This window comes from Phalacrocorax carbo, chromosome 7 (genome assembly GCF_963921805.1).
Source record: "Phalacrocorax carbo chromosome 7, bPhaCar2.1, whole genome shotgun sequence".
Classification (NCBI taxonomy): domain Eukaryota; kingdom Metazoa; phylum Chordata; class Aves; order Suliformes; family Phalacrocoracidae; genus Phalacrocorax; species Phalacrocorax carbo.
The window spans coordinates 24,124,469-24,195,304 of record NC_087519.1 but is presented as its reverse complement, the minus strand read 5'-3'; the positions used below and the strand labels follow the sequence as shown (position 1 = coordinate 24,195,304).

At 50.2% G+C, this 70,836-nt stretch overlaps 2 protein-coding genes across 3 annotated transcripts in view; both read right to left on the bottom strand.

Moving 5' to 3' along the window:
- Positions 1-18,306, bottom strand: part of SORD (sorbitol dehydrogenase) — a 21,293-nt gene extending 2,987 nt beyond the window's left edge. Inside the window, exons 1-7 of the mRNA XM_064456954.1 lie at positions 18,186-18,306; positions 14,577-14,610; positions 13,695-13,859; positions 11,863-12,022; positions 9,389-9,507; positions 8,862-8,927; positions 820-995 (exon numbers count right to left, since the gene is read on the bottom strand). Of these exons, the coding sequence (XP_064313024.1) occupies positions 820-995; positions 8,862-8,927; positions 9,389-9,507; positions 11,863-12,022; positions 13,695-13,859; positions 14,577-14,610; positions 18,186-18,245 (780 nt within the window). The 5' untranslated portion in view covers positions 18,246-18,306. The remainder of the gene's footprint in view (positions 1-819; positions 996-8,861; positions 8,928-9,388; positions 9,508-11,862; positions 12,023-13,694; positions 13,860-14,576; positions 14,611-18,185) is intronic.
- A 23,180-nt stretch (positions 18,307-41,486) lies between these two features.
- On the bottom strand, positions 41,487-70,552 carry RBPMS2 (RNA binding protein, mRNA processing factor 2). 2 transcript variants are annotated; one of them, XM_064456951.1, is made up of 8 exons: positions 70,163-70,552; positions 56,870-56,947; positions 56,150-56,188; positions 55,507-55,569; positions 53,730-53,880; positions 52,909-53,057; positions 42,966-43,031; positions 41,487-42,703 (listed from the first exon to the last, which is right to left on the bottom strand). In XM_064456951.1, the coding sequence occupies exons 1-7, from the start codon at positions 70,220-70,222 to the stop codon at positions 42,969-42,971; spliced, it is 603 nt and encodes a 200-aa protein (XP_064313021.1). In that variant the 5' UTR covers positions 70,223-70,552; the 3' UTR covers positions 41,487-42,703; positions 42,966-42,968. The 2 variants fall into 2 exon arrangements, with proteins under 2 accessions (XP_064313021.1, XP_064313023.1); XM_064456953.1 differs by having other exon boundaries at positions 41,487-42,612.
- Between the last annotated feature and the right edge of the window lie 284 nt (positions 70,553-70,836).

Genomic DNA, 70,836 nt, shown 5'->3' with positions numbered 1-70,836 from the left:
ACAAACACACAAATATGTTATATTTTGCAAAAAAACAGTCACCAGAGCCTACACAGAGGTTTGTAAAAAAATAAAGCCACACTTTGTGGCTGTAATGGACTGTCCAGGGCACAGCAGAGAAGCCAGAGGAGAGGCAGGATGCTGTAAGGAACCCTTAAGCACGAAACATGCAATAAACAAAGCTTAAAAAGCAGTCTTTCAAAAATTCTTGAAGGATTTTGGTAGCTAAATGTCATTCTGAAAAATGACAGGCACTTAGGAGTACAGAAAGTACTTTTTGGATTTCAATGGGAAAGATTTAAAACTAAGAGCCTGAGGCTCCACTGGAATTTCTCTTTTTGCAGCTTGTCTCCTGTTGTTTCATTGTGAAACTCTGCACTCTTTCTCCATATCCTCCCATTAGGCAGTTCGTGACAGCAAAACATCCCTTCCTTAACTGCTTTCTTCACCTGCTAGAATTAACTTTCTTAATTATTCCCCTTATTTGGACTAACTTCAACTTAATGGAAGAGCAGCCCTACTTGTACCAGCTGCCTGACACTCCTGCATAGCCAAGCTTGGGTTTCAGGGTCTTCTTACTGTAGACTCTTTGAGAGCACATGAGCATCTAATCACACAATTATCTCCACGCTGTCTGCAAAGACATTAACTCTTTAATTGTCTCTTAGTTTGTTGTCTAATGAGCACCTTCTCTCCCCCACACCAAGCCCATTGAAATTAAACACTATGGGAGCAAAACAACTGTCATTCACTGCTGCATCCCAGAAAGAGGAAAGCCAGTGCCATCACTGCACTACCATGGGGACAAGTGGTACTCACATAAATGCCAGCCTGGATGCAGGCTTGCACTCCTGTACACTCCACAGTTATCTCGGGCATGCAGCCAAGAAGATTTTCCACTTTGGAGGCCACCTCCTGTGGGGTCTCGTTCTTTACCTGAATGGTGAAATCTGCCCCCACCTCCTTGGCTTTTTGCAGGCGAGAGGCAGATAAATCTGGGGAAAGACAAAACAAGTCAAGAACAGGAGCATTATATAAAGCAGAAGGGGAGCAAGAACCTGAGCCTGCAATGTGCTTCCTACCTCCATCTGATGTCTCAACAGAGCCACCTTCTTTGGTGACCAGCTGTCAACTATCTCAGAAGAGAAGAGAGTATTTGTTACATAGTAGGAGAAGATGGAAAACTCCAGTCCACTAGCACCTTCTCAAGAATTTACGTAGACCACCCAGACCAAAGGGCTTCCCACCCTTTATGTAAGTAGGCCACCATCAAGGAGCCCTGATGGAAGCACACTCATCTGGGGTGCTTTGAAGAGGTTGAAGTATAAACTCACAGATGAAAACCACACCATGCAAAGCAATGTCCAAGCGAAAGAACAGCTGTCACTGCTAGACACGAGGGGTATCTTCTAGGAGAACATCAGTTCATAGATCTCCCAGTTTCTCTTTGGTACTGCAGAAACATCAAGAGTGTGCCAAGACAAACAAGAAGGCCAAAGAGCATGCACATCAATGCAGGAACTGCAGCACGAACAGCCATGGCCGAGCACTGGTGTGGTGCTGTGCCTGCCCTGGGCTACTGCATGTTGCTGTTCCAACACTCACCACAGAGCCGAGGAACCTCAGCACAGGCAAAGGCAAAAGACAGCAGGAGGGCAGGACAGACAGGGCAGTGCTGACCTACGCCTGCCCTGTCTGAACACTGCTGTGTGTCTTAACAAAGCTGCCACTGTCTAGCCCTGCACTGCCCAGTGCCTCTCAGGCCATGACTCTTTCATGAAGCAGCTTCACTAATTCACATGGGAACTTAATCCACTAAGTGAAAAAGGGCTGTAAAAACCCGTTTTACATACACTCAGCAAGTTAACCTAGGAAGGAGCCTACAATGAGGCAAAAAACTACTACTCACTTTTGCATTTTCCTTCTCTGGCTCTCAAGATGATTTGCTAGTGCTCACATCCTCAAGGACATCTCTCAAAGAGCACTAGGGAGAGGCAAGGTTGCTCTGACCTTGCACCCTGATGGCTCAGAAATCACGTAGCTATGGACAGCACAGCACCAAGAAACCTTTCTGACAGAGACATTGGGCTCAGAGGATCATTTATGCGGCCATTTCACTTCTAACAGTACCGGATGAGCGCAGATCACGAGCTCTCTCAGAACTTCCTCAATGAACCACCAGCAGATGCTTTCAAACAAATGAACTGCAGAAAGCATTAGTTGGCAACATCACATGCATCCCTGCTGTTACAGGCCTCTCCCATCCTTTTACCCTCCTTGTAACAGCACTAGAGGCTACTGATCACCTCTCAAGGCAGTTTCCGCCACAGATGAATTAGCAGGCAAACCCATAAGAAAAAGGGAGTGGATCTGGTAATATGGTGGACCTTGGATATCTGATTAACAAAGAGCAACAAAGCTGGTGATGCTAAATGTCTGTGAGGGCATGGCTGTACTCTTGACAGTGCTAAAATATCTTCTGAAGATCCATAAAACACTTTGCACCATGGAGCGAGCTGCCCTGGCTGGTAGCCATGCTGTTTGCCTCTTCTCTTCCATGTCCCCTGGAAGGATGCCACCCATCCCTCTCCAGGCACCACTGGTGACCAGGACATCTACGGAGATGAGGAGGTGGACAGCAGAAAAGTGGCATTTCCCAAGCAGAAACAGCCTCTTTGCCTTGCACTGAAGCAGAGGTCTACAGGAGCCTGTATGTTGGCACTGGAAAAGACATCCAGATGAAAGGAGAATAAAACTGAAGATTTCCTAGACCCAAGATTGAGGGGTGGGAACTGTCTTCTGCCACAGGTCCTAGGCTTGAAGACTCGGAAAATCATGCCTTTGCCAGGGGCACATTTGTCTCCAGGACACACAGCATACGCACCACAAAGAAGAAAATACTGCTCTCGCCAGGACACAGTCTTCAGAAAATTCAAAGATGGGGGTAGGGGGAAATATTAAAGGAAAAATAGAAGGAGGGCAAGGCCACTTCTCCTGCCATGAGCCACTCTAACTCAGCCCCAGCGCTGGAAGAAAGCCACGCCAGAGGACCCACCCAGCCCGTCATGCAGCAAACATGATGTTACTTACAGCTGGGGCAAGCCATGGACATGCTCCCACAAGAAGCTGGAGGGCTTGGGAAGCTGGGTGCAGCCACACCCACCAATATGAGCACCCAAGTGATCTGCAGAAGGATCTTCAAGAACAGAGAACAAAGAGTAATAAAATGCAGACGAAGGAGGAAAAGCCAAGGCTGAAAGTAAGGGCAGCATCGCCCCGGAAGCCTTGATGTGCATTCTCATTCCTATGGCTGCAGGAGGCATCAGTCATATCTGTCCCTCCCAAGCTCTGAGTATTGGGCCTCGGGCCCTGTGTACAGTAAAGCTTGACCCTCTGCTAGTGGAGGAACACTCAGAGACCTCCCAAGCAGCAAGAGCTGTTATTTTTGATGCACCTGAAGAGCTAAGAAGCACTTTGGCCTGGCATGGCTGGTGTCTCCCAAACCTCAGTGTACAGCAAGGAGACTACAGGGGCTCAACAGTGCTCCAAGCAATGGACCAAACGCTCCATAAAGTGCCCTACTCAAAACACCAGTGTGCAGCAGATACAGCTGGATTTAGCTGCTTGTAGTATCTGCCCACTCATTAATATATTTTATATTGTCTCTTTGGCAGAAATATATCCAGAGGCAGTGTCCTGGAGCAAGAGGAGAGACAGGCTGTCCTGCCAGCCAATGCATTTCAAAGTGGCCACAAAAGTTGCTCTCAGGCAGCAAAACCCTACACTTCTCCTACAGTTGGCCTATGGTTTGTTGATCTGCTCAGGAAGAAAGTCCTCACAGCAGCAATACCGTCAGACCCGTCAGGACTGTGATAACATCTTGGTACACCTGGCCTAAGTGAATCACTGCTAAGCACTTACTGAAGTTGACAGATCTGCAGGTTCTCAAATGAGAAGGTTACCATACTGTTTAGAGCTCCAGACACTTGTGAGTCTTGAGAAGAACCAAGTCGTTTGGATTTTAAACCTTACTGTGGCTGAACCCCACAGAACTCTTGGGAAGCTGGTCAATTATACAATTAAAGGGTTGCATCTTACCTCTAGTCAGAAATTTGTTTTTACTTCCCAGCCTGGAAGCGAAATGAAATTATCTGGAGCTAATTAAAGTTTTGGCTGCCAGAGTAAGAGTAGCCCATTCTTGCATCTCTGCTCCCACGGAAGTTATCAAATTACATTTAAGCTTCTCATGATGGTTTATGAGCCAATTTAACAGGCAAATATTCTTGAAGCTCTCGCACTTCCTATGTTGATCTTCTTTCACAAAGGAGTGATTTATATCTCTGTCCAGTTATTCACCTTCCCTGACCTTGACTTCCAGGCTTTCTGGAAGCACCAGCACCCAGGACTTCAGATTTAGATAGCGCAAGGGGAATAGCTTCCCTTAAGTAGGAATTACTAAGTGTACTTTTAGTGACAGACAAGAGTGAGGCAAAACAGCCCAACACTGCCATATGAATACCCAAACTGTCACTTCACTTGCTGGGGAATAAGGCTGCTCTTTTAGATGCCTCTAAGGAGAAAAACAGCTTTTCAGAGGAACACCAATGTCCACAGCAAGGCAGAAGGACAGAAGGTTGCCCATAAATACCAATCACACCCACTCAGGAGCAGAGTGGAAAAAGCCATAGACCTTAGGGAAGAGTAGATGAGGACCCATGAAACAAACTGATCTTCTGCACCCAACTGCAGTCCATTAAATAAATCAACCCCCTCCCACACAGCAAAAGAGAGAACTCTAGTCTGTCAGCAATAAAGCACTTCCGGAAGAAAAGCAAAGGTTATAAGAAGCACTAACACCTTTTATCAGGCAAGCTGCCATATCTGGGAGGAAGGGCAAGCTTTGGCACACACAAGCCTTTAGAAGGGTAGAGCTGACCATTAGTCACCAGCTACAGTGCCAGCTGCTCTTGGGAGTCCCAGAGAAGGGAGCTGAGCCCTCGGCAGAGACGTAACTTTCAAGAATTCATTGACTCCATGTGTGCCAAAGACACTCACCACAGAAGCTGTAGGAGGTGAGTTCTCCCCAGGTCAGGAAAAAGCTCTTCTAGATATTTCTATATTGGTGCGTGGCTTGTCAAAATAAACACAAACATTTAAAGCCTTAAATGCTGTGCAGACAAAGCTCTTCACTGACAAACACATCACAAAAACTCCAGGCAATGAATTTAAAGGATCTGGTAGAAAAGTACAAGAGGGCCTTTGTGGGCAGACAGTCACCTCACAGGTATTGGCTCCTAAAGCCGACACAACAAGCACTTCCTTGAGAAGGGCAGCAAAATCCCCAGTGGCAATGAGCCAACCTAAACCCATTCCTCAGCTCATGTCACATGCAAATATTTGACTAGGGACAGCACCTCCATGGGTGTCTCTGAGCATCTCAGCCAAACAGCTCTCACATGGGAGATGTCTACAAGTCAGGATCATTACCTAGGCCAACACATAAAGAAAAGCTGGGGTCAATTCCATGTAGCCAAGTTTGCTGATGCTACAAACCAGGTACCAAGAACTTCCTATGGCTGCTTGGAGCCTATGGCACATGCCATACAGACCTGCTTGCCAAAGGTCCCTAGGAGCAGTCTACAGGCAGAAGCAACAGCAGCTCCCAGTGTTATAGGGAAGAATACACCCAGGCAGGACCAGGAATGGGGCAGCAGGCTGAATCAGCTGCCTCAGCTTCACCAAACCCCTGCCAGCTCAGATAGCCTTTCCCACCCAAGGACCGGGTTACCCACCAGCCCCTGCGCCAGCTCAGCTCAGCTCAGCAGCAAGGTTTCTCATACGTGATTCAAGCGGCAGAGTTGCTTTTCCTGCTATAGCAACCATCATCCTCAAGTGACAAGTCTTCACAAAATGTGACTGATCACATCCACCAAACACACGCCTGCAGGGTGGGCAGAGCAAAAAGCACCCTGGACTTGGCAGCAAGAGGATTTAGGGAGGAGAAGGCAATAATCTGTCTTGGTTTTGACATGAGCTCTACTGAATAATGCTTCCGCAAAGGTAAGAGGGTGGGACTTGAATTTTGCCTCTCAACCCAAAATGGAAACACAGTAATAGTGAGGTCAGAAATACACCTGGCCCAAAACGTGGGAGGTTTGCAGCAACCTGTGCTCATTGTCTAGTTATACCTGTAACCACTCCTTCCAGTCCACCACTGCTCAGAAGGATCAAAGAGTAGTAGAAACACCACTTCCAGGCCTTGTCAAAACCCCAGGTGGAAATTTCAACCAGGGAACCCCTGAGGTTACTCCAGCTCTCAATTCTTCTGGGCAAGCTACACAGAGAAGAGCCTGACCCTTGAGGAGAGGTGGAGGTAGCTGGGCTGGGTACCCAGTGCAATGAGAAGTGGGGATTGAACGGCTGTCTGGAACAACCAGAAGGGCAGTGGCAAAGATGATGGAGACTAATTTCAGTTGTTGTATTCAGAGAATACAAGGGGAAATATCCACAAATGGCAGTTTGTAAGTGGACCCCAGAAAAAGCTTCTTCACTAGGAGGTGGTGCAGTCCTGGAGTAGATACCCAGAAAGGCGCGATCTCCATGCTCAGCGGTTTTCCAGCCACAGCTAGGCAAAAACATGGCTGCAAGCGGCAGTGGACTAGAAACCTACAGGACACAATTATGCAAGGAAGGCCCATTTCTGAAATGCAGGGACCCTGAAAAGGTCATTTCAGTCATTGCAGATAATAGGTGGAAAATGAACACCCCAGCAGGACAGCAAAAAGACAGGGAGCAAAAGAGAACTAGAGAGGGACAATGTGGCTGGACACAGAAAGGACTGTGAAAACACGTCTGGGTCACCACCTAGCACTACAAGCAGAAGGAAAAAAACCTGCTCAGAGCACATTTCTAAGAATAGCTCCAAAGAGTATAAAATATGCTATGTTGCCTGGTCTGCATGCCTAGGTGACAATTAGAAGCAAATATAATCAGGGTCTGTAAGTACTACCAGGAAGATGAAACCTGTGGTAGGTTGCAGCAAGTGCCCAGACCGTTCTCCTGGTGAAAAGGTAAGTACCTGCACAAGGTGTACGCGGGTTGATGATCTGTTGCATCAGGTGGCTGAGTTGCAGGAAACAGTTAAAAGGCTGTGCATTATTAGTGGAGCCAAGGCAGAGATAGACAGGCAGTTTCAGACCCATGTTCCTGTAGCAGACACCACTGACAACGAGCCACCTTGGATCCTGGTGACCCACAAAAGCAGGGCCCCACTTCAGTCTCCACTCTCCCGCATCAACACCAACAACAGATATGAAACTTTAACAGCTGCAGACACTTACGAGCAAGGTCTGCAACTGTACCAGCAACACTGAGTGAATACTGTAAAAAGAGGTGAGTGCTCATAGTGGCTGACTCTCTGTTAAAAGGCACTGAGGTGCCCATCTGCCAACCTGACAGGGAGTCACGAGAGGTTTGCTCCCTTCCAGGACCTAAGGTCTGAGACAATGCTGAGAGTGTGCCACAACTTGTCAAGAGCACAGATTATTATCCTCTGTTACTCTTGCATGTGGGCACAAATGATGCTATAAGCCAGAGCCTGGGCAGAACCAAGGAAGACTATAAAGCCCTGGGGGAGCAAGTGAGAAATATTGGTGCCTTAGGCTAACAAACAAAGAAGGTCTAGTTGAAGATGGGAGGGTTGGGGGTAGCCTTGGCTGCAGTGACTACAAGATGGTGGAGTTCAGGGTCCTGCATGGTAGAAGCAGGGCAATAAGTAGGATTACAGCTCTGCCAAGAAGGACCTAGGAGTGCTGGTGGACAGCAAGTTGACCCTGAGCCAGCAATGTGGCCAAGAAGGCCAACAGCATCCTGGGGTGCATTAAAAGGAGTGTGGCCAGCAGGTCAAGGGAGGTTATCCTCCCCCTCTACTATGCCCTAGTGAGGCCACATCTGGAGTACTGCATTCAGATCTGGGCACCACAGTTCAAGAAAGACAGGGAACTACTGGAGAGAGTCCAGTGGAGAGCTATGAAGATGATCAGGGGAGAGAAGACTGAGGGGGGATCATATCAATGCTTATAAATATCAAAGGGTGGGTGTCAAGAGGATGCAGCCAGACTCTTTTCAGTGGTGCCCAAAAACAGGACAAGGGGCAATGGGCACAAGTCAGAATGCTGGAAGTTCCACCTAAACATGAGAAAAAACTTCTTCACTGGTCTACTTGCTCAAGCAGGTGGGTTGGATGAGATGATCTCCAAAAGGACTCTTCCAACCCCTATCATTCTGTGATTATGTGATCCTCAAGGCTTGATCTATGAGCCAAAGGCAAAACACAAAGCTGAGGTCAGAAGAGCTCAAAATGGAAAAAAAAAAAACAACAGTCAGTGATCAGAGGTACCAGGAGCAAGCAGAGCTTCTATAACTCAGAGCTTTGTCATACATATTGCTTCTTCCTAAAAGACCAGCTCAAAGTCTGAAAAAGGTCTCTAGGCTTGATCCAAGGACCACTCATTAGACTCTGGCTTATTCTCCTTGGAGCACTGTAGCTACTCCACCCACACAGTTTGTGGTAGGAAGCAGAAGTTGTTATCCTGGTCCGCTACCCTAGCAGAGAAGTACCAGTTGCAACCTGCACCTTCTTACAGATCCCAATTAGTGCAAAGATCAAAGTCTTGTCCTGGGGAATGAGGTGTTCATTACAATTCCCTCCGGACAGGCATGCTACTACTCCATTCATGAACAGACCTTCCACTGTGCTTGGTCTGCCTTCCCCAGCAGTTACCCTGAAGGAATAATGTGGAAATAGTCGAAGTGGTGTATTGTGGGAAAGAGGCACACTCTTAAGGGTTAGAAGGACTTACCTGTAATTACCACAGCTGCTGCACCCATCATCTTAGCAACAAGCACATTAACAAGGCCAATTGGTCCTGGGTACAAAAGGGAGAAAGAGAACATAGACAACTGCCAGACAGCACCAGCCACAGGCTCCAAACATGCCCAGAGCTCAGCATGTTCCTAGGCTTAAGGAGGCTCCAACTGTGATTCCAGGTGGACAGGTCTGGGATCACAGCATCACCACAATCCCAGGGCAGTGAGACCAGCTGCTGAGAGAGCAGCTATTTCTACACAAGGGACCACCTGCTCCTCTGCTCTGTCGAGCTGGTAGGCTCAGCACACCCAGACACTGCACTTTGCATTCGGGCTGTTCAAAATGCAGCACTGTAAGTGCAGCATGGGCAAGGACAGACTCAAGGTCCTACCTGGCATTCCTGTAACTCTGCCATGACCCACGCTTACAGCAGAGCCTAGAAGCACAGCCTGCACACTGTCCATCCCCCTCCACACTGTGCCAGGCAGAGAACCCAAGGACTGAATACGTTCACCATACCAGAGCCGGACACGAAGACTTTGCTTCCCAGAGTGACTCCTGCCCTTTTGCAGGCATGGATCCCCACTGAAAGGGGCTCGATAAGGGCGCCTTCTTCAAAGGTGACATTATCTGGAAGCCTGCAAGGACCAGACACATGCAACAGTCACCAAAGAGGTTTATGAGGGTGATGAGGAAAGCCATGACACTCGAAAACCAAACACGGGTCTGAATCACAGCAGCAAAACACACTCTCACCCTTGGTTTGAGAAATGCAGGGCTGGAAGGCATTTCAAGAGGTTATATTGCCTCCTTCCCTCCTCTGAAGCAACATCAAGTACACCTAAACCACTTACCAGTGAGGTTTGCCTAAGCGACAAACGGAGATCCACAAACTTCCCCACACCATCTTGCCAGTACTTGGCGAGTCAACCCTAAAAATTTTTTGCTGCTCACTCCCCTTGGAAAAAAACCCACAGTTGTGTATGCATCACTTCGAAGGCCACCCTATGGCTGGGACTCATCAGTGAGCTCCCAGACCCCTCACCTGGGTTGAATTCAGCTCCATGCTTTCAGAAAACATCTTGCTGCCAACAGCAATGCCACATCAAGCCAGATCCAGGTCTCCCCATCACGCCCTGGATGTCCTCCCCTGATGCACCAAGTGCTTCAATCGATGGACTGGTCCCACCATACACCCTCCCAGCAGTAAGGGAAAATGTGTACAGTGGGTACAAAACACCTTTTGGACAGAAACAGCACTGTAATGCAGCTAGCATAAGTGATGGGAAACAGCAGAGGGAGGCGAAGCCCTTCTGAACTGCTGACAGAAATAAATCCCATTTCCTCCAGAAAGCCATCAGCATGGGCTCTCATACAGCGAGTGCCAGGAGCTGTGTCTGCAAGGAAAGCCTTTCTGACAGCCCTGGGAAGCTTGAGGTCAGATGTCAGCCAGGCCAACGCAAAGACAAAGTAACAGAAATGACAGTTGTGGGAAGGCAGCTGTAAAATGTCTATATGTCCCTTATCTCCTGGAGGCACTGAAGGGCTGACTCTAAAAGTTCGGTTGCCTGAGAGTTTGGCATCACATTTGCTCCTACTGGGTCTGGGTACTGCCCCATCAATGGGGAAGGCAGCTTTGCAGCATGATCCCACCTCCATCAAATTACTCTGTCCGCCTGCAGAGGGATAGACAACACCTGCCCAAATATGTGAGAACCCAGTGAGCTCAGCCATTATATTTTCCTAGCAAATCTGGGCTGGCAGAATAACTTCATGTCAGGGAATCTGCTCTGCATCAGACGGCCACAGCATTGCTGATTTGGACCCAGGAGCACCAGATCCAGGCTTTGCATTTCTTAAAAAAAAAAATGTAGCCGAAGTAATATTTACTCAAATTGGAGTAAAAAGCAGATCTCTCCCTGGAAGAAGACAGCTACAAATGAGTCGCTTCCTCCCAGGCAAAAACTCGTGATGTTGTCAGAAAATGTTATCTTAACAACACACAGGAAATCAGTGACAGGGGGTCTGGACATTGTGAAGTTAGTCCCATCCAGACCGGCACCTCATCTTGACAGCAGCTGCTTGGGATCCACTTTGAAAGGAGCTTCCTTCCTTAGGATTCCCATGAGATGAGTATTTGAGTGCCTCCTCCTTATTGATTTGATCCTGAATGCTTCCTCTGCAGACACCAAAGATTAATCCTGAGGATGTTCCTGCTCATGGAACTACTGGCTCCACACAGTCTGATAAACAACAAGCTCCACAGGTAGACAAGTTTCACATGGTCACTACCTTAGACTGTTTTTAATTCCTTGTGTAAATGAACTTATGTGGGTATGATGTTGCAGAGGTTTATTTGGGTTTCTAGTGTATATTCCAGAGTACTTAAGGCCAGACTTGCTTATAAGCAAATACGTCAGTCCTGCCATAATTAAGAACATACTCAAGCTTGCTGAACTGGATACGAAAACAGATGTGTAATGTTGGAAGCTTAGCAGGGTCACTGCTTCCTGTTCCTCTAAGGAGGATGACTTTGTTTCAAATGACAGAGCAAGGTGTCAGCAGTCAATGTGGTGCTTCCTGAAAACCAGCAGTAAAGCTAGCTCAGCTCAGAGAATCAGACAAAGACCTTCAGGCACCATCCTAAGAAGGTAAGGATATAAAATGACAACAGAAAAGAAATGAAGAGCAGGAAGAAAATGGGAAAAAGAAAATAATTAAAGGGTAAAGCAGTGGTGACATTCCAGGAAATGTGCAAGAAATGTTTATGTCTGGCACCAGAGGGAATAAACTACACCTTCCTGACAAACCCTTTGCAAAATGGCTGCCATCCAAGCCTTATACATGTTATTTATGGATCAGAAAACAATTAAACCTGTTGCCTTCAAGAAAAGAGTGCTCACTGCAATACTCAAAAGGGCCAAGAGGCAACCGCTTCAGCTAATCCTCCCCCCAGGAGTGTATATTTCTCTGCAGAGGGAGCACCAACTAACTTGTAGCAGTAGCTGGCACTGTGCTTGTAGTAGCGGCACAAGTTCCCATCATCAGGAGGCGTCGCGCAGAAGAAGATGGTTGGAGACAGGTTATAGCGGCCAGTTTTGCAGAACTCATCCATTTCTCTTGGGACACCGGGCTCGATTGCTACTCGATCACCTGCCAGGGTGAAAGCGGACTGTGTTACTCGGGAAAAAAAAGTGGGCGCATAGGTATGAGTGACACCAAACAACCACGGAAAACAGCATGAAACCCTGGCACAAGAGAAGCATGAGGGACATCTCTGAGAAAGATCATGCTGCATGCATCAGTCAAGTTCCTAACAATTCCTTCACCGTGGCCTCACCACCAAGGTCTTCACAGTTTCTTGAAAAGAGACGGTGTTCCAGAGGCACAGACACAGAGCAGATGGAAGCTCAGTCACACACAAACCTCTCTCCAGCTGCCTTGCACTCAACCTTAGCAGATGAAAAGGCAGCCCTCACCCCAGGCAATCGTACCATGATCAGATTTCTTTCTGAACTGGTAGTAACTGGAAGAGGAAATAATTAGGAGGTGAGCAGGTGAGCTCTGCTGGCCACCACACTGCCAGCTAGAAAGGGCTGTTCCTTGGGAAGGGACCTCATGGTGCAGAAGCACACTCAGGAGTGAGACAGGACTTATCAGGGAACAGAGACACCTTGATGCTACAGTGGAGTAGCCCAGACTCCTGGAAGGACACATGCTGCAGGACAAATTTGCAAGTACACAAGGGACACAAGACACCCCTTTTATTTGGCAGTGGAAGGCAATCAAAGCCAAATCTCTCAGTGAAGCTCTCCACCTACAGGCTTTCAGTCAGACACAGTGACAAGCAGGAGGATGGAACGAAGTGAAGAGCTGTCTAGCCCATTACATGACCTGTGATACAGCCAACAGGGGATGTCTCGGGGTGAAAGTAGCAGGACAAGCACATACTGAATGTTCTCCCAGCCTCCCATTATATTCAGCTATAGGGCCTCCCAAGCAATTCTCCTCCACCTTCCACCATGTAAACTTTTAGCATCCATGTCATCCTTTGCCAAGGAGGCCTGCGGGTATACTACATCTTAGGTGAATGCTGCACCTGTCTCCCGCTGTCCCATGCTCTCATATTGGAGGAACCAGAGAACAACCTTTATGTGCCTTGTCCCTGCCCTCCATGAGCCTTCAGACCTACGTCACACATCCCTGAGTTGTCTCTCCAGCTCCTAGCTCAAGGAATGAATTTCACCTTCATCTTATTGCCAAGGCACCTCTCTGTAATTCTTGCTAGCTCTCCTGTGTCCTCTCCACCCTGCCCAAGTTGCTATCATCAGCAAACTTTCCAAAATTCCCTGCTCAACCCATTTTCTAGGATATTCATGAGCACAGCAAACTGCACAGGTCACACCATGACACCTGGTACAGTTGCTCCAGTGACCTCTCTCCATTGCAGGAGGCCATTCGCTCCTTCAAGAACACACACAGCAAAGAAATATTAACAGCAGGTTGTTGGCAAAAGCAATGCACATGGTTTCTGAAGCTTTTTCTAGCTTCTTCAAAAGGCACCTTGTACCAGCACACACTCTGCTCTGCATTAAAATAAAGTCAGGCCAGCTCAAGATATCCCAGAATAAAGCACACCTAAGGAATATCATAAACTACAGTGGCCAAGCAGCACAGTGACACTCTTTGAAGGAGAAGGTCACACTGTGCAATTCACAGCTCAGATAAATTTACCTAACAAAAAAAAGCACAGCCTGTGATCAACACATTTTCAGGATCTGATTCGCAGGGAAACAAATAAAAAGACAGTTTTGATTCCAATTACCTTGTTTCAGATGAGTCACTCTTGATCCCACTTTGACGACAGTCCCTGAAGCTTCATGCCCCAACACCATGGGGTTCTTCACAACAAAATCCCCAATTCGACCATGCTGCCAGTAGTGAACGTCAGACCCGCAGATCCCAACAGAATGCATCCGCAGGAGGACCTCTGCCAGAAAAGGAAGAAAGGTTCCTTGCAGAAAAACTTACCTTCTTGGGCACTGGGAGAGCAACACAAGTGCTGTCCCTGTGCCCCAGAGCAAAGGCCAAGCCAGCACTGAAACATCCAAATTTACTAGCATGAAATAAATGTACCAGAATTGCATGTGCATGCATTAGGATGGATGGCATATTCACGAGACACCTGCTGAAATACAAAACTATAGAAGGATTCACAAATCACAAAAGCTTAAAATATGGTAAGACCCCTGTCTTACCATACATACAATCTAAGAGGAGTGTCACTGTTACTGGAACAAGAAAAAAGCAAGTCCATTTCATTTTTCCTTCCCCCTAAGCTGTGATTTCAGCCCTGGAGAGTTAGTGAACCAAATTTCTATCAGCCCATATGCCTAGCCTACTAATATTTAGTCCTGCAATAAGATCACCTGACATGTCCCAAGAGCTATTCAATATGAAATACATGAACTGATGAAACAGGAAGCAAAAAAAAAGGCAGATAGAGGGGTGTATCTGTGACTGCTCCAGCTCCTCCTTTCAAGTAGAAATGCAGCATTATCTGTTTCAGCCACACATACTTTTTTGGGTTATTTTACACTTCCTCAGAAATATTTTACCTCTTTATAATATCAATGAGTGACAAGAGAGTGAGAAAAGAAATAGATCAGTAAAGAAAGCAGAGAGAAGCGGTCATCTCCAGACCTACCATTGGGACCCGGGTCCGGGATTGGGCGGTTTTCCTATGGACAAAAAGAAAAAAAACCAGACATTCAGCTGCTTGTGCATAGCCATGGGAATACCTCATGGAAAGTCAGTCCAGGTGAGCTCCGGTAAATCCGTAGGCAGATGAGGTTTTTGGTTCTGTCTGCTCAATAAGACATTGCTGTGCAACTAGGAGGGATATAAAAGTGCAGTCTACACTTCCTCCCTAAGCTCACCTCATTTTGCTTGCACAGTGGAGTAATGCAGGCATCCATTATAGTGAGCACACAGCCAGCTTGTAAATCCACTCTCCAAATTATTTTGCAGTAATTTCTACTTCCCTGCCCAGCGAAGAGCCACATACTGAACTTTCCCGCCCTGGGACAGCCTCAAGTTTCAGCTGAATTCTTCATCCCGCTAGCTCGCAAAGAAATTCACCTTCTGTAACAAGGAAGATTCTGAACCACCTATTTCTAGGTAGTTCACCTATGAAGCATTAATATTGCAGTGTTTATATTATTATTATAAAACCAGGAAATATTTTTACTACATAACTCAATGTATAAATCAATTGTAAACAAATAATTTGTAAAGTCACTCCTCTTGTAATTGGCATGAAACCTCTTTATGGGATGAATGATAAAACCAGAGTTATAAAAGTAGTTACTTGGCCCAACATCACCTTTCCACCCAAAAGGTCTGCAGGCCTTTTGCCTTCACTGAACTCCTTCAGCTGCCTCAAAACACAAAGGAATAATTTTATTGGGTTTTACAACATCAAGACAGTACGATACCCACCTAGCACCCACCTCTAGGATCACGACTCTAAGAAAAGCCTCACCCAAGTAGTCAGTGCTAACAATGCACTTCACAATCCATCTCCTGCTCAAATTTTCATGCATCTAGACCCCCTTACCCATAGCCCAAAATTGGGCACAGGACTTTTGAGCAGACCTCCTGTTCACACACTTCCTCTTCAAAAATTCGATTAATATACATTAGTGTGCCCACAGTCGGCTATTTCTCCTTGCAAGAGCATCTTCAGTTAGCAAGAAAATTGATGTCTGGATTTAAGAGATGAACAATCACTTTACAGCAGCCCTCCCCATATTAGCTTCACCAGTTAGAAGCTGCTACATAACAACAAACATGAGATTTTCTGCTGCCCTACTGCAGAGAAAGCAGGGTATCCCTTCCTGCTTTTGGGGAGCACTGTTTTGCTTGTTAGCTAATTAAATACATTCTCAATCCCAGGATATTCCTCAGCTCGTACTTTGTACTTCAGCAACCTAAACATCACGAAAAGAGGAATTCTGGAAACACATTCTCGAAGCGCTGCTCTGCCAAAATACTTGCTGAATAATCCGTGCTGTAAGTGGGCAAGATGGCCCCAATTCCATTGACTTAAGTGCAAATCAAAGTACAACTCAGACTACTGAAATTGTCAATGTTCAGAACCATATCTGCATTCTTCTATGCAGGGTGTTTGTTTTGTCCCACTAAGAACACAGCCCAGAACATTATGTTTAAAAGAAGTTGGTCTACATGTAACCTTTTATATAGAAAATGTCCAATAAGCATGCAATCTGGTAACACATCAGAGGTACAGACCACCTCAGCTATCTCAAAGGGACTGAACAGAACAGCCTATGGTGAGAGATAAACCAAGCCAACTTGTAGCTGAAAATGTGGATGTGGCATTCCTCAGCCCAGAAAAAAGGTTTCTTTCAACAACAGCTGTGCCAGAAAACAGACATCTTGACAGGAAGTGAATCCTCCTGCCTGATTTGTAGAAAACAGGGAGTGACCAAGCTGGAAGACCCTGAAGTATTTCAGTACTCGTGTTCTGCTCACTGTTCATTGTTCACTGAGAAGTTCACAGAGACAGCAACTGGTGTAACTGAGGATGTGAAGGAAATGCTGTAAATGTTTTCTGTGAAAGGAGACATATAAAGAGTGGATATGCATAAAAAACCAATAAATCCTCAAGTGGCAGCAAATGTGAGCCTGTGGCAACCACCTAAGGCCAAGAGGAGAATCAACGAAAATGAAGCAACACATTTTCACATGATGCAGGTCAGCTGTTGAAGTCACGGTGACTCTCCCTGAGAGAAACACATCCACAAGAATCAGGAATTACAGGGAAAATTAAGTCACCTAACTTTAGGTATCAATAATGCAGATAACAAGTTCAAAGTTCACTGCCTAGACTCCTTACATGATCAGTGGGGCAATGCAATGAGTGCCATTCACATTGTGGCAAAGAAACTTTAAAGAAGCCCAGGAGGAAAGCACCTTGAGGGGCTGCCAGTAAGGCCAGGGAAGCACTGATGATCACCTCTGATGTCTCCAGCAGTATGAATATCCCCAGGAAAACTCATGCATCTGGGTGTAAGCCAGTTTAGAGACCAGCAACATAGGTAGATGGAGCCAGCATCCACCCTCACAAGTCTCATACACCTTTCTAAACCACTGGGTTTTGGAAACATGTTCTTGAACTAGAGGGACCATCTCTATTCTCCCTCGCTGTGGCGATGCCTTTTATTTCTAGTACAAGTCAGGCTGCACGTGCTTCTCGTGAAATTGCAGCTACATCAAATGTGGCTGGGAGCCACACATGAATTTCCCACATGAACACCACTTAGCCTTTGGCATGTGTCACTTGAGCTGTGCAGGACCGGTTAAAAATCAACTGCTTCCCTGATAATCATCCCCCCAGACAAACTGATGCAGGTCTCCAAAGTCTTTGTGTTCATAAGGGCTCTCTGCCAGAACTGTTTGTATAGAAAACTGCCTGTCAATGTTTGCCCACGTAAATCTTCCTTCCCTGATTTGGCACTTGCGAAACTGGTAAACTAAAATCTCCAGCATCACCACAGCAATTCAGCACCTGGGAACAACCAAGCATTCACAGTTAGAGAAGCAGAACCAGTCTGCAGCACCAACCAAAACTATAGTACTCCACAAGGGTACTCCAGCACACGCACAGGTGTGAACCAGGCAGCTGCTCCCACTGAACCCTCCTTCCTGCTCTTCACCTGGCTCTCACCAGCCCAAAGAAGCAACATGTCATACTCCATTTCTGCTTTCTGGGAATGCCTTGTTCATGGGACTGCCTACTGAACAGCTCCCCGTCCCCTCCTTCCCCCCGCACGACCCTTAGCCATGGGCTAAGGGGCACCCCCGGGCTTTGGGCTCACCGCTTGCCCCACGGGTCAGCCACCCACACCCCCCCCGAGCATTGGGGCAGCCACTGCCCTTCCCCGCTCCCAGCCCGGGGCCAGTTCAGCTCACTGACCCGGCACCAGTCGGGGGAACCGGGGGTGGTGGTGGCGACAGACGGATGCCCCTCGCCTCGGTGGCGGGGACTTAGCCCCAGCGGGCCCCGGCCCCGCTGGGAGCTGCCTGCCCGCGCGGCGGGACGACCCGCCCCGGCCCCGCTCCCCGCCACGCCCGCCCGGGACGCGCCGCGGGGCCGCCCCCGCCGCCATCCGGCTCGGGTCCCCGGCCCGCAAGGCCGCCGAACGCGGCCGCGGACCCCAGCCCCCTCCGCCCGGGCCCCGCCGAGCCGAGCCGCGGCGGCACCGGGGCGGCCTGCTCCCCCGGCCCGTACCAGGCGCAGGTCCCCGGCTCGGTGCACCACCACGGCCAGGTTCTGCCCCGGCGCCGCCATGGCTCAGCTCCGCTCCGCGCGGCTGGGCTCAGTGCGGCGCCCGGGTCCAAAGGCCGGCAGAGGCCTCCCGCGGTGGGGCCGGCCCTCTGCCCCCGGTCGCCCTCCGCGCTAGGCCCGGCGCCGCCCCCGCGGCACGGAGCGGGCAGGCCTGGCCCCAGGCTCTGGCACCAGACCCAGGGCCCGGCTTGGCCCCAGGCCCTGGACCCGGACCCAGGCCCAGCCTGGCTAGACCTCCCCCAGAGGGCGCCCGGAGCCCGGCAGGCAGCAGCATTGGGTCCCTTCAGCTTCCCCCCGGCACTCACAGTGTCTGGGGAGCAGCTTCAGCTGGGGGCCACTGTCTGCCCTCCCTGCACCTCTGCCCTGGCCAGATGTGGCTTGGGCACAGACGCAGCGGTACCAGTGTTTCAGAGTGTGACTGGATGCCACAGGCTGCATCCCCTCTCACATCGTGTCTGCTCAGGTGAATGCTGCTTCTGTGCTAAATGGAGCGGCTTGGTTCATCCCGCTGCTGGTGTGAAGGCGGCATCAATGTGGCACTGTGCACTTGGGCTAAAAGTCAACAAAATGCAGACCCATGGGCTTGCCTGGACCCAACCAGATGCAGCATCATGGGAATGTGGATATCTCAGCTGGGAGAATGGCTTATTCGGGAAAAAACTTGGGATTATGGGGTTTCAGGGGTAAGAGGTTTTCTGCCCAAGATCCTTGGCTAATGGAGTTGGCAAAGGTCTCAAGAAGTTTATCCTCTCCAGTGCTCCCTAAGAGCAATCTGAGGCTGAAAGCTTTCCAAGGTTGACTTCCTCGGAAAAACAGAAAATGTACAGGATACGTCATGCAAAGTTGCTGGAACCGACTAAAAATAGCCCGAATTTCTAATATTATTGCTTCCTCCTGCTTGCATGAATGGGACCATCTATGAATTTGCTTTCCTTCTTGCAAAACTGTTTCAACTTCCAGGCAGATGAGGGCTGATGGATTTCTTTTTTCCCTGTCAGCACCATTCCCTGTAATGCTTCCCTGACTCAGAGTTAGCATCAAATTAATAGCCATGAGCCACCCCTGTGGTTACTCCAAGGGCAGGGGAAGGAGTATGTGTGTGAGGGAAGCTGGGACGAAATGTCTTAGTATTTACACAGCAATGCAATTCCTGCTCCATCCACCGCCTCAGTGGATATGTACATTTCTGCCAATTACAGAAAGATGGGGAATGGCCATCCTTTCCTGGGCATGCTCATTTTCTCAAGGCACCCGTTCGCCCCTCTCCTTTTTTTGGCATATTTGCAGCTAGCCTTCAAACTTGACTTGCTGTGCAAATTGTCTGTATTGTTCTGTCTGCATCCTAGCTTGGAAGTCGCTGTGAAATCCCACAGCTCTACCGGCAACGTGCAGTCTGGCCCTTTGACTCTATAAATCTGAAGAAATGCTACAGGCACATCCTTTGGGCTCAGCTAACTTGGGGCCCTTGCTACAACACTAGTCCTTTGGGTCACGGGAGTTGTCTTCAGCTCCTACAACACTAAATCTCGCTCTCCTGATGGACTCTTTTCCACAATACTGCTGATTTTCAGATAAAACCCTGAAAAAGTAGAGTTGTCCAGAATCAAGCGTGTCTGGGGATGCCCAGGAAGCTGTTCATTCCCATGCGGCCTTATCCTTCCTTTTCTCAAGGGAAATTTCTCACAGGCTCAATGTTTGCCCCGGATAATTTATCTCAATTTGAAACTACCTCCGTTTCTTGGGGCACCAGTTTGGTCAAGCCAAAAAAATGTGTGTTTCAATTGCCACAGGCTTTGTCTTGTGGTGAACGTGGCTTCTGTGCTGCTTTGATCTGCTTTTGTGCACCAGGGGATGCTCTGAAGAACCCTGCCTGTGGCTGCTGCTGTGCCCAGGGTGTCACTGCCTCAACAGGGCAAGGTGGGAGATTTAAAGTGCTTCAGTTCTGTTGTCTTCTCTCCCAGGAAGAACTGATCGTGCTGACTCTTCTTCTCAAGGCCCAGTGAAGCCCTCAGCCAACACAGCCCTGTGGCCAGACAGCCTCTGCTCCTGTCCTGCAGCAAGATGGGAGGAAGGTGGTTCCTTGCCAGCATTTGGGCAAAGTGGCTTTCTGCTAGGGCAGAACTGCTCCGTTCATCTCTTCTTCTCCTCCCTGCCATGACTGTCAACACTGTCTTCAGTTTCCTCCCCTTCTCTTTCCTGCTTTCCTTCTGGATCAGATCCACTTCATATCCATCTGTTTTCTCTGCCAGTATGTGCTGCCTGGCAGCTAGCTCCAGCATGCAGACTGCATCTGCTCTTCCTTCAAGATCACAAGGACTTCACCAACTGCTACAAGGCAAGTTTTGAAGCTCTTGCCATGGTCCGTTTCTCTTTGTTTGCCTTCAACACTGCCTGGCAAGCTCCTTTGACTGCTAACCAAAGAATCACAGAATCACAGAATCATGGAATCACAGGTTGGAAGGGACCTCAGGGATCATCTAGTCCAACCTTTCTAGGAAAAGAGCAGTCTAGACAAGATGGCCCAGCACCCTGTCCAGATGACTCTTGAAGGTGTCCAACATGGACGAGTCAACCACTTCCCTGGGGAGATTATTCCAATGGTGACTGTCCTCAATGTGAAAAATGTTCCTCTTATGTCCAATTGGAATTTCCCTGAGAGCAACTTGTGTCTATTCCCCCTTGTCCTCTCCATGTGACTCCATGTAAAAAGGGAGTCTCCATCTTCTTTGTAGCTGCCCCTTAAGTACTGGTACATGCTGATGAGATCCCCTCTGAGCCTCCTTTTCTCAAGGCTGAACAAACCCACTTCTCCCAGCCTATCCTCGTATGGCAGCTTCACAGTCCTTTGATCATCTTGGTGGCCCTTCTCTGGACCCCTTCCAGCCTGTCCACATCCTTTCTGTATAGCGGGGACCAGAACTGTACACAGTACTCCAGGTGTGGCCTGACAAGCGCTGAGTAGAGCGGGATAATGATTTCTTTATCTCTGCTGGCGATGCCCTTTTTGATGCAACCCAGCATCCTGTTGGCCTTCTTGGCCGCAGCAGCACACTGTTCGCTCATGTTGAGCTTTCTGGCCACCAGAACCCCCAGGTCCCTTTCCACAGAGCTGCTCTCCAGCCAGGTGGATCCCAGTCTGTGCTGCACTCCCGAATTATGTTTTCCCAGGTGCATGACCGTACACCACTTCTTGTTAACCTTCATAAGGTTCTTGCTGGCCCAATCTTCCAGCCTATCCAGATCTTCGTGCAGAGCAGCTCTCCCTTCTGGAGTGTCTGCTTCCCCACTCAATTTGGTGTCATCCACAAACTTCATCAGGATACACTGGATCCCATTATCCAGATCATTTATAAAGATATTGAATAACATTGGGCCCAATATTGATCCCTGGGGGACTCCACTTGTGACAGGTCTAAGAAAGAAAGCTCTAAGCAAAACATACTTGGGGCTCAGTTGTGTATTCATTTCTTTTTCACTTATGCTCATGGGCTTCTGACATTTACTGACCACAGAGGGAATTCACATTCCTTCAGCATACTACAGCAGTGCTATAAATATTATGTCATAACCAGAAGTTGACCTTGCAAAACAATCCTTCTTGCCATAACAGTTTCATTTTACATTAGCTCAACAAAAATATGTTTGCCTTTTTAGTCAATGATCAGGATCATTGTTGTCTCACTAGGCAAGAAATAGGTGTTTTGTTGACATGACTATAATTCATTTCACTTCAGGCAGTCTAACTCAGCATGTATTTTCCTTGTTTGCAAGTTATGAAACACACCTCTGGACCATCTCAGGTGAGGAGAGAGGTGACATGACCTCAGAGGGACTCACCTCTGCATCCCGGAGGAGGGGAGCCTCATGGGTCACACACCCGCTGGTTCCCCATGGCAGGTGAGAACAGTGTTTTGGACCCCAAGTTCCTTGCAGTGATCCTCCAGCAGTCCCACATGGTGGGGCAGCCTTGGGTGTAGTGTTCGCTTGGGGGTCCTATGTGGAGCAGCCAAATATCTGCTGTAAGTACCAGATGTCAGTGCAAGCCTCTGCCTAGTCCAAAATGTAATCAAAGGGCTGAATTCCCTGTAGCCTGAGCCTGATCGCTCCACCATCGTAAGTTCTCCATCTCCATGTGCAGCTCAAGCAGGACTTACACTGGAGGCAGCTACTTCTATTTCACCCTTTAATTACCCTAGAAAGGATTTCCATGAAATCCCTCTGAAGCTTCTTGCACATCCCAGCATAGCAATTCTATTTCTGACCAACTAGAGCAAATGTTTTATCCAGAAAATACTAAGATGCCTGTCCGGATCTACAGCATCTTTGACAACAGTTAGAGAAAGAAATCAGTTTAAAAATACAGTAATAACTTATTTCTCCCAAAGAGAGGAAATGCCATGACAACACCTCAGCCATAAAGCCACCATTCTGTGACAGCCTTATCTCACCTCCAAATCAAAGTGAGCACTGGTGTTAGGGTGGCATATAGTATGCCACGGCCACCAGACCTAGATTCAGGTTAAGTCTGTATATAAAGGTCAATAATCCTATAAAATAGCTCCAAGTACGGGCAGTTATATTCTGAAATGATAGCACCAGGTTGTATTTTCAGATATTTTCAGATATATTTTCAGATATTAACTTGCTGCAGAGGCTCAGATAATTTTACCGTGAGAGTATTTGTTCCCAAAAAAAAAGAGCCTTTGTTGCTGAACGTGCCAACAGGGCTGCAGCTTGAAATACCTAGCAGCAGTCCTTATTTTAAAATATTTACACACACACATACTCCCCCAAAACAGCTCCTTTGCGGCTTTGGGTTTTCGAGTGCACCACCACAGAGCTTGCCCCTGCTCCTTGTCCTCTGAGCACTTCGCAAGATGCTTCACTGGGAAGATAGAGGCATATATTGGGATCCAACATTTCCAACCACCCAGCTGGCTGGGTGAGGGCAGGAGAAGACCCTGGGAGCCTTTGTGGCTGCTGGCTGGTTACAAATTTTCACAGCATCGTTCTGTTCTGGGTCAAGACCTTCAGCCATCCCTGCTGTCCCACCAACATGCCACCACTCACTCCGCCTTTTCTGTCGATGCCATTATTCGCTCAGTCAATTATTTCCTAAACATGTAGTTATTTGCATAGCTGTTTTGTAATTTCCTCAGAAGCCATCCTCAGCTGCTGACTTCCTTGTCCACACCTGCTTGCATGCTGATAAGACTTCCCATTTTAGATCATCCCATCAATTAACAGGTAATATAATTTTCCCCAGAAGAGTACAGTTCAGGAAATAATTTGAAGTGTCCTTGTGAGACAATCAATTAGAGACTGTGTGTCAGCTTTTTAAGAATGTGAAGGCATGCACTTTCCCCCATCCTGTGAGAGATGCCTTTGTCAACCATCCAGGTCTGTCCTGACCCCAAGCCTGAGGCAGGACCAGAAGTTGGGTCGCTGAACAGCCCTTCTGCACGGTCAGTTTATTTTAATCTCAGAATTATGGAGCTTGCAAACAATGTCTTTTGCAAACAAGGTTTGTCTGAACAGCAGCAGCGGCTCTGGGACATGTGTTGTGTGGCTGGCACTGGGGCACGTGTCCACCTTGGTTTTTTTTTTGGTGTGTCCTTCCCTGGAATATCCCAAGCCCACAAACGCAGTAGCGTGAACCAGCCAAGAGGCTTGCAAGGGCAAGGTGCAAACTGCCACGTAGTCACCCAAGACAGTTTGGTGGAGTTTAGGGTTTTGAGGTCAGGGCCACATCCCAGAGAAACTTTGCTTTACTATGTGACTAACTCTCACTTCACATGCCCAGAAACACCCCTCTTCAGCCAGATTTGCTAAGCCATCAGAGAGTGGCAGAGCTCCATACATTTACATAAGTGCCTCAAGTGCAAGTAGGGAGGGGACTGAAGCTAAGACTGATGGGAGCAGAGAGCCCTGCTCCCGAGAACTTATAAGGACAAACCATTCTCCCAGACATCTGCGGTTATAAAATAGCCTTACAAGCAGCAAGACCTTCTTGCTAATGTATTTTGAAGTCTCCCATACAGCTTCCTTCCTTGATCTGACATTGCCACCCCAAGGGCAGGTAAATCACACTGTACCATATCCATGCAACAGCATTGTTCTGCTAACAGTGTTGCTGTGCCCCCATCCTCCTGCTCTGTTTTCCTTCTGTTTGAAGTACAATTTTACTGACTTTACGGCCACTTTTCACTCAAGAGACTGACAAATGTCTGGGCAACTACCTCCCCAGCCTTACTACCATTTGTGGGAACCAAGCACTAGTATCAGTTCCCTAGGCTAGTAGTCTGCCTGCATGTGCTCGTGCTGCATGTTGGTGAGCTATAACCAGATCTGCTTTAGTCCAAACCAGCAGAACATGGCACTTGGACAACAGGGGTTTAATTCAGGAGACTTGCCTGGATTAGGCATTAACATTTAATCCACAACCCCCATATGCCACAGACATGCAATACCCAACCAAAATTCCCGCCTGAATTAAAATTGGATATTAACCCTGCACAGGTGAGCAAAAGACACCAGCAGTCATGTTTTAAATGCCCCTAAGAGCCCAATGTCCTTTGCCCATATCCTCTCTCTAGCTATGGCTATAGCTGTGCAACGCGCCACAGCAGCAAAATAGAACTCAACTCTGACCCTTTCTGGCCCCACAGGAGCCTTACTCATTTAACTAACACAAGGTAAGTGGGGCAAAGAAACTCAGTCATCAGAACCTATACCATATAATCACAGAGATGCTTAGCCTACAAGGACTGGCTGGGGATCTCTCATCCATTTCCTAGCCAAAGCGGGGTTAACTTCAAAGCCACATGAGGTTGCTCAGGGCCTTTTCCAGTCTGGTGGTGATGTTCTTGTGGTTGGCGATCCCTTTCCAAAACATTGGGCCTGTCCCACAGCTACACCATGCTTATGGTGAGCAATTTTTTCCTTTCCTGGATTGTCCCTACTGCAATTTGAGCTGTTGCCTCTTGTCCTTTCTCTGGCCATCCCTGAGAAAAGTCAAGGTCTGTCTTCTCTATATCCTCCCTCTAGGTAACTGAAGGCAGCAATTATATTCCCTAGAAACCTTCTCTTCTCCTGTAAGACAAGTCCAGCTTCTTCAGGATCTCCTCATATGCCATGTACTCCATTCTCAACCATCTCAGTGACACTCCACTGGACTTGGCAGTCAACCAAGCTTTCCAACACCCCTCTAAAAGGATATACTCAAAGTCCTGCCTCCATGAACACAGGCGAAATCAAGTGGTCAGTGATGTTACTTCCCCTCCATTGCAGCATCCCTTTCTTTGTATGCCACCCTAAAGCTATCTGTCTGCATACACATGATTATCTTTTTCATGCCTTAGGTTTTTTTCTGGGCTTTTTTGCTACTTGTCACACACCATTGACTCCATAATGGTTTAAGACCCAGCCACATGGTACTCACATTCAACTCCAAATGGCTTGGTCCAGACTCACAGGTGCGGTCAACAGCCTATGTTTTGGACTTCTAGTATTCCTGTTTTTCATAAGAAAGGACCATGACTTTTGATGAAGGAAGGACAGAGAAGCTGCCTGGATGCTTTTCAGAGCTTTTCCCAAGTTCATCATAATAGCCCTCTCTGAAATCATCATTAAGTCCTCATGGGCAGCTGGGCCCTGGTAGATCCATGTGGGAGAGATGAGGCCAGTTTTGGGGGAGCTGTTTCATACCTGAGGGACTGGCTGAAAGAGCAGAAAGCTCTCTGTGATTGAAGCAGAGAAATGGGACAGCAAAGGACAAAACAAGTGGGGCTTGGTGAGAGATGCAGATTGGTAACTGGAGAATAACTAGCTACAAGGAGGCTTGAAGGCTGAGGTGGTTTTCTGGACCATGGTGTGATGGAGACAGGGAGGGTAGTGAGGAGCAACAACAGAGCTTGGATAATGCATAAGGAAGCTACTACGTTCCCCACAGAGGAATCAGGCTATGTGGAAGATCCAGCTATCTCTCAGCAGGGTTCAACACTCCAAGATAGGCTCTGGGTGATATGAGATTTTTGCACTTTGTCTCTCTTGTGCTGTGTCATTCCCCAGGGTGTGTTTCCTGGAAAAGCCTGGCCTTTTTTAGCACTAGTTGCACTGGGCTGGAGGCAGTTGTTTGCTTTGCTTTGTAGCCATATCTAATCCATGCATGCGCCATCCACCACTAAGTCAATACCAGAAGTACAAAGGAATACTGTAAAAAGCCCACACAACTTCAAACACATCAAATAACTAAAAGTGCTGTGGGATTAATCATAAACCACACTCCCTCAACAGATGAGGAAACCCAGGGAAACAAAAACATCAAGTGCGGCAAGGAAGCTAGGTACTAGTTTGTTGCCGTACCCCTCAAGGTTTGTTTAGGAAGTTAATAAAAATCTATTGACATTCTTTCCTGTTAAACATGGTGGCCTATTTACGATAAATTCAACCACCCAGTGCTAGAAATGGATGCTAGATCTCAAAGGGGATTGAGTATCTTCCTCTTCTCAGGGGGTGAAGCTCTTGTTTTTGATGTGGTGTGGACCCCCTCTCTGAGGCAGGTGTGAGCAGGAGGACAAGTATTGGCTCCAGTGGTATCTTGGCCCTTGGATAGCTTTAATAGCCCATATGAGCAAAAGAGGTTGAGACTTTAAAAAAAAGATTTAGGGTATTTGGGTAAATGTCCAGGGGAAAGATGCTGAGAGAAGAAACAAGCTCTGCCCCATGAGCAGATGAGATGGATGCAAGTGATCCATGTTGTGAACATCCCTAGGATCAGGGACTTGGATACAGCAGGAGCAGGGACAGGGTCCTGAATGCCTTCTGGGTCCACAGAAGCTTGGATGTCAGCAGGGTGGGATGCCACTGACATAAAAATCTACCCAGACAGGAGGAGCCCTTCTTGGAGAATAAAACCCAAAGATGGACAGAAGGCATGTTGTGAGTCCAATGATAACGTTGGGAGCTGCAGCATCCAGGTTTTTCCTTCCTCTGGCAGCACCAGACAGCTGGAGAATTTGCGCAATGCCTTGAACAAGCACAGCAGTTCCCTGTTCAGTGGTTCTTCCAGAAACATGGAGAGTGTAACAGTAAAGTCTCCCAGGAGGGTTTTCCTCCCTGTTTAATCTCATCTTGAGTATATAGAGGTGTGACATTCTTGTCCTTCTCAGCTCTCCTCCCAAAAAGGGAAAAGATTAACAACCATCATCTACAGGGTGGATTGTGGCAATGCTAGTCTGTGCTCCAAGCCAGATGGACATATGTTTCTACAGAAAGTAACCAAAGATTGCTCTAAAATTAAACAAATCCCAGTGCCACCTTATATCTGGCTGATTGCTGCACAGAACTCCAGTTCCTAAAGCATCAGAAGGACTCAGAGAAACCTCTTTTACTGATAAGAATAGCACGATTTGGAGCCAAAGGCTGCAGATCTTCTAACAGCATACGTTTATGTGATTCTTGCTGGCCAAACTGCCAATGACTTGAGGAGCACCTCTGCCAAGGGAAGAGAGCAACCCAAAGAGATCACAAAATCATTGCCCAACCTGAAATCTTCAGCCACAGAGGCAACACAGTTCCCATTTAGTCCCTCTCTTGTCCACTGCTAAATGGCCATTCCCTTTTATAAATCTGGGGTGATATCCTAGGGACAGGAATGGCCTGTCCTAAACAACTTCTATAAAAGTAATGCATAGTTTCCACTACCTTCTAATGCAAACACCTTAGAAAAAAAGTTGGTATTAGATGTAACCAATGCGTAACAAAGCCAATATGTGAGAGTTCAGCAGCTTCTCACCTCCGGAGGTGTCCAGAGAAGAATGTGGAAACCCTAGAAACATCCCACCCTTCCAGATCTCACCCTTGGAGAAGTTCTTCCCCTTTCCAGTCAAGCCCAAATGTCCTTTTTGGCAACCTTCTTTTCTCCTGCAAGGCCTCATCCTCTCTTTCCCACTCTGAGGTCTTGTACAGAGTCACAGGCAGCCCTGTTCCTTGCCCTCAAGACTAACACCCACACAGTAAACCTCTCCTTGCAATCACCCACTCCCTCATTCCCCACTCCTGCCAGACTTCTCCCTTGGCTTGTCCTTTTGGTTCCTCCCAGTCTTCTTGTCACCTACAGGCATTGGGCAGGCTTTTTGTCTCCTCTGCAAGAGGTGGAGAGTCCCCAGATCTCAGTGGCTCTTTTGTGCTACTCAATGTGGCTGAGGGCTATAAAAAAAAAACCTCTGTTGTTTTAGTCTTAGGTGGTTCTTTAACAGTCTGAAGGGCCAATTGATTAAATTTTCTCCATCCAAGTGTGGTTCAACATTGTCATTGCAGACAGTCTTGGAGAATCTCCAGTTTCTGGAAACCATGATGACAAGACGTTCTGACATTCCTAGTGTTCCCACATTCTTCTCTGTACACTTCTGGAGGTGAGAAGCTGCCGAATTCTCACATATTGCATTTGTTATGCATTTGTTCCATCTAATGCTGACTTTTTTTCTAAGGTGTTTGTGTTAGGAGGTAGAGGAAACTATGCATTACTTTTATGAAAGGTATGTAGGATTTGCATACTCATCCTCACACTGTGAGCAGCAGGAATGATCTGGAGCATCCTTTTGGGGCCAAATAACTACAGAGCTGTGTGTTGTTGGAAAGGCATGCTGGGCTTGGCATGACCAGCCCACTGTCCATGTACAAATGGCATTCCTTCAGAAATGCAATGGAAAAGCAACCACTGAAGGAAGAGGCTGAACATGGAAAGCTGACTTGAGTTGAGCTTAGGAGAAAGCCTAGCATGCCAGTGCTGGGACTGGGCTGGAGCTCACTGAGCCTCAAGCCAGAGATGTTGGGCTGCCAGCTGGAATACAAGGTAGCTCTCCTGCACCCACCTGAAGACCAGTGGGGCTGCAACTGATGAATGCTCAGCTTTTTTCAGCATGTGGGCTATAGACTTTCTCCCAGTGGCAGAAGGCACTCATGGGCTGTGACTGCTGCATGGCTGAACTGACCTGCACATGCATGGTGATACATCCTACTCCAAAACTTGCTCTGGAGACCAGTCTAACAGCTTATCTACAAGGCTTCCCCCAAACGACTCTCAGCCCCATACAATTTGCTTGTTCTAATTTTGCACATCATGTTCCTTTTGGAAAGCAGTGACTAGCTGGCTTCTTCCCTGAGGAGCAGCTGAGCCCATCTAGGGAGAAAGCCCTGGAGTAATAGCCATAACAAGGAGATGGAAAGCTGCATCTGCAGAAGAAGCTTCAAGGAGAAGCAGGGACCAGGCATTGGGGTGATGGAAAAGGACCAATGCCTCGTGCAGACTTGAACTCAAAGCTGCAGAGCTGACTAAACCCAAGTCTGGAGGCAGGACACCTGCAAGGACACAATACTGAAGGAAAATTTTTATAAACGTCTTATCTTTCTATTCCACCCTTGCTACTTTGAGTTCCCTTTAGCTGAAGAGTGATCTATTTTAGTTTGTACCTGGGTTTGTTATGCTAGCAGTTCCTGTGGGGTGTTGGGAAGTCTGAGATCCACACCAAGGGTTTGGCTGACTGAAGGTCGCAGCATGCCTTCGCAAGAAGTAGAAGCCCAGCACCACAAAATAAACAGGATGATGCCTTGAGAAACCCTATAAAGGCTACATCAGACTTGTTTGATGGATTGGTGACACAGAGCAGTGACTGCTCTTTTAACCCTTGGCAGATGGCAATCTTTTATGTCCCTGGGCTAAGATGGAAAGGAGTCAGCAAGATATCAAGTCTGGCCCTAACTTGCAGGCTATAGATAATTAATTGGTCTTTAGGATGCTGAGTACAGCTTGTTCATTCCCTTCTTCTTTCCAGCATACTAGCTGGCTTACACATGAGATTTCAGAGTTGTCTCACTCCCGCATTTTCTTGTCTTCCAAAGCAGTGATGGAGTTGGAAGTTGCTGGTCCTACTAGAGAAGCTGTTTTGTAATTGAATGCTAAGCCCATCTCTTGCAAGGTTATGTGTTTCTGCGGCTGAGTCCATCACTTCTGCTTATCACCATTATATCTGCATGCCCCAGCAAGGCAACTAGCAGTCATTACCTGTTTCTCACATGCATAATGGTGGACACAGCTGTTAAAAAGCTAATCATTGCTAGCATGCTGGCAGCCGCCCATGAAGTCTGAGCCACTGGGTGTCTTTGTTTACCTGCTCACCACTTACTCCACAAAATGAACCTGACAGAGCACTTCAGCTCTTGCCTATAGTTTGCATTGCCAACCCATATTGGCAGGGAGGGCCTCACCACTCCTTCCTAAGACCTGATTATTTCTGCACACATATATTCTTATGATGTTGGCCATTACTGCCTCTGCCAACAATTCAGGGGGAGAGAATTTATCTTTCTGACATTTTGTCATTATGGTTGTCACGTTTTTCAAAAGTGCACTTTCGGTTCCTTTGAACTGGACATTTACAAGTGGCTTTGTGCAGCTAGCGCTGTGGTAAGTAACCACAGATGCAGGGAAAACCATTACAGTAAAAACTTTGTAATGCAGTTAGCTCAAGTCAGAAATGGAACAGCAAGTATGACATCACTAATTTTCTTATTTTCCGGTACAAACCTGTTTCTCTCAGTTACGTGTTTCTCTGAGAGGTGTTTTAGAACGGCACAAAAGCCATAATGTATCAGTGATAGAAAAAATTTAATTTTAGGCTTGACTACAGCAGGATTCAAATCTCAGTCAAACTGAGCACATGTCCACATTCAGCTGTCCTCCAAAGTCTTCATGATGGTGGCAATGCCTCCTTCCATGTGGTACTTTTGGCAGTTAGCTTTAAAAACCTACAGTGAGCCTCTGAAGGTATTGTAGTTTGAGTTTTTCTGATGTTGTTCCCCCGGAGCTGCCAGGAACCCATTTGGTAAGGATGCCTGTGTACGCATCACCAGCTGAGGGGTGAGAGAAGATTTCAACAGGACAATAAAGATGATTTCGCAGATGTTTGTTACCACGGGGCTTGGCATTAAATAGGGCAATCCTTTGTTTTCTGTCCAGGACTTTAGCAGCATTTTTTTTATACGCAGATGCTTCTTGCCTGAGCCTTGGGGCAGTTCTGTAGTTAACAAACTGAGTTTGCTGTACCAACTTCTCCAGCAAGATGACCTGCAGGATTTGTGTGCTTAGCACACATGGAGACTTCGTGTCCCAGGCACAGCCTGGAGCACTGCTGACACCCATGATAGCGCCTCGGTGAAGTCCATGTTGACATAGACATAACCAGGATTGTGTTTCTTAGCTGGGAAATAGCTGATGGGGAAGGGCAGTCATGTGGTTTTGGAGGAGTAAGGCCAGGAAGAACATCAGGATGCACTTTTGCTGGGTCACAAGAAAATGGTTTATCAGAGCTGTGAATCAGCCCAGGCCCCTCTCTCACTGCTGGAATACTCCAAAAGACTTCAGCTGAGGAAGACAAGAGGATCCCAGGCTTGCTGCAGGCAAGGATGACTCAAAGGGAAAGGCATGGTGTGGCTCCATGGGTGGAGGAGGGTGCTTCCCTCCAAGAAGTCAGCAGAGGTATTTTTTTTTGTTGCTACTGAGAGTTGGGCTGAGCTGCCTGTTGCTTTCATTGGACTGAGTGGAAGCGTTGCTTTGAGACACCAAACAAGCAAGGTGGTAGCTGTGAGGCAGCCGTTCTCCGTCACCATCCAAGCACTTAGCCTCTGTCAGGTTCTACCTCCTCTAGTCCCTACAGGTCCTCTAAACCTCCTGCTCCTGCAGGTTGCTGCTGTTGGCACTAGGATGAGCATCTCCAGGGCAAAGCTTTCACTCTGGTGCTCAAGCCTCACCCAGGAGGGTTGGTTCTGATCTGCTGGGACAAGCAAGGAGCAATGAGACCAAGGCAAGGGATAGCATGAGTCTCAGAGACATACCAAATTGCCTGCAGCAGTCTAAGAGTGCTCATCTGTGGCAAATGAAACCCAGTCCTTTAGTTTCATATTTTTTTCACACTGAAAAATATCTAGAGTGGCAATTTCAGTGTAAGTCAAGCATGACCTAGGTCCTGTGCAGTGTGCCTGACTCACCAGCTCAGCTTCTGCTCTCTGCGGGACATCTTTGTGCAGTTATTAAGATAAATTTAATTTAAACACATAAGGGCACAGAGAGACATTTTTGTCCTAAAATGAGGAAAATACATTCTGTATTGCTTTTACTTTTCTATATTCATCTTCTTTTAAGATTATTTTCAATTACCTTATTTAGAACCAGATTGTCCCCGTAGCATTTCCATACCAAAATACATGTTTTCCTGCAGGACACTTTGTTGGTTTTTAGCCCAAGCTTTGCTCCTAACAGCCTCAGCCACGCAAGCATCAATGCTGGTCTATAATTGCTCTTCCCTAAAGAAAGCTTTCAAAATTATTTAAAACAGCTGACCTTTTTTCCCCACAAAGGGTTCATACACATTTTAACAGTGACCAGAAATATCCACAGTACCGGGAGATCCTAGAAAAAGAATAGAAGAGAGGTGAGAATTGGGCCACACACAGCTTGGTCGATTGGCATGGAGCTGGTTTCCCCCAGTCAATTATTCTGTTCTTTCTGGGACTGTTTTGTGAAACATCTTGTCCAAGAAAGGGCACACATCCCTGCTCCATTATCTCAGGAAAGCAGATGTCGTCTCTCCTAGTATCGCTGCTTCATCACAGGCTCTGGAGATGATGTTCCTCACTTGTTCTTGGCAGTGCTCTGTCACTTGGCTTTTCTCCTGCAATTGTCCCAAAACACTGCCTTGTCCATGCAAGAAGGTTATACTGGGAGGAGGAAACATGAATTGAAATGGAAGTAGCTGTAAAAATATTATTTTTCACAGTTCACTGCAAAAAGCATCACATGTGGTGGCTCAGGGATGTTTTTAACCGTGAACAGCTCGGCCCAACTCTCTCCTATCTCATCTTGACTGTGACTTTGGCCAGTTCGTCTCTGTCATTTGTAGTTGCAAATGCTTCAGCTCTAACATTCTTGCCTAAGACTTTGCCCAGAAGTGAAAGGTCTATAGCTCTGACTATCACCGCTCAGAAAAACATAAGAAAACCCTTCTTGTTTTTTCCAGGGCTCACCAAATGCTGTCCTCTGTGGGTGTCACCAGTGCTGGTTTCCACTTTCTAGTTCAGGAACCTTTCGTGCATTGCAGCTTTACTCTGGTCTGATACGCAAACACTCACCTCTGGGAGATCGGCTTTCTCTTAACAACAACATATTTTCTTTAGACACGCCAGGTTTACTTACTGGCTTTGGATTTGTATGTGTGTTTGTAATAACCTTTTTTTTAAGAATAGAAACAGTTTAGGAACTGTTTGCTTCCAGTCTTCTTTCATATAGTGCTTTTTTTTAAGGGCAGGTGTGATGAGAAACATACATCAAGAAGTGCTTGAACACTAAGGCATGCTTAAACCCTCTGGAAAACATTGGCTGCATTCAGTAGGTATCATAAATATAATCCCTAAAACAATAGGTATATTAACATCCCCATAAATTGCAAGAATCAGAGGAAGTTTGAGGGCTGAGGGAACTCTAGAGGTCTCGGTGTGCACGGAAGTTCTCCAAGAATGGAGATCCCCCTCTACTTCTCTGTCCCCTGTCCAGCAGCTCCACCACTCTCAATGTGAATTTTTTTCCCTTGTTTCCGACCGGAGTTTCCCCCCTTTCCCAAGGTGGGGGGTGGTGGTTGGTTGTTCCCCAGCCACAGGACCTCTCCATCAGAAATATAAAATAATAATTTTAAGCCATTAAATGTTAAGGAAGGTTTTTTAATCTTAATTAAATACTATAATAGTTTTTAAGTTTCCACCACTAACATTTTTAACATATATTGGATATAAGCTTTCTTGTGTCTGCTTAATAAAGCTAAACCCATCACTTGAACTCAGCCCATCTTTCCAAGAGATGCCCTTGTAACCTTTCAACCTGTAACAAGGGCAAATTTTTCAGAACTAGTATTTTTTGACAAAAGAAACGAAGACAGCAGACCCATCCCTGGTCCCTGGAATTTCCAGGTAAGCCTTTTTTTGGTAAATAGTAAGAAAAGAGGTCCACTTCAAAGTGCTCATTTCAAGCCAAGAAAGGGTAATTTTAAGATGCATCTGTTGAAATCCAGTTATTGCATTTCAGAAAGATACTGGCACAGCCAGGCTGATCCACAAAAGAGAAATATTTCTCTCCAATTCCCCCAACACCCCCAAAAACAGGTGGCAACTTTCATGGAAAACCAATATTTCCTTACTGATTCCCAGCCCACATCTAAGTGCCTACACCAGAGGGGTAACCCCAAAATATGGATATTTAATTAAACTTTAATCAAATTTTACCCTGTTTGCTCCTCATCAGCATTTTGATATGCTCAGGACACATATGCAAAGGCTAGTTCAGGAACAGGATAGCTATGACTTGCAGTCAGTGATTTGTTTGGGAGTGGTTTTCTTGTGGAAATGAGGCCCTGGGATTGGAGGTGATGCTCTTAATTAATGTCCCTGTAAAGACTGAGCTGCAGGGTGCAGGGTGGTGGTGGTGAGGCTAATAAATGCATTTGTTTCTAGCGGATCAAATTGCTCTATTTTCAAAGACATAAGTTTCTAGGTAAAGGCAAATAGACCAGTTAGCACAGCTGGAAAAAAAAAAAAAAAAGCCATTACAGCTGCAGCAGCATGGCCAAATATTGTAAGTGTGGCATCCAGACCCTTTCTGAGCCTGGAACGTGATTCTGAAAGCATGGCAGCTGGCGATTAGGCTGGGTAGCGATTCTCATTCCCAAAGGTCTCAGCTGCTTCATCTGTGAAGCCTTCATCATGACTGGTCTTCATTCATCCAAGAGTGAGGATGAAAACCAAAAAGTTTTTGTTGATTGGTTTGGCCTCACAGGCAAAGCAGTGTTGATATTCTGCAGAGGCAGTTGGTTCCCAGCGCTGGTCAGGGAGCTGTAGTGCGTTTCTCCAGGTGGAGGTGACGCTGGGGGTGACACCTGCTTCCCAAACCCACAGGGCAGCACGAGGACCACAGGTTCATACTCTCATGCTGCAACATCTTGGAAAGGAAGACCAATCCCAGGGAGCCTTTTCCACCCAGGTCCCACTGCCTACTGCTCAACCCTGTTTTTTCAGGAAGCAGTCCTCTGGCACAGAAGCCATATTTCCTCATGGCAGCCAGATCTGCGTTTGCAAAACAAAAACGCTGGCTGCAGGTGACTGGCAGGAAGGTGGGTGAAGGCACAAAGCTTCCTGCTATGTGGGGATGTCTTATCAGTCTATCAACCCATCAGGCACCCTATTGAGCCAAGCACACGGAAGCAGTGCCGAATGCTGTTGACTTTGGCCAGTGATGGCACCTGAGGCTCAGACTGACTGCATTAGAAGAACCTATTCCCAAGGTAACGTGCTGGGATGAATCAGTTGGCATCCACCTGCACCAGCAGGCAGCTTGTAAAATGCCACACGTGGCCACCCACCAGTGCAGAGAGCTCCTGGGAGCACTGGCACAGGTGGACCAGCCCCTGACCCCTGGCAGGGAGGAGGCAGTAGCCACTCAGTCCTTCTGGAGCTGGGCCACAAAGGTGCTTCTTGCTAGGAGAAGCAGGGCACAATCCAACTCAGGTTGAAATCAAGGATGCTGTGGGTAGAACAGAGCTGACAGCCTTTCCCAGCCATTTTCAAGGTTCAGGCTCCTCTGTCAAACCCCATCTGAGCTGACTTGTTCCCTTCAGCTTTCTCTCCCAGGAGACCACATGCAAGCCATGGCCGCTGCTGCGGGTGCTGAGAATTTACGTTAACCTGAAAGTCAACAGCAACCCTCAGATGTGTTTTCTTCATACAGGGCAACTCTACCACCTCAGTAGAGGCAGCATTTAGTATCACAGTCCAGACTTGTGTGCACAGCTTTTTCCCCTGCTGCCTTGGGGAAACATCCAGAAAAGCTAGTTACAGGAGGAGTTCCAGCATTTGTCATCCGTGCCCATGATTTCCAAGCTGGAAACACCCAACAGGCAGTAGCATGGACCTGAGGACTTGCTCGTGACCCACCCCAGCACCAATCCCTAAGGCTGGCAGGTCCTGTCACAGCCTCTCAGATCAGGCCCTGTCTGCCTTCTGGTGGGGCTGGCAGATCTGCTGAGAAACTCCAGCACACCCTGCTTGAGCTGGACCCACCACTGATGGTGCACAGAGTGCTGTCTTTGCTGTCTTTGCCAGCAGAGAAGGGAAAGCCCCTCCTCGGCAACCTGCTGTCACCGAGAGAGCATGAGGGGGACCATCCTGTCACCCATAGGCCCTTGATCAACCAGCCCAGTCCTCGGCAGGATGCCAAGGATAGCAAGAGGACGAAGAGCAGATGAAAATATATTGGTCATGGTACCAGCATGCCTGAAAGTCAGTAATTGCTGCACCAGCCTTTTGGCTTTGACACATTGGTGCAAGCTAGCATCCTCCCTTTGACTGCTGAAATGCCTGTCCTGGGTGAGCAGCATGGAGATTTTGTCCCCAAGAGAGGCTCAGGAGTTCCTACTCACTCCTGTGACCCAGAAGAGAATGAAAGGAGTGTGTCAATCACAATGAAGCCCAGCGGATGAAGCTCACCAGATGAAGCATGCTCAGTCTGCCATGCATAGAGAGCGTGGGAAAAGGAGGGAAGGGGATAGCTGTGGATTCCCCTAGGAGGAAAAACACACTGGAGACTCCAATCTGTCTGCATCACAGAGGAAAAGCTGGAATTTCTCCTATTTTCAGTGCCCCAGACCAAGGGAGTAGAGCATTTTGGATGTATTTGGAGGCAATTCTAGGCTTTTATCAGGCTGGTGTTTCCCTGCTTTCCCTGTCCCTGGGGCCTGGGTTGCTGCAGTGGTTTCTTTCCTCTTGGTCTCCTGCCCAGCAGCTATACAGTCCATGCTAGGCTGAGATCTGCAAGTCCAGCAGTGGCCTCTGCTCCCTCCAGGCATCCCAAGCACCTGCTCAGTCCTTCCTGAGCTAATCTCCTAGTGCCATCTGCCGTCTGACCCAACACCATCGTAGGGTAGTGGTGGTGCTACTGGCCATCTCAATCCTCAACCTCACTTGCAAAAAGAGCTGGATCTGGTAGTCCTACAGCCTGGGTGGACCCCTCCTGCCCATGCCTAGTAAAGAGCTGAATATGTCGTTGCCCTATCACTACATAAGACTTGCATTTTCTTCTTTTGTAGTTAAATGAGTAATACCAGAAGCTCAGCACTGGGAGAGGCACCCAGAAGAGGCAGGGGCCCATCCTCAGGGGTTTCCCAGGCTCAGCTGGACCAAGCCATGACTGGGCTGAGCCAGTGCTGGTGATGGTGCCACCACAGCCGGGTTGGACCTCCCCTCCCCCAGCAAGCCCACAGAGATTCGGTGTATTTTTGGTAACAGTGTTATACCTGACCAGAAAAGTAAAAAGATTTTCCTGTGTTAAATTAATACAGAGCTTCCTTGTTTAAAGTACGTAAACTGTCCCCATTCCAAGGGGAAGAGGAAGAGCAAAAACCTATGTATGTTTTTGCCACTGTCCCAAGCTGCGACCTCCTGTTAAGCTCCTGCTTGGGAAAGTGTCGTGGTTTAGTGTGCTCAGGTCTCGGGTGCCACCTCCTGGCCTTCCCAGTGTATTGTGCATTTCCTTAACACGCTGTGACTCAACACAGACTGAGTCCCTTTTCCATCACACTATCAGCAATAACAAATCCATGTAAAGCCTTACTGATTCAGAGCAGCTCTTATTCTTCTTCTCTAATAAATAACCCCCCAGCCACTGCTCGCCATTACGATATTACAGGGTCTTGTGCAGGATCCCATTGCAGCAGCACCTTGACTCCCAAAGGCCCTCTGGGCTGTGATCCATCACTTTGGGGGTGGGCCCTGGTACCTCTCACCTTTCACCAGCGGTTATTGTGCAGGATGTATTTTGTCCCTGCGAATTTATATGTCCCCCGTGCAATCTGTTATGCATCACCTGTGTCTTTCCTTGTTCACTGTTTGGCATTTGGGGATGCCATTTCCAAGTCTCTACAGGCCTCTTGCTGGGTTGAGGAATAATTTAACAAGTGGGTGATGCGAAGAGGGACAGCAAAGATATTTTTGGCCCTGCAAGACAGGGTGGTGATATCCAAGCCCAGCAGGTAAGCAAAACTTATGAGAGGGAGCACTGTGCAATAAGGAAGCACAAGATTAGGAGCAGGCAGTGTGCTCTCTCCTCCCTGCCTTTCTCCATCATTTCCCAGCTCTTTCTGCCCTCCTGGTGACATTTCTGGCCTGGGTAAGCCTACCTGTACACTCACCAGCCAAACCTGCCTCTTCCAGGGGTGCGCTACCATCATCGGGGAGCTTGGCCCGTCATTTTATAGGGCCACATGCCATGACCAGGCTGGGGCGCCACAGAGCTGGTATGTGTGATGCTCTCTGGCCACAGCAGACCTGTTCTTCGTCCTCACGGAGCTGGACCACACGTGTTTGCCAGGCAAATCCCAGCAACATTACATGAGCTGCAGCTGGGAGTGGTAGCTGCTAAAGCGAGAAATTTTGGTGGTCCCAGGTGCAGCATGGATCTGGGGCCATCCGAGACATCCCCTCGTGGTTGGGGCCATTGAAGTCTGTTGAATGGATGAACAACGGAGAGGACATCGGTGGTCCCATGGAGTTTGGCTTTCTGACCAGCTGGGTAGCGTTTAACTGCAGAAAAGAGGCCACCAGCGGGACTCGAACTAATGATGGAGAAACAGCACTGAAGGCAGAGCTCAGGTTTGGAGACACCCCTGCCTCTCTCCTTGGAGACTCACGAGAATTGTCCTTCAGCCTGAGGTCAAAATGGTCTTCAACCATGATAATCTTCAGCCCAAGCAAGGAGGGGTGCCTTGGGGAAAGGAGATGGTGACAGAGGATCTTTTCCCTGTGCTGCCAGTGCAGACCACCAGATGGAAGTTGCTAGGGTTTGCAGGAGGCAATTTGATCCTTTGCAGAAGGCATTTTAATTGCTTTTCATCAGCATTTACCATAGAAATGAGCTGAAGCCACCAGATCATGCAACCTGCATGTCTGAGCTGCTTCTGAGTACCCTTAATCACCAGCAAAGGTACACAGGACCACAAGGAGACCATCAGTGCTGCAAGGCACTCTTGACCTCAGAGACACAAGCTCTGTGGTTCGTGACCAGCAAGTCCCTGAATAGATGCTAAATGACCTGTCTGCTTTCCTACATCCCTGGTTTCAAGCAAGGATTGAGTTTTGCATCTGGGCTTCTCACTGGCCTTCGTGAAGACACCCTGGCCTCCTGTGAGCGTGTCTAATCAGTTAAAAGCAGGCCCAAGCCAGCCCAGCGGCAGCTTATCCAGTGCAGCCAAGCCAAGAGGCCTTTTTGCATCAGAGCAGCTGGATTTTCTATTTCCAAAGTACTCCTTGATGCAGCACCTGGACCACATGGAGCACAGTGCTTTTGGGAGAAAATGGGCTGAAAGCTCCCAGATTTATTTAGTCATTGACCTACCTTCAGAAGAAGGAGAAGAAGGGGGGAGTCTCCAGTAAAATATAAGACAAAAGTGTGCCAAAACCAGCCTTTTCTCCCATTCCTTCTTCCAGCCCCAGTGCCACCTCCTCTCTTATCTGGCCACTTTATTCTATGGCCACTGTCTGGTAGGCCCAGGCAGCACCAAGGACCAAAGGACCTGGGTGCCGTGCGCCCTTTTTCCCGGCAGTGCCATCAGGCTGTGCCCCATCCAGAGCTGGTCTCCACTCTGGAGCTTCATCCCACCCACAGACCAGGGAACATTCCTCGACCCCAGCTCACTGCCCAGAGAGTGGCCCTTTGAGTAGGACGCAAGTGGGAGCAGTATGGGAGGGGCAGGGGCATTGCGTACACACAGGGGCAGAGACAGAGGCAGCAAGCACGCACATGTGTGCACACACATGTGCACACACGCCCATGCTGCGCTTGCACTGCCGAGGGAGGGGGATGCCCAGGGACCCTCAAGGCAGATGTGACCTACTTTAGCTCCAAGGCGAGCCGTGCTGCACGGGTCCCAGTGTAAAAGCTTAATAGAGCCAGGCATAAATTATTCATTGCCTGGCCATGTTAATGCATGTGCTAAAGGCTTTTTTTTATATATAAAAAATCTCCTCTATAATTTAAAGCCTTGCACAGCTCCCATCACCAGGCCCTGACTGCTCTCCAGAGTGTTTCCGCTTAGGTGAGCAGAGCTGTGAGACAAGGACAGACTCAGCAGGAGAGAGCCGGCCAGGCAGGAGCTGGGATTCAGGCAAGAGCCAGGACACAGGCAGGAGCAAGCTTTGCCTGGACTGTGGGCAGGGGGATCCCACAGGGAAGGGGCTGGCAGCATTGCTCAAGCTCAGGCAGCCTGTGGCCCTGCAGCGAGTCACTTCCCGGAGCAGCAGAGCTCAGCCGAGCCCGTTCCCAGGCACAGTGGCCAGCAGGGCTATTTTTAGACCTGCGTTTTGCTTTTTCTTTCTTTTTTTTTTTTTTCTCCCTGTTCTTTGCATTTGATCAGCACAGCACTCAAAGCCCTGGGGAGAGAGGAAAACACTGATCCCTGGGGTGGGAAGCTGCATAGGAGGGCTCTAGGAGCACCCCATCACTGGGACCTGCTGAGTCCAGCCACAGGGATCCCTTTACCACGGTGGGGAGAAGACCTAGGCCACCCCGCTGGGATTTAAGCAAGCTGGTGTAACATCCAGCCTTGCTTTCATCACTCCAGGACAACCACCCCTGCCCCAGGTCTGCAGTTCCCACGGCTGTTGTAGCAGGTACAGATAAGGCCACAAAAAGAGCCAGCAGTTCCAGCCAGGACACCCTGCACTGGAGGAGGAGCAGCACAGGCATGGGATGATGCAGCTGCAGAGGACGTTTGCCTTCTATGGCCATCTCTCCTCACGGCACCACTGGCAGGGAGGAAGGGCACTAGCACAGAAGAGAGGCCCTCAACCTCCGCAGCAGGGGGAAACAAAAACACCCAGAAAGGCTCGTAGTCACCCTTTCAGAGGCCTCTGGAAGAGGTCAGCATCAACAGCCCCGTGAACATGCACCCATGCAGGCAAGGACTTGCCCTTCTCCTATGGGGAAAAGGTGCCCCAACCCCACTCGTGGTGTTCAGCAGCATCCCAGACCAGCCTGTGTTGCTCTGGGCAGGGCTGGGGAACAGGGCAAGGAGGGGAAAGGAAGGAGGACAGGCACTACTGACCCTGAAGCATCCCAACAACCCCAGAATAAAACACAACAGACCACAGAAAAAGAGTCACAGCAGCCTCTGGGTATATTTTTTTTTTTGTTGTTGCATTTCATATATTATCCAGTTTCACATTCTCATAGGATCAGTAATTTTATAGCAACTTATTCTCAAATCTTTTAATACAAGCAAGACAGCCATGGTCATATAATACTTAAAGCACTTCAATACCAAGCAATAAGATGCTAAAACAAAAATTGCACAATTTCTTGTTTACTATGCCTGACTGAATCATTGTTACAGAAGACAACCCTTCTCTTTCAAGCTTTTAACTAAACATTAACTTATCTTACAGGATTACAATTTCTCTTTAATTATATTATTAATTGCACACAAACACACAAATTCTTTATGATGCATAAATATTTCCTTATTACACATGGTACAAAAATACTCATAACTTTGTTTGGTATTCCCATAAGGATGGCTGATTATTTGGCAGGACTGGATGCTCTCCAATCAGAAGGATGTGGAAAAAAAGAGAGGTTAGATATTTTACAGCCGTTCTATATATAGAAGTTTGAAGGAAAAAAAAGAAGAGAAAAAACCAACCCTGACTTTAAAACCAGAGAAGAATGGATGAGAACAGAAACCCAGTGCATCGTACTTGGAAAAAAAAAAACCAAACAACATTTTTCAGATTCTTCTGGTCATACTGGGAAGGGGAGGGCAGAGGTGGGAGAAGGGGTGAGACAAGGACAGTTAGTATTTCTCAAAGCCAAGTCTTCACCAAAGCAAGATGAAAACCTTGATGGATCAATCCATTGGGCCAAGACCTGTTGCTAACGGTTACACAAACGCTAGAACAAACAAACTTACACTCACACATACACAAGTTAAGTGTTTTAATTCATGCCAGAAAACATGCAAAACCCATTGCCTTTCATTTCCTTCAGCTGAGCTGCTAGGACAGGGCAAGCCCTGGGAAGACCGGGACCAAGCCCCCCCGGCTGGGTTTCAGCACAGCCAGATGGCAAGGCTCAGTCAGGATGTCCTGGGGAGGGAGGGAGGGAGGGATCAAGGTGGTGCACAGCCTGTGGTGGGGGCTGCAGTGGCTTCACAGTCCAGGGAGGGGGGATGCTGGCAGCCCCATGGGGGAGTGCACCAGAGCCAGGCACCTTGTCCACTGGCTGCAAACCAAACCAAGAAGAGTCTGAGTGATCATCCCTGGCACATCCCTCCATGGAGAGGCAGGGAGGAGGAACACAAGCCGAGGAGACACTGCAGGAGAGGAGCGGCAGTGAGCAGGGCTTGCTGGATCCACTCCCCAAGCAGCACTTGCAGCCCCTTCCCCACCCCGGGGCTTGGTGGGTCTCCATTCTCCCACCAGGGTGGATTTGGCCCCATCACCACCCATCAATGTAACCCAACCGCATCCTTGGGTTGATGTGGGGGCTGAGCCCAAGTTCCCATCTCTCCTCCCCACAAGAGCCCAGGGACAAGCAAGACAAGGACCAGGCTCCAAGAGTAATTAATTACTTACTAATCAACAAAACTGACGAGACTTCCATCCTTGCTGGGTGGCTTCAGAGGGAGGATACCAGCGCATCTGGAAAAGAAAGCCACACCTGAGGTCCATGATCCAGGATTAACTCAACTGGAGCCCAAACCTTCAGCTCCCTCAGGCCACATATGAGTATGCTGAGTAGAGATGTCTCCAGCATAGTAAAGGAGGCTCCAGGGTAAGCCCCAAGTACTATTTGATTAGCATCCCTGGGGTTGCACCATGCCAGCACTACCCAGCCCCATGCTGGCCAGCTCTGGTGGCTCATGCCACGACAGGCTCAGGCTCACCAGGCACTGGGACCCAGCCAGGTCCTCTTTTAAGGAGCATGGCAGGATGCCACATGTCCAAAAAGGAAGCTAGCACCCCTGAAACATCAAGTACTTTCTGCCTATTGGCATAACCAGAAGACAGACCCAAAATTCACACCCATAATTCACACCCATGCCTGGCCCCAGCTCATTACATCACGCAGAACACCACTGTTGAAGCTAGGAAAGCTCCTCACCACCAAGCTATGAAGTTTACCACTGCAGAACTGTGTGCAAGGAGGGGCTGTTCCCCCAGCACACTCCCACTCCCCCATACATCCCAAGTTTACATCTCTCCCCCTGTTCTGGCTCAGGCAGGGCACAGGAGGCTCACTTTGGTTATGTGGCACCCCAAGGCAATGGCCACTCTGCCCTCAGCCAGCAGAAGGAGGCATCTCAAGACCACACATTTAGGCCAGACATCTCTACATGACACACATAGGGTAAGAACTGTTTCATCCATCACAGAAGAGAACCATGAACATTCCTAAGCCACAACCCAGCCATCAGAAGAGGCTCCTGGCAGACTACATCATGGTAAGAAATTGGTAGAGCTGCAAACCAACAAGACTTGGAGGCTCCCCTGGCAAGTCAATACTGCCACATCTACTGCTCAGGCCTGCTCTTTGCAAGGACCCCATTTGCTGGATGGGGACCCAACAAGCAGACATGAGAACAGTAATTGAACAGTCACTTTCCAGTCTGTCAGCAGATGCAGCAAGCTGGCAATGTCCAGTAGAAGAGTATCAGACATCCAGGTGCTCCCATTTGGTCTGCAAGACTGGTATGTCAGGCTGGGCTGAGTTAGCAGCTTCATGCCTGACAGCAGCAGGAGATGCATCTGTGCCACTTGACTGAGCACAGATCCAGCAGCAGGAGCAGCTAGCAGAGCTTGGTTCTGCTGCTGTTTGCAAAGGGAGCTGAAACAAAGCAGCCATCCCCCCTCTCCTCCCTCCCCAGCCGGTGGGAGGAGAGCACAGCCTCAATGCAGACAGGAGGTATCAAGAACAGCAGGTATGTTCAGTGCTCTAGGTACCACCAAAGAATTCTTTGCTTTAAAATGAGTAGAAAAGAGGCAGAAAATCCCCTAGAGCCCAGCGTGAACCATTCCCCTTGCCAGGCCATCCTGGCAAGGTTGTCCCTTGCCTGGACGAGGCTGGCTAGATGCTCAGCTGACAATAAGGGGTAACAGGAGGTAGGTGTTTTCTAACTACCTAGCAGCCAGTAGGCTGCCTGACCAATGCACTGGATGGCACATGGAACACAAGTCTTGCTGAAAAAGTATCCAGGAGTGGAGATGCAGACCTGTGTCCTCAAGCCCAGCTGCATGAGGCCTCCAGGAGCTGCACACAGGTCTTCAGAAGAAATAGAGCTGAAGACCGGGACACCCAGAGACTCAGTGACAGCCCTTGAATTACTCTTCGAGCTAGGCACTTACTCAGTGGGTCCCTTCAAACCCTACTACCGTTACCCCTGTAAGAATCAGAAGTTTGATACCTGATAGAGGTGCAAAGCCAGAGGCTTTGCATTCATTCCTTTATAGAGAGACATGCAGCAAAGGGCCAAGACCTTGGCACTGCAGCCTCATCACAGGAGCTGGAGGTGACAACAAACACGCACCTTCCAGAAAACACAGCTGCCTGCTATGACCAAGTCCTCCCTCCATCATCACAAGGGCTGTCATACCAGTAACTGAGGTCCATGAGCTCATGCTTGGGGCTGTTCAAGTCCCTCCTTTTGCGACACTTCCTACAAGGAGGCGGCCTGCAAATTTGCAGAGGCTCTGTCCTAGCAGGAGCCTCTCATCAGCTAAGTTAGAGCTGCTGGATCTCAGGCTCCTGTTCAGGCACCAGCTCCAGGCTCAAGGTAGCTGTCTGTAGCCAGGCATACTGGGCTGGTCACACTCCTTGCCAGACACCTTCATGAGGCAAGTGGATGCTATCAACTCAGCTCCCAGGTGGCCCTATAGCTTGTTCCATCACACCACAGCCAGGTGCATCCCAGTCACTCCAGCCTTGGGTGGAGGGAATCAAGGGTATGGATATTACCAAGACCCTCTGCCCCAGTGAGGGGTCCCCATCTAGTACCATGATCAAAGTGCTGTCTTGGTGCCACACGTACAATGTCTTCACTTCTCCGTTACCCTGTGAGAGGGACCCAGCTCAGCTGCACCCTTGCTCCCCAGCCTGGGGCACAGTTATCTCCTTGCAGTGATGCAGGCCAGGAAGGCTCACAGCCCAGTGTGGGCAGCAGCATCACTGACACTTATGGGGGCCACCACAGCAGCTGCCAGTGCAAGGACTGGGGTTACATGGTCCCCCCAGCCCTGTCACCAGGAGGTGCTTGCACAGCAAAGCCACATCTCCTCAGCAGCCAGCAGTCCTCCTCCAGGCCAATGACTCCCACTCCAGCACCCCTCCCCTCGACAGCTGGAAATAGTTTCCTCCTGCCCAGCAGGAACAGGAAACTCCCTGTGTTCAAGAGGCTGCATGCACTTAACCCCAGGAGCTGCCTCCATCCCACACCAGGCTCAGCACAAGCAGCACAGCTTTACATAAGCAGGCACAGCAGCTGCACATGAGCAAGACAGCCATCCCACACCCCAGTCCCCAAGCCTGGTGGCTCTTCATCCTCTCCTCAGGGGGTCTGAGCCAGCTTCTGCCCCACATGCACACCCCACCCCAAGCCTGGCCAGAGCCTCCAGCAGTTTCAACAGAAATCCTGCTTTTCTCCTAAAACATGCACTGTTTGTAGTTCTGACACTAGTAAACCCCCACTTCTGATGGACCACCTCTCCTTGCCTTCCTTCTGTAGGTCTTTGATGCTCATACACACAAACCCAACCAGCCTGACTTGCACTGGCCCCATCTGCCAGTAGCCCTGCAGCCAGAGGGGCTCAGCCTAGAGGCTGGCAGGAGCTCGTGCAGATGCTATGATCCTGGGTACAAGCCAAGGCTCTGACATCCTGGCAGGGTGAGGGAATGGCCTGCCAGGTCTTTCAGCCCACAGCAAGATTAAGGGTTTGATGGGATGAGGCAGGAACACCCCCTCACTAGGAAGGATGTTTTTGAAACCAGCAGAAATCACTGGAAGAACCAGACTGGAGGCAGCAGCTAACCAAGAGGATATACCTTTTAGGACAGCGGCACCTGCCAAGGCGGTTTTGTCTTCACATCCCTCAAAGCACCTCAGGCACCTTGATTTTGCCAGGGAGTAGAGATGCTCTGCAAACAGGGGGCTCCCAGAGCCATCTAGAAGAGGAGACCAGCACCACAAGAGACTACATAGGGTTGACTCAAGATGATTGCAACCCAGCAGGCCAAGCCAGAGCATCTCCCTGTAGGGAAGAAATTTCTGAGGGCTTTCAGATGATCTGTTATCTCTCAAAATACTACATCTATCAAGGAGGAAGCTGAGAAAGAGTAAATGGAGATGTCCAACACTGGGCAAGGAAAATAGAGCAAGGGAGGCTTTTACCAGAAGAGACAACAGTTGTTTCTGGAGCTGCATTAGCTCACAGTTGGAAAGGAGTCTGGCCACATTGCCTGCTTGCCTGCCTGTAGGGACAAGACAAACACCACCATCCAACTGCAACCAGCCTCATGCTGCTGCCTTCTACATCTCTTCTCCAGCTGTTTTCTGGGACAGAAATTTGTGCCTCTGCCTGCCACCTTCCAGAGGCCAGGTGAAACATCCAGAAGCAAAAAGCCTCCCCCTTGCTGCAGCACAAGATCAGCACTACTTAAAAATCACAAAGCAATTTTAAATGGGGCAGATAAACACCCCATCAGTGCTTCACTCTCCTTATCAAGTCCTCCATTGTCTCTCCCAATTTCCTTATTTGCCCACTAACTTTATGGAGAGCAGTTCCTTCTGCAGGAAGAAGAGGGGGGGGAAGGGAGGACTGAATACACAGATCCAGCCTCAAGCCACCTTTAGCTTGGATGGCCTGCCTTTCCTCCTTAGTTACTTCTAGGTCTGCTTATCTTTGCTCTGCAGTCAGCCCCAGCATCTTGTGGAGCTCACAGCTATCTCTACAGCTGGAACAGACCCAGCCACCTTCCCACATACAAGGAAGACTCCCTGTGCAGGCAGGGACAAAGCACCCTATTGTGCTCCTGGGAGCTGGTAGGACCCCAACCAGCATGCCCAAGAACTGCATCTAGTTACCAGCTGCTGACATGCAGAGCAGCATCTTCAATTGCATTGCTGAGAGCGCCTCACCCCAGCAAGCCACAAGCACTTCACAGTCACCACTTCCCCCAGGCTGCAGGTCACTGGGTGCAAGCCTTGGGCAGACTACACTGGTGATTGGCAAGAGTTGCCTTGCTCCAGCTGGAAACACAGCTGATGGGAACATGACCCAGGGCAGGCAAAGAGAGCCTGCAAAGGTACACCCACAAGGCACTAATATCATCCCTTAGTGCACTCTGGACACACCCTTCCAGCTTCAGCAGCAGGCCCTTCACCCAAGCCACCTGCTTCCAGGGTCCTTCAGGGGGCTGGGTTGAGGAGATGACCATCCAAACACTTGCATGCTGTGTAAGACCCAAGCAGCTCAACCCACCACCGAGAAAACCTTGCTCCAGTCAAATCAAGCACAAACATCTCCCCAGGCAGCCTATGGTAAGGGAGAGCTGAAGGATCAGCACATCATCTCACACCACACTGAGGCACATGCAGAAGACAGGCACTGATCCATCCTGTGATGCTTTCCTTTGGGCTGAGCTAGCCAGGGACAGCCAGTGCTTGCCACAAGTCAGGAAGTCACTTCTGACGGTACCTTGGTCCAGTTGACTCATCAGGTGTGATTTAGCAAGAATGGCTGCTCAGCAGATACCAGAAGGAGCTAAAAGCCTCTCTTGCCTGCTTTTCTCTGGCTAGGAGGAAAATGCTGCTTGGGGAGATCTCGCTCAGGGCTGCTCAACCAGCTATGCCAGCACTAAGTCACTGGAGTTTAGGAAGACACCATAACCACAAAGGTCTTGAAGAGTGCTTCAGACCTCCAGGAAGCATGGCAGTTACCCAGAAAAAAATAAACCTGGAAAAGCCTACATGACAGCCCAAAACAGGCAACAAGTTATTAGGCACAGCCTACCATCTCAGGAAGGGTCTATCAGAGCTTAGCTGCCACAACATGAAGTTCAAGAGATTTTGCAGGTGGAACCATGAAGCAAGTCCAGAGGCCAGCAGCAGCAATGCAGATGCTCTGAGAGAACCTTGGGTAGCTCACCACCAAAAGGACTGGCATCTGTGAGCTTTCAGTCCATGACTTGCTCCCTGCCTTGGAAGCATCTATGACAGTCTCCTGGGCTCTGAGTACTCAACATGTCAGACTAGTCACCTACAAGCACCACGTGGTAACCACCACCAGCCTCACCCACATTGTTATGAAACAGTCCTGCATCCAGCCCCTGCTTTCCAGGGCAAGTCCTACCCTCAGGGGTACTGCCATAGCTGGAACCTTCTCTTTGCAGAATTGCTCCAAGAGCATTGATAGTCCCTGGTGTCTCCTACTGCCCAGTCAGAGCCTGACTTACAGGCACTCTAGAACAAATGGTTTCAGAGATGCAATGCAGCCCAACTCTATCACACAGGCAATAGAGGAAACTGTTCACCAGGTCCAAGCAGAACAAAACAAGCTGTGGCACTGTCTCTGAGTTTGTGTCAAGCTCTCCCCATCTTCCGCGGAGACGAACTGTGCACATCTTTGCACCTCACGGTCTTCCAAGGGCAAAGGCAGACCTGGGCCCCCATCTTTGATGACTTCTTTCCCCAACATCACTGCCACACAGAGGAAAAAAAAACTACCCAGAACCACTGCAAGAAGTGACTCTGTTCCTTCAGTTAGTGCTGACCACAGCAACCATCCTCCCTGCCAACCAGTCCCAGGCCAGGCTGTCTTCCCTCTTCCCAAGCTCTGTTTCCTATGCCACTCCCATCTCTCCCAAGCTGCTGATTCCCTTCATTACAGCTCACAAGACCTGTGTCCTGCCTGTGATTTCAGGTTGCAAGAGAAGCCAAGCTCCAGGTAGGAACTTGCTCCATTTCCAGTAACTGGAGAGAAAAGAGGTAAGATTAGACCCATGATTAAGGGCAGGGTCTGTCCCGGTATGCAATTCTGGAACAATGTGACCGGCAAGTGCTGTTGTCTAACGTGCCCGCTAAAATTTAGTCGTGTGCTATCACTATCACGTCACTCACCTCCCCCACCATGTGCCAGGAGTGAGGTCAAAGTGTATTTCTGGTTCCCCTTGAGGGGTCGTGGTTGGGGAGAAACCAGGTTTCTTTCACGCCAAGTGGCAGGGTTGTCTCTGCCCCAGCTCAACCGGGCTGCTCCCCTCCCACTGGCAGAACCTGGCTGAGCCTGGCTCAGCTGGGAGGAGTTGATGTAAGATGGTGCCATGCTGTGTGTGCCATGTCATGTGCTGCCAAGTTGGAGATGTGGGTTAGAAAGAAGGCCTGGTATCTCATTCCCCAGGCTCAGTGGGTGGGTAGCGTGAGGCCCATGCACTGGGTTGCCAAGGAGGTATGGGCTAGAGATGGGCAGAAGCTTGCAAATCCCATGGTGCACCTTGGAGGAGAGATGGTTACCTTACCAGTCTTTCCAGACGTGGCTGCCATCATGCTTAACACTTCTAGGAATGGAGCTGTAGTACAGCCACTCCACTAGCTGCAATAAGGCATCACTAGGGTGTCCCATCTCCAGGGACAGCTCTGAGCTTCAGGGCTAGCCTGCGCTGGCATCATGGCTGGAGTTCACTAGGGACATCAAAGGAGGGATTTGAGAGAGGGTGGGAGGGAAGGCAGATGGGACAATCTTCAAGTCAGTGGAGTCCCCACAGGTAGAGGCTCTTAGCAGTCAGGCCACAGTCACATCTACAGCAGCCTGGTGCCTGCCGGGAGCATCACCATGGCACAGTGGTGCCAGGAGCAGCAGCCATCAGTCTCATCCATGAACAGCTTACCGATGGCTCCCCATGTGTGAGCCTAGGCCAGGCCAGCCTCACACCATCTCCTGCCAGCCCTCTGGGCAGCTCTTCAGGAGGTTGTATAGGTGCATCGCAGATGGCGGCCACCTCCTCTCCTGCTTGCTACCAGATTTAACACAAAGCTGCAAGAGGACAAGCACTTAAAGCTGAAGTCTTTTGTGACAAACCCTCAGTTTAGCTACAGCCTCCAACTTCATGCCTGCTTCAGGACTGATTGCTACGAAGCTGCTACAGTTCTGGCCATCCCCATGAACATCCTCCAGCCAACACCAGTCTCAGGAGGAAGAACTGCAGCTGTTCTGGAGAACAACCCCTGTGCCCACCAACCTGCCAGCAAGGCAAACCAGCCCCTACCAGTGACAGCAGAGGGCTCAGCACACCAAGACTAAGGTTACAGCTTTTAGTTCAGTTTGTGATCAAAAGTAATCTCACCAACTTGCTCCACCCTGCTTCAGCTCCAGCCTAGAGACCAGGCAGCTCAGAGCTGCCAGCCTCAGTAATGTTTAACCCCATAAAACTTGATTGGTAACATATACTGCACCAGAATGTCTCCCTGCGAGGTCACCACAGGCAGCAAGGAGTAGCTGTAACTGCTCAGCCAGCCCAGCTGCTCTTCAGAAGAGAGCTGGGTCCGGCCATGGCTGTGGCCTGGAGGGGCTGCACTGGCTCCCTAAAGCTTAGGGGCACGTCACTAGTTACGGACCTCCTTGGACAGGGAGTCCTACCTATTCAGGGAATCCCTGGAGCATCAGGGTCATTCTTCAGGCCAGAAGACCTCTTTTAAAGCTAGTAGTTCCTGCTCTCCAGTTGGCAAGCTAAGACCCCAGAGGGAAAATGTCTGGCTGAAGGCTTCCTTAATACCCTCCACTTTAGGAGAGCGGAGTTTTTTCTCTCCCACCATGCACCATAAAGTTTTGGTGTCTAACCCTTACACTCAGGATCCCCAGTCACTGATGATCATCCTTGAAGGAAGTGCAGTAATGGTTTCCCGTTCCTCAACCACCTTAGCCAGGCCAGAGGGTTTTTTCCTGGTTCTCCCTGCAAGGGGCAATTCAACCAGCAACAGCCCTCGGCTCCACCACCCTACACACAAGGGGCAGGGAAAGGAAGTCATCTACCCTCCTGGATAGCCCAGGAACAGAGCACGCTCCTGAGTTGTGGGCACCACTAATAACTTTTGGAGAACACCAGCATGCACAACCCTCCCAGTGAAGGATGAGTGTGGCTCTGGAGACCCTTGGAAGAACAAGCCAGTGTGTGGTCCTACCCTGGGCCCCACTTCTTGCCTACCCTGCAAGAGCTTCAGCCCAACACTAGCTCACCAGTAGAAGGACATAAACAGCAAAGACCTACAGGTGTGTGAGGGACAGGACAGACAAGCCTACACAGGCCAGGAGCTTGCATCCCCTCCACTGCCTCCATATTGCATTTGGGAAACAAGTTTAGGTTGAAGCTGGGCAGTTACAGTCATGACACTTGTGGGAAACAAGAGTATGCCTAAGGGCCAGCTGAGCTAACTGTCAGCCAGGTGGACAAGGTGAGGAGACACAGCTCTTCTTCCTCTCAGTTTAAGCAGGGAAGAGTGGAGCTAAACACCCTGCTTGGCAGGGCAAAGAGCAGAGGTTAAGCCCCAATGCTCTGAGGTCTAAGCCCAGAGTCCCACTGCCTTAGTCTGCGTGGCACTACTACAGGAGCCGAGACCAAAGCAGGCAGAATATTGCTGGCTGGTAACACCAAGCAGGGCAGGGACACAGGGCCTCCAGGTTCTCCTGTACAAGTGCTCCAAACCAAGCACCTTAACCTGGAATTAGGACGCCACTGCTCTATTTTCGCTCTCTTTACACTTCCATGGTTTCAGGGACTTCCTGCTCAGCAAGGGTTTTGATCTTAGTACATTAAAGCATTCGAGTTTCAGATGAGTACAGGCATCCCTACACCTCCAGTGTCAACAGGCTAACCCTGGGACACCAGGAAGCTGGGTGCATCACCACCAGCATTTCTAGAGGCTCATACACAGAGTGACCCTCTCTAGCCTGCATCCAGGGTGGCTAATATCACTGTCCCATCAGAGTTCCTCACTGTGGCAAGGCTCTGATCATTCATCTCCTGCAGGACATCCTCCTCCAGCTTCAAAAGTACTTGAGTCACTTGGCCCAAGGGGATCCCAGCTGAGCTCCTCAGCTTCAGCACCAAGCTAAGCCTGTTGCCTTCACTGTGTCTTCAGGGAGGACATTTCACAGCTATTTTACATGCTGGCAAGTGGCATTTCCTCCCAGCAGTCCCACACATTCCCTGGCCACAGGAACCAGCAAACCCAGCCAGAAATTGAGCCCTGGCTTTCTCCTATTTGCCTGCCTCTTACAGGGAAGCGGGCTGGACCTGCAGGGTAAGAAATCATCATCCAGCTCTGATTGCTCTTGACCATGTAAACCTCTCCCCTGTGGTTTGCTCAGGGCTGAGGGCCCCCCCATGCACTTCAGCTGGGAGAAGGCTTTGCCCAGGAGTCAAGGTGCAGAGGCCAGGGTCAAACCAGCCAAGCAGAGACCCATGGGAGCGAGCACCAGGGCAGGGGAGAGCAGAGAGCCCAGTTCCTGGCACAGGACACGGGGAGCAACTCACCTGAGCGTGAAGAGCAGCGGCCGCAGCAGCAGCTGCTGGGTACGTGAAGGCGGCATGGGGGATGGCAGGGGTTAGCTCCGTTGTGTACAATGGGTAGGGAGCCCACGCTTCTGGGGATGCCGGAATAAGAGCTGCTCCAGTCAGGTCGTCTAGACAGGAGGAAACAAGATGACAGCATCTCAGTAGCTGGGCGCAACAGCCTGCTTCAGGGACAGGCTCTGGATTTCCAGTCCCAGACTAAAGCTTTGCACTGCCATCTCTGTGAGGTATAAATTATAGCACCCCTGCAGCATCTCTGTGACCAGCTGCTCCTCTGGCCTCCCAGCCTTGCCAAGAGAGGCCAGAAACATGCTCCATCACTGCTCAGAACCCCACATGGGCTTTGGGCAAGCTAGTTTACACATGCAGCACCAGGCTGGTACCACAGGATGGCAGGACAGAAGACAGGGCTCTCAGCACCATGTTACAGGCTGCCCGACAAGCCTCAGCAGGCCTGCTCACCCCACCAGGCTATGCTGAGGGTGCATGGCACAGGACTCGTCCTTTCTGCTTCACACCTAGGGATGGTTTGAAGGACTTAAGGTATCACTTGAGCTACCAAAACCAACTCTGCTCTCTCAGCACTTCTAGTGTGGCCAGAAGCCTTACCAGCTGCCTGTTATCCTCATGCAACTCTAACATGCTGGCCTTCCTGCACCAGGCATATTTCAGACAGAGCATATGTGGGTATGGTTTCCTTTCCGTCCTGGCAGCATTCCCAGGGTTGGGCATCTCCCAGGTTGGACCAGCCACAACCTCAAAGTCCCTCCCAGTATACTCACAGGGGTCCCGTGCAATGAAGTGTGCGCCCAAGGCAGGGTGGATATTGGTGGGGTTCGGTGTGGCCATCAGCTTGCTCTTGGCCATCTTTGTGTTGGCTTTAGCAAACTCTAACCGCAAGGTCTGGGGATTCTCTGGGTCGAAGCGGATGCCCTGTCACAGAAAAAAGTACAGGAATCTGAGATGATGTTTCCAATCCAAGCACAGGCTGTGTCTATTCATGGAGCAAACCCCAACCATGGAACCAAGGCCATCACGCTGCAGTCACATACCCAGAGTTTTGTCACCTCACTGCAACGCTCAAGCTTCCACATTATTTCTATGCTTAGCTGGCGTAGAATCACTGCTTCTACAGTTTTGCTCCTTATGTGCAATTTACCAGCCAGCATAGCAGTGATAGCTACCAACACTGGTCAGGAAAGTTCTGTCTGCTACAACCGGGATAACCCCATCTATACTGGAGCTCCCAACTGTGGTGCTCCTAGGTCTACTGCCAGCCTGGGCAGAGACACCAGCACATGCCCCAGTGCCCAAAGCAAGGTCTACAGCAGAGCAGAACCAGATCAGGATGTCTTGCTGCCTAGATCCCGCTAACTTGCACAGGTCCACATGGGATGGGGATAATTTTTTGTGTGCCTGCCATGTTGACCACCTTCAAGTCTTTTTCTTGAGCTGCAGCAATTTGGAAATGCTGTGAATGTGCTAGAGAGACTGTACCAGACAGCTTTGGCCCTGCTTCATGCCCTGCCATGGAAATAGCAGCATGGGAAGGCTGGTTTCTTTCCTTTCTGAAGCAAGTACCTTCTGGCTGCAGAGGTCCTGACAAGCCAGAGTCCAGGACAAAGACCTGCTCTGCTGAAGTGGCACGTACTTTACATCAGGACATTTGGCAAGTGAGGCATAAGCAAGGCCACTAGCACCAAACAAGTCCTATGGCCACATGACAGACCAGCTTTGCTATGAGCCTGCTTTACTACCCACATACCCTGGTAAGCTTGACCTAGAGCCTCAAAAAGCTGATGCTAAACACAGGTTGAACTCCACATGCCTCAGTAAAGCATGACAAGGTGTCAACTGGGTATTGCCCTCTACATGTATATGCCTAGGAACGACCTGTGCCCCCAACATCTCCTCATCTGTTTGCTAAGGCTTGGTTTGCCTGAGAAGACCTGCCTGCTTCAGGTACTCCAAGCCAAGCTCAAGTCAAGCAGTCAAGCTAGGATGAGCCCCCACCTCAGTGCTCAATTCAGACAGCAGGAGGAAAAGTTCCTTGAAGTGTAACTCTGGCCCACACATCAGCACACGCACAGGTAATCCACGTTCATTTGAACAAGGTAAGGGTCTCAGTCTACCACTCTTCCCCATAGAAGGGGGAGGGGGGCACTTAATGGATAAAGAACAGGATTCACAGCCTGGATCCTGTTATCAGAGGCCAACTGTTGAGTAAGGAGGTGCATGCCAACTCAAGAAAAGAAGTAACTCTTGTTTCCCCACACCCTCAGAGGCCTGGAGCAGTCTTCCAGTGGTCAGAAACTACACCTACACTAAGCATGGGACAGTTTGCATCCATTTGCTCAGGCTGATGTCAGCCTTAACAGCTTTCCTGCTTCCCTGGTGCAATACTGCAGGACCATTTAGCTTCCATACTCAAGGGCACAGCTGAAACACCCCGATCCTTTCTATGCTATGGATGAGCCAAGCATCACTAGCCCACAGCTCCAGGTCTAGCTATAGGCCCCCCAGCCCTCTCAAGGGCCTCCCAGCACATCAGGTACTCACATTCAGGGCATTCTTTGCTGCTTCAGCACCAGCGCGGCTGTCAAAGGTCACAAAACCTACTGGCTAAAAGATAATTCTGATTTCAGTTTGGAAGCCTTTTCCAGCTCCTCAGACTACCCTGCCACCCCCTCCGCCCCAGACAGCTTATAGCAAGCAGAAGAGACCATCTAAAACTGCAGAGGGCCTTCAAGCTTTGTTTGAAGTGCTTTGGGTCATCAGCCCAAGATTTCTGCTCTGTGCCTGCTCCCACCACACCAAAATGCTTTGGCATTCCTACATGTGGGGGCACTGCTCACCCTGGTAGCCCCCAGCAAGGGTACCCCTTCCCCACAAGGGGAACTACTGCCTTGATTAGGATGGGACTGGGAAAGGTTTCTGGTAGCACAGGGTTTGAGGCTGAAGCATCAGGTCTCACCCAACCCATATGGCCCTGGCCAGCAATAAAAGATACGGAGCCATTCAGCACATGCTGAGAGCTTGGAGCCACCAGGACAGGGGGAGTGATCAGAACTCAGCTGTATACATGGTGCTGAACACAGACTATGCTTTACACAGTGAAATGGTATCTGTCCCTCATCTGCCCCCTGGCATGTCTGGTTTTCTAGCAAAAGCAAAAAATACCCAGGCTGGAAGAAGGAGGTACCTGCTTTGAAGTTAGCTTGATCAATGACCCTTCATAACCCTGCAGAGGGAAGAAAGCAAGTCAGTGTTGGGTTCCTGAAGGAGCCAAGCTACAACCGAGACATGACATGACAGCTCCAGGAGTTCCTGTATCACCAAACCCTTCAGAAGGCAGGGTTTGGAGCAGGAGTAGGTACATCAGCACTTCTCTTTCCAAACAGAAGAGAAGACTGAAATTAGAGTAAGGCCAGAGCACGTATCTTAGCTGGCCCATTGCAACCCCTTGGGAAGAAACCCCATTTTTCTAGCTCTTCATCAAGCTACTAAGATGAGCACCCTTCCTGGCTACTGCCTAGAGAGCACAGAGCACCCTGTGCTAGAAGAATGCAAACAAGGGAACCCCACTTCCCCCAAGGACAGCCTATGTGGTGATCTAGCAAAGGACAGAGTTAGGGGATCAGGACACATCTTCAAGGAAGGGCTGGGTCCAGTTGGGCAGCAGGGCTGACCAAGCAGCCTTCATCAGCTCAGAGACTGCATGATTTCAACAACAGGCTCCAGGGGAGTTTACACAGCTGAGCACAAGCCATGGGATACCTGGTTTCATACCACATTCCCCAAGCTTTCACAGAAGGCCTACCTTCCTACTTCATCCTTGCTTCCCCTCTGACAGAGATCTTTGCTGCAAGGTTGGCCACAAGAAAGCATCTTTCCCACCAGAGACCAAATTTGAAGACCTTACCTTGAATGGTCGGAAGAGTAGGTAGAGCTCTCTGGGCTTGATATCCACAGGCAGGCCACTGACAAACAGCGTCCGTACCTAGGAGAGAGGTCAACGAGGTCTACTGAAAGGAGATGCTCAGTACCAAAGTGGGAGTACACAGCACAGTTCAGAAGCTAGGTGCAATAACAGTAGGACACCTTGCACCAAAGGTGGCCTTGCAAGCACTAACCCTTCCCTACATTAGAGGAGCACCATCCAGGATAAAATATACCCAGTCCTTTCCTCCCTGCAACAAAGGACTTAAACCTTTACAAAAATTCAGTCTCTAGCAGAACAGTCTGGGTTGATTGGGCACGGACGAGCCCCACAGTCTGACTAGACCTTGATGACTAAAGCTCGAAGAGACTGGTAGAAGACCATACATTGCCAAAAGCACTTAACAGTTTGACACATATCAAAGGTCCAGAAGAGACCAGTACAAACCCCAGTTGTGTCTCTAGCTCTTTCTACAGATCATACACTAGATGTCTGGCACTTTATTTCAGCCACTGATTCAAAGACAGCCTCCATTTTGAGAAATATCTCACTGCCATACTTTCATCTTTTGACTTCTGCAAAAGCCCCAGAACATCACTGGGAGGAGATTTTTGGGTCAATCCCAGCTCCTTCGCTAGCACACATCAGACCCTTCAGAAGTTGCTCCCAACCAGCTCTTACAGAGTTTGTTCTATTGTGCCCAGCCAAAAGCCAGCTGGGCTGCACCAAGTCCATGTAGGCTGCTGTTCTTTCCAAGCTGTAGAAGTCATGTACCGAGTCCAAATGCACTCAGCATGTATAAGCAAAGATACATTACCAGAGAAAGATTTCAGTAGATAGTCCATTAATGTTATCCATATAGTTCACATGAATAGCCCATATAGTGCTGAAGGCTCGCAGCCCGAGAGAAATCTCTTCAACAGTCAGACCATCATGGCCACCTTCTCCCTGCACTGGGAGATGTTGGCCAGCAGCCTATCTCCATAGGAAGCAGTATGATGAAGCTGCCAAGACTTCTTATAAATCAGCACAGAGCTGGAAAGGGAAGTTATGCGCAACAGCGGTCACCAAGCCACTAGTCATCATGAACAAGGACGACGAGACAGCAAGCACAGCTCAGCCAGCACTGACAGGTAGGTGAGGAAGACAGAAGACTATGGGAATTAGATGAAGCTCTGTGTTCCTCACTTCTCATTGCATGGGGATGCCACCCACTGAGCCAGTCCCAAACAAGCCACGAGGTGGTCATGGGACAGCACCGATGCCCAAATGCTCAGAAGGGCACCAAACAGTGCCAGACACTTTTGAGCAGCAAAACATGCAGCAGGACTAGGAGCCCTAAGCCAGAGCCCATCTCCTGGCCTGGTTCCAGTCTGGTATGACCCCATTACATTTGCAGGGCAGAAGTAGTCTGCTCCCACATTTTAATTTTGCTCAGCCATTTCCCCTTCCCCAGACAAAGCAGGTTGTATCTGACACCTCCTTAAACCTCTTTTGCCACCAAAGGAGGCGGCACATGCTTGTCCTGCTCCTGGGCTGGAGACAGCAGTCACCTGAAAACACAGAAGCATGCAGCAAAGACCCTGCACCCCATAATTCTTTAGGGGCAGCCAGATTCAGACTCCTCCAAGCAGGGAATTTTCTCCTATTTACAGGAGAAAACACAGCCCTCCTTGAGCTCCTGTGCCAAAGCCAGTCCTGCCAGGACAGAGAAACTCCCCCAACGTCAACTCAGGGGTCAGCTTAAGCCCTCCAGGATGACCAGTGATCATGAGTCTTGGGGTTCTCTGCCCCTCTTGCTCTACATGCATGCTGAGACTAAGGGCTGCCATCACCCAGTGAACACCTCAGTGGGCTGCTACCACCCCCCATTAGAGTGCAGGTCCCTTCTCCAGCCTGGAATATCTCAAGACTGCTGCAAAATGCAGCCACTGAGCATCCTTCCCATTCCCTCCCCTGATCCCTCAATATGGATAGCCCTACCACATGCTCCAGCTTTTGCTTTGCCCTGTCTAGGGAAGGAAGATGCTTTCTGGAGCACTCCAGAAACACTTCCCATGCCCAGGCTCAGTCCTATAGTCTCCCCACTCAGCTCAGCCCCTCATTTGGTGCTTTGATGCATCACTCCAGGGTCACATCATGCTGAGACAGAGCAGGCAATAGTACTGTCTCTCAGCTTGCTGGCTGCCTTGAAGACTTTGGTGCTTGCACTTCAGCATGAGCTACAGGGAGCGCCTGTGGTGCATTCCCAGAAGGTGCATGGCCATCTCTTGCAGGGGAGGACTGTGCAGTGTGGTGGCACACACGTACCTCAGCCATGTGAAAGCACCATCCCTTTTCAATATTTCAGTATGCTCAGACCCCAGAATGGATGTTTCTTCCAAGCAGATAGAAATCCGCATCCCTATTGGGTCTCTAAATGGTCCCATGATGTGTTGTTTGATAAGTCCTTGCGACAGGCAAGCCAGAATGGAAGACACGCAGTTGCTCAGGGAAGGAAAAGTCAGCTACTCAGAGCCCTTACAACAGCCTGAACAGAGCAACACGGGTGCCTAGCAAAGCTCTTTGTCAGAGGTAACAAGCTTATAAAAGCCAGCCCCATAAGTTGCTGCCAAGGACAGGAGCAAGAGACTTTCTCTCACAGTCCAAAAGCTTCCCTTGGCCTCCAGGTCCAGTTTGTCACCATACATAGCACTGGAAAGGGGATCCCAGCCAACCCACAGACCCAGCCCGAGGGCTGGCATCACCCCAGAGAAAGCCTGGGCAATCCCAAATGCCACCAGCTAACATCTTCAAACAATGTTTCCCCAAGTGTCTCAAGACAGACTAAGGAAGGTCCCTGCTCAGAAGAGCTTGTTAGAAACAATGAGACCAAGTAGTGGTTTTTCTGAGATCTCTGCAATTCAGCACATCCATAAGTGATCTAGAAAAGGGTAAGAGGAAAGTGAGACCAAAGTTATTCAGGGAAGGGAGGGACCTGAGTGATACATTCAAGGGACAGAGTGAGATAAGCCAGAGGGAGCTTGCTTCCAAGACCAGGTGTAAACATGGGATCAGCAGCAATCAGAAAGCATAGGAGATCTAGGTTATCCCACAGGAGAAAAGCAGGAGGCAACTTGCCAGTCTGAGCATCTTGTGCACTGTGGGCAGTCCTGGTCCAGCCTCCTCTCCCTGCTCCCAAAAAGAGGGAACTGTAGATGAGGGCAACAGGGTCTGGACAAGCATATTCCAGAGGATTAACTGAACTGGGACTCTCCAGTCACCCCTTCGCAGCCAAAGTCCTGCAGGCTTTGAGAGGCTACTAGGACCACACAGGGCTGATGAATCCAGCCTTCTGGCCCTTGCGCTCAACATGCCAAGAGAGGGTAGGCTTCTGTTTAAATATATTTGCCCTGCTTCTACTCCCTGCCACCAAACACCATATCCATAAGCCACAGGACAAAAAAAAAAAGAAAATATCCATCCAGGGCTAGATCAGGAACTGCATGGGCCAAACCACATTTCAGCAGGAACTTGGAGAAGATACAGCAGAAGCAGACTTCCAGGAGTACCTTGCTCTTATGCTTGTTCTTAGACTCTGCTACCAGCCGCTTAAGATGAGATGCCAGGTGAAAGCAACCCCATCTCACCCAGGACAACTAATCTTAACTGGACACACATGCACACAGAGAGAAGCAGGGCAGTAGGGTGGGGAGTTGCTTTCGCCTAGGACAGCCTAGCAGGGTCACACTGCTGGAGGCCCTGCAGAAAACGCTTTCCCTTCCCCATCCCTGACCCCTCTGGGGATGTCCCCAGTCCAAACACCCGGCAGAGATGGAGGAGAGCCATGGAAAACAGGATTTGTGCCAGAAGGGACAAGACCATCTAGGCCATCTCTTAAAGAGGGAGGATCCCACCATAGCTTCCCACACAGGAGGAGGGAGGGAGGGACAAGGACAAACCCATTTAGTGCTCAAGTCCTCAGTGGCTCTAAAGCAGTCCTTACACAGCTGTGTCTCCCAGAAGAGACACACACCTAGTGCAAGCACAGCCAGGTACTTAGCACAAAGTCTTTAAATAAGCCAAGCAGCAAGATCTGCCTCTTCCTAACACAGCTCCAGTACTGCCAGGAGGTCAGCATGGGTCTTAGAACATCCACTTCTCCTGGCCACATCTGCTTTTAAATAAGAGCTCTTGAAAGGAAGTCCCAAGTGGAGCCAAACACTGCCCTGCAGCCCAACAAGGGTCAAGTTATGTCAGAAGTGTTAGATGCAAAGGCACAAGTACCCACCTCCAGCAAGGCTGCTCTGGTAGGTCTCCAGAGCTGGGCTTTTGTTAGAGACTACTCCAAATCCTCCCAGAAGCCAGCGAGGCTGACCCTTCACTTCTGCAAGATCAGTCCTTCAGCTGCATTACCCACAGCCCTGCTTTTGCACAGCTGTGGCCACTCCAGCACCCCAAAACTGGCCAGGTCCTGGGGCCAGACCCCCAGCACCTGGAGCACACAAGCCTCTACCACCAGTCATTAGTAAACATCTGAAGACAGCTACAGCAGGAGAGTGCTCTAGTGCCTCATCCACTGCATGGCACTTCACATCTCCCCTCTGCAGGAAGCCACCCCCAGCTACACACCATTTTTTCCTGGAGACAAGCCATCTCCCACTCGTTCACACCAGTATGTCCACTGACCCTTCTTCCTATGCCACCAGCAGAAAGGAGCCTGCACCATCCTGCTGAGAACAGGGACAAGCTCTGCCACAGCATCCAAAAGGCAGCCACCACTAGGTCCCAGCAGCTCAGGCACATGGGCTACAGCTCCTTCCCATGGGATAGCATACCAGTGGTGTGCCTCTCAGGCACCCAGAGACACCAGCAGAGCCACAGGGGAGATAGAGAGCCCCAGCCCTGGCCACCATGCTGCAGCTAGGGCCACTTGACATGAGGCTGCTGGAATGCAGTGAGGCTGCCGGCTGCTCCAGGAGCCAGGACTTATAAGGCACAGCAGCAAAGGCAGGGAGGCAAGCTTACAAAACAGGGCTGCAAGGAGGAGCTCAGGAGCCCAGCACAGGGCTTAAATGGGACAGCACCCTCATCTCAGTGTCCCGTATGGGATTCAGGGCTGCAGGGTTCCTGCCACTACACAAAGTGGACCCAGCCCTGGGCAATTTTGCTCCTCAGCACATCAAATTCAGGAAACACAGGGGAGGGGAAAACTGGGGAGACAGATGGTTGGTCTGTGCTCAGGACAGCTTGGCAGGAAAGCAGGGCAGCTTCAGTGCCATGGAGCATGCCTCCTAAGGGGAAGGGGCTTGCTAACAGGCTCCTTCACCCCTCCGTGCCTCAGTTTCCCCCCCACCAGCAGGGGTCAAGAGCAGAAAGGATAAAAGAGCTGGCTGCCCACTTGCGATTCCAGCACTGGCAAAGCTCCAATGTCCTCAGGCATCTCACAGGGCCAGCCAGCAGGCAGGGTAGCACTGAGCCCCAGTGCAGGATCAGACCTGGAGCTACTCCAGCCAGGAAGCCCCAAGCAGCTGCAGTCACAGGGCATTTCCCCCAGCCCCTAAACCTGAAAGATTTTCACCCAGAGGGGAAAGAGGGCCTTGAACCTCCCCCAGCACTTGAAGCGAGGAGGGCTTCAGGCATTTCCCCGTAAAATCAGCCTTTTGCATGAAAGGCACCCAATGACCAACATCCTGCTCGCTAGGAGGGGAGGAAGGCAGGCTGACCACAAGCAAGCCCAAGTGCACAAGCATTTTGTCTCCAAGGCTGGGGCATTTCATATATGACACTGCCCCTCCCCAGCATTGCTCTTCTCCCATGTCAGGCAGGGGGATGTCAACAGGCTCAGCCACCCCTGTGGTCAGAGCAGGAAGGCCTTGGAGCGAGGGGGAAGCAGGGAGAGGCACCAGCCCCTGTCCGGGGGAGCAGGAAGCACATGGGAGCAGATAAATCGAGGCACAACAAGGCAGCACCCAAGAATAGTCCACAGCCCCAGCAGAGGAAGTGCTGCTGGTCAGGCTTTTCAATGGAGACTCCCCCCTGCTCCCTGTGACTCTACAGGGTCTCACAGAAAGGATGGCACCCTGGGGGGGCTTGGGCTATAGCAAGGGTTCACAGCTATTGAAACGTTTGGTGAGGCCAGCCCCACAAGTCCCAGGGGATTACTGTACCAACAGGGTACATCCCCAGCTCAGGGAGATGCTGACTGAGCATCCTCATGATGCCATTGCAGCCTTCCACCTTGCCAAGAGGTCTGCTAAACTAGAGGAGACATGCACAAGTATTACAGCCAACATGTTGAAGGATGCTCACATCCATGCTTGCACTACCCAGCCCCCTGCACTAAGACCCTGGATCCAGAGGCCCAGCATCACATCTGCCACCCTCTGACATTTGGGGACCTACAGACACCTTTCACAGTCAGATGGATCCATGGACCTTACCCATGGAGACAGCTCTCACACTGGCTGAACCTGCTGCAGACCAGTTCCTCCCACCCACACCCAGGTATTTGTTCTCCTGGCAGGAAAGACTGAGGCAAGACGAGTTCCTGCCAGCCTCTGCCCTGAGCAGAGGATATCAGTCTGGATGCAGGACCCTCACAAGGTACATTCTCACCTCAGGTCCTTAAGTACAGCTGTCTCTGATTCACCCCGCCACAAGGCAATTCCTGGACACTTTTCAGTCCTATGCCTCCTCTGTCCACAGAGCCAGGACACATCCAGAGAGGCACATGAATCCCTCCTCAAATCAACCTGAGGGCAGCACACTAATGGCTGTGCCACAGCTCCATGGAGCATGCCTGGCACCTGCACAGCCCAACAGCAAGCAAGTCTTCGATGGTGAGCTAAAAGTTTGCAGCAGCTTTCTGCTGCTGACAGCAGTTATTGGAGTGTCACCCCAATCACAGGGAAGCCTCTGGGGACACCAGTAGGATGACAAGCACCCACAGGACTAAGCCACTATTGTACTAGTCTGGCTCTTGGCCATACAGGGCCACTAGCTGTGGGGAGGGGCTGTGGTACCCCAAAATGGACCAGAAATGCCAACCCTAACCAGCACCATGCCCTGATCTCCCTCTGTACCACAGGGCACTCTTCCCCACAAGATCCCAGGCAGGCACACAGCCCATACAGTAGAGGGCAAGGCAGAGGTAAGACTACCAGCCCAGAGGCAGAGCCTGGGGAGCAGGGCAGAGTGCACAGCAAGAAAGGATATGACACGCAGCCCAGATTTTAAATGCCCCTGCCAGAAACAGGTCATGTCCCAGCCAGCTCCCCACTGGCATCCTACTGTGGGCAGGGAAGCCCTAGGAGGTGACATTTCCTTCCGTCCTCCAGTACCTCCCAGAGGAGCTGGGTGCTTCCTCCAAATCCATAGCTTGCTGTGCACCTCAAGCCACTGCTATAGGTGACCCAGGGGAGTCACACTTTCAGACAGACACTGGCCTCCCACCCGTGAAAGCAGATAGCAAGGACACACATCCCCAGGCCAACAGCTTCTGACACACAGCCATGTACCAAGACCTGATCCCACACTAATACGAGAACCCATCACCACATCCTCTGCAGCACAGGAGGGAATGTACCACCCCAAACTAGGAGGTGCCACATTTCCTTAGCCTCTTCTGGACTATGCAGCAGGGCTGGAGATCCTCCACATGGGTAAGACTGCCCTACTGGGCCCTTGGGTTTCCAGCAGTCACACCCTGCAGCCAGGTAAGCTTGGGTTCAGCAATCAAGGAAAGCAGTGTGGAAGGCCGGCACACGCAGTCCCAGGCAACTGTCCTTTAGAGAAACCCACTCCAGCAGCCACTGGGCTGGCTGAAGGCAGGATCTCGTATGTATGCTCTGCCACCCTGCCCTACCACAGAATAACAGGCCAGCTGGGCTTGAGACTGTTCCATTGCATAGGGCACACAGCAGCAGTCAACATCTTGTCCCTGTCCACAGGGCTAGGTGCAGGAGATGATGTTCACTAGACAGATGGACAGAGCAAGCCTCAGCACCATCCCTGCTCGTCTCCAAGCAGGAGCCAGTGGGTGAGTCCTGGGGCCAAAGAAAGCCTCACCACCCCAGACACACCAAGAAGAGCCCAGGCTTTGTGCAAGCCTCTAACTCCACACTCACCTGCTATCCAGTCATCATCCAAAGCACCACAAGACCCCTCTCCATTGGGGCTGAACTGAGGAGGACAGCAGGCCCTAGGACAGGCAACCTCTCAACCACACCATGACCCTGCAATGCAGTGGTCAAAGCATCCTTGCCAAGCCTGAGGCATCCACTTCCGCTATACCAAGGGCAGAGTCACTGACACACATCTCATGGTACTGGTACCACTGCCTGCTCCAGGGTCCCTTCTCATCAGACATGCTGGGCTGGCTTGGGATCACAACTACGCTGATGTGCCTCAGTATGGCCCAGGTTCAGCAGCTCCAGTGCTGGGGCTGTGTCCCACTGCCCTGCTCCCTCACCAGGCCCATCTTCACAGCACTGGGCACACAGGAGGAATTCAGTTTTAGCCATCCCACATGGTATACAGATGTTTTAAAGCCCACATGAATTCTTTCCACTTGTAGCCTCTGCCATGTAAGCCTTCCTCATGTAATGGTGGCTGCTGCTGCAGAAGGTACTTTCCTGCATAAGCCACCCCTGGAGATGTACAGGCATCCCTGGGAATGTGCTTTTGAAACTGATCACCTCCAGATTCTGAGAAGGCTACTGGGTCACAACTAGTGCCTGGTACTCCTGGAAAGAAGGTGCTGAGCACTGTATGTGAGGTGCTTACCACCTCACTCGCACATTCATGCCCTGGTGAGGCTTTAAGCCAAAGCCTTTACTTCAGGCACTCAGAGGTCCAGGACAGGCAGAAGCACTGCTCCGTGGTCTACGTCACAAAGTCTTTATGACTTGGCATGGCCACAAACCAAGGGATCTCTTGGCTCCAAAGGATCTCCGTACCAGTTCCAGCAAGTGTCACACTTCCCACAGACTTCCCACAGTGCCAGTTCCTCTAGCAGAGGCATGAGGAAGGACAGTAAAGCCTAAACCACTCTTAGCTACCTTCCAGACATCTCCAAGGGCATCCTTCCTACTTTGGTGAGGGGAAAGCAGAGTCCCTTGCTAGCAAGGGAGCCTTTGGGTTCAGCCCTTCATAACTCCTGCAGACACCACCAGAAACCCCTTCATTTTGAGGCCAAGCAGGGAAAGCTCTGCTCAGCTGCTCCTCAGATTAGCCAAGGAGGAAGACTGATTTCTGAAGCTGGGTCTTGTTTACCAGACCAGCTACACAGCCAGGTAGCAGGAGGAAGAATAGTCACCCCATCACAGGGACTAGTCAGGATACTGATGCTCAAAGCAACTTAGACTCATGTCTAAGAAACTTAGATTTGAAAGATAAAGGAAGGAGAAGGAAGCTCCTTTACAGAGGCACCAGGACATGAGGAGATAACAGGGAGATTCGCACATCCCTCACCCAGTAAGAGCAACTCATTGATAGACCAAGAGGAGGCCTGGGAACACACAAATTCCCAGAACCTCTGCGTGCATGATGACTTCAGGGTTATTTGCTCAGCCAACTATCTGTCACTAACAGAAAACTGCATCTAACATTGAGGGGACTTTTGTTATACATGAAAACAGCTCTGAAGCACCATCCTGGTTCAGCCAGACCAAGTAGAAGAAGATTATCAAGTGGTGACCATAACTACTACACCCTCAAGTTCTTTGTAGCAAAGAGCAGCATCACTAGAGGCATTTCACCTCAGAAATTATATTAGTCTTATTTGTTTCAAGTCAGAGAGCTAGAATCCACACATGCAAAAGGTATCTAGGTCCACTCAAGCAGAGATTACAGAAATCAAGAGATGCCTGGCACCAGTCCATGAAGTGCTACAGACATCCAGAAGTGCTCACCAGTGGCATTCCTGTGTCATTCTGGCAGCCCTGGCGTGCAACAGCTAAGAAAGGCCAGGGATGAAGTAGTCACTACTGAGGAGGCTGTCTGGAAGCCAAAAGCCTTCTGCCTCCCCTAACAGGGCATTTTCTAACTCTAATGGGTAACACTGCAGCCTTGTCATGGACCAGCAGGGAAGATGATCCCCTCCTAGCAGAGCTTAGCCAGGCAGGTTCTCCTGGTCCTCATCTGGGCTCTGCCCACCCAGTACAACCTCACATTTGATGCTTTCCACATTCAACAGTCCACAATGTCCAAGCTTTACCATGAGAGCAGCAGCCACCACACATGGTGCTGCAAGCAGGCCCTTGAGACTGACCACTCTGTCATTCAGAGGGAAGGGGCCAAGAGGACATATGGGATAACCACAGATTTCAGCCACCTTCTTTGGGCATCTAGACAGCCAGCTTCAGATTCCCCCACTCCCCATGGGCCTACAACTTTCCAGTGACCTCCTGGTAGAACAAGGATGAACTTCCAGAGTAGAAGCAACACTTCTGCATCAGACACCCAAGACAGCAGGGTGAAAATACAGAGGCCCTTATTGCAATATGGCCACGAACACAACACGTAGCATCCATGGTAAGCAAGCAAGCTCCTCTAGCTGCCAGAAAAAGTTCTGCCTCTAACAGGGGTGTGCAGCACCTAGGCAGCTGCCTGTCTCGTACTACCCCTTGGAAGCAGAGGGACATATGCTGTCACACAGATTGGCGGCTGCCTGGAAAACTAAACAGAAGATAGCAGCAAGCAGGGAGGGATCAAGTTTGGGGAGGTGTCTGGTGAGGAACAGCAGGGACTGACATTAGGCCCTGTTTGTTTAACATTCCCATTAACGACCTCGAGAGGAGTGAGAGGCATTCCTGTCCTCCACATGTCACTGGGCAGGAAGGGGCTGAGAGATCCAGGGGCTTGCAGATAAGATAAAGGGAAAGGCTGAATTTGGGAGCTTCGCCCCACCATATCTGGGGCACGTGGTACCCTTCTGCAAATGCTTGAGGAGGCGGTGAAGGAGGCTTACAGGGGAGGAAAATGGAGGAGGGTCTGCAGTGCCAGGATCTCACAGCATTATCCACACAGTGTGGGAAGATATTCCAGTACACCCTCCTGCATATGCTGGACTGAAGGATTCCACTTTGCACTAAACGTATTTATCGCTCTGTATCAAGGGAAGCTCTTGGCAAGAATTTGGGTGGGATGTGGGATTAAGCTCCCCAGTCTGTGCTGGGACCCTGAACACAAGGTCACTCCTTGTGCCACCCTTAACTTCTTCTGCAGCGAAGGATGGCTCCTGGTTGGCCAGGAGGACATACAGGAAAAACAAGCTTTCAGAGGGCTCCCGCAGGCTCAGAGTGTCCACCACAGAGCCCAACCAGCAGCTCATCACCCACAATATTATTTGGGATAGATCCTGGCAGAGAAACAGAGAAAGCACTTTTCAACAGCAAACCCAGCAGGGATGGGGGGCACCCCTGCACCAGTCCCAGCCTTCCACCTCCCAAGCATCCTCAGCCACCTCCAGGGTGGTCAGCCCTTTGTTGCACCCCTGAGTGCAGGGTGACAAATGCACCCAGCAAGGCTGCTGACTGTCTAGCAGGGTAGGCTGGACCATCCTGCCTCCCCACACATGCCAGGAGGTGGGCTGATGGCGAGCAGGGGTCGCTTCTATTCCACCCCTGCCCTGTTCCCTGGGATGCAATCTTTAACTCTGTTTTCCAGCCACCAAGCATCACTCCAGGGAAGACCAACCTCCCCAAAGGGCTAGGATTTCCAGGCTCCTGAAATGCAATGGCTTCCAGCAACCACTTCACCAAACTACCACCTGGCAGCAGGGAACAGGCCAGCTCTGCTCCAGCACCAAGAGCTCACATGGCCACCACCTGTGAAGCACCAGCCCAGCTGGAGCAACTCTGCTGGGATGCACCAAGCAGCATCGACCTCTTGGAGCTTTGCAGGCCAGTGAACAATCAGATCAAGGAGCCACACTAAGTCTTCCGTGCACGCGTGCGCAGCCCACAAAACCCCCGGTACTGAACCTCCCCACACCAGGGAAGCAGCACAGGGCCCCAGGTCCTCAATTTCTTTGCCTACCCACACCAGTGCCACCCAGTGAGGCTGGGACACGTCACCAGCAGCATCACATCCGTGTCCCATCACATCACCTAAGCCCTGCTCCATGCTATGGAAATGCTAGGGAAACGCTATGGCCACTTTCTGCCAATCCATTCCACCCTATTACCCAGGTCCCCCCACACCGGGGTTGAAGACCAGCAGGCATAATGGCCCCAGGACAGCTGGTGCATGGGGACCACCCAGCCCCAGTGGATGGCAGAACAAGCCAGGCGCCATGTTGCGGCGGCGCGAGTGCACGGCGCGCTGGAGGAGAGCGAGGGGAGGGGGCAGAGCACCTCCCCAGTCCCAAGGGCCAAGCATGGAGGACTGCAGCAAAATGCTATCAAGTCCAGGCATTTTCCAGCACTCTCTCCAAGATGGAAGGCAGCTGGTGATCCACCACACCAACACCTGCCCAAGGGGCACGATAAGAGAGTTGCTGTGCTAGCAGCAATGCCTCCACCCAGTCATCGGCTCCAACAGCCAGAGGGCAAACGTGCAGGGCTGCAAGCTCGGCTTCGGCATGTGCCTACAGACAAGCAACCCCTGCAAACCCTCCCAGCAGAGTCCAGCGGTGCCCAGGCTCTAGCTTGCAATGGCTATCCAGGGTAACGGGACCACTGGCAGAGCAGCTCACAGCCCTCCAGCCCCAACCAGGCTGCGGCATATAGGGAGCTGAGCAAGATCTCCACCATCCTGGTACAAGCATGTCCCTAGCAGCCCACGTAGGCAGAGCCTGGATGCAGGAGCCTGGTGCCCTCCAGCCGCAGGGACAGGACACCATGCTCACAGGCACGGACTAGGCTAGACGGAACGGGGACCTGCCAGCCCCCTGCCCCGCGGGGCTACAGGGACACTGGGCTGAGGAGCGGGCTCCCAGCCGGCAGCCGGGGCTCGCCCTGCCCGGTCCCCAACCCCAATGCCCTCCGCCGGGGCGGCCCGCAGCGCTCCGGCCCCGAAAGCCGCTCCCAGCGCCCTTCTAGGGAGCTCCAGCCCCAGTTCCCCGACGCCTCCATACTCCGCCTCCACAGCCCAGCCTCGGCTCTCCAGCATCTCATCTCTAGTCTCCCGATGACCCCGGGAGGGTCCAGCCCCGACGCCGTGTCCTCGGTTCCCGACCACAGCGCTACGTTCCGTCCCCGACGTCCCCAGTGCCGCATCCCCACCACCCCATCCTCGGTCTCCCGACACCCCCGTGCTCCAGCCCCATCGTGCCTTATCCCCGGTTCCCACCTCCTCCTCGACGTTGCTGCTGCCGTTGGTGTGCTCGGTGTCCTTGTTGAGGTTGCTCATGGTGGGGTACCGGAGTAGGGGGTGCAGACGGGGCGGGGGAGGAGGGGGGGAGGGGGTGGTGGTGGCGGCTGCTCCGGAGCTCCGCCGGGCCGGGCCGGGCCGGGCGCGGGGTGCCGGTGCGGTGCTGGTGCGCGGGGGAGGTACGGGGCGGCACTGCCTTCCCGGCTCACATGCGGCGTCCCGGGATCTCCCCGCTGTTAAGGATCGGTCCGGGCGTTGCGGGGCCGAGCTGGAGCGCAACGAGCCGCAGCTGCGGGGCCGCCGCGCCCCAGCCCCCGCCGCCGCCGCTCCCGGTGCCGCCGCTCCCGCCGCGCACGGAGCAGCGGGGCCGGGACCCGCCCGCCCCCGCCCCGCCCGCCCGGGGCCGCCCCCGGGCCGCCCGCCACCAATCCCGGCCCGGCCCGCCCCCCCCGGGGGGGAGCGGGGCTTTTTTTTGTTGTTGTTGGACTAGAGTTATTTTAATTTTAATGCCCCCCCCCCCCCCCCCATTTCCACGAAAAACTTTCTCAACTTTAATGAACTTTCGAGCTTCGACTTTCTTAAAGGGCTCGCCGGCTTCTCCACCCGCAGCGGGGCCGGGCTGCTCCGTCCCGGGGATCCCCGGAGCAGGGGGG

Coding starts and splice junctions, on each gene's coding strand:
- RBPMS2 (XM_064456951.1), bottom strand. CDS start 70,222: ATGAGCAACCTCAACAAGGACACCGAGCACACCAACGGCAGCAGCAAC. Junction 56,948..70,162: donor GCAGCAACGTCGAGGAGGAG/GTGGGAACCGGG, acceptor CCTCTCTCCTAG/GTACGGACGCTGTTTGTCAG. Junction 53,058..53,729: donor CTTCATTGCACGGGACCCCT/GTGAGTATACTG, acceptor CCTCCTGTCTAG/ACGACCTGACTGGAGCAGCT.